At 46.2% G+C, this 72,089-nt stretch overlaps 1 protein-coding gene across 1 annotated transcript; it reads right to left on the reverse strand.

Moving 5' to 3' along the window:
• Positions 1 to 2,791: 2,791 nt before the first annotated feature.
• On the reverse strand, positions 2,792 to 33,962 carry PHGDH (phosphoglycerate dehydrogenase). Its single transcript, XM_061121029.1, has 12 exons — positions 33,723 to 33,962; positions 28,064 to 28,215; positions 24,811 to 24,876; positions 21,519 to 21,573; positions 21,332 to 21,430; positions 10,700 to 10,832; positions 10,058 to 10,206; positions 9,482 to 9,634; positions 6,295 to 6,427; positions 5,077 to 5,207; positions 3,952 to 4,189; positions 2,792 to 3,096 (listed from the first exon to the last, which is right to left on the reverse strand). Exons 1-12 carry the CDS (start codon positions 33,858 to 33,860, stop codon positions 2,942 to 2,944), a joined length of 1,602 nt encoding a protein of 533 aa, XP_060977012.1. The 5' UTR covers positions 33,861 to 33,962; the 3' UTR covers positions 2,792 to 2,941.
• Positions 33,963 to 72,089: the final 38,127 nt, after the last annotated feature.

The raw sequence follows: 72,089 nt of genomic DNA on the forward strand, positions 1-72,089 counted from the left end.
CTCCTGAAGGCCGCATGCCCAAGAGGCTGTGCTCCACAACAAGAAAAGTCACAAGGAGAAGCCCACGCACGGACCCCACTTGCTGCAACTAGAGAAAGTTCTGCACACAGCAACGAAGACCCAGCACAGTCAAAAAATAAAATGAATTAATTAAAAAAAAACAACAGATGTGGACAGTGAGCCAGTCCACTGACCATGAGGCAACTTCCTGTCTTCAGGGGACATATTGGACACACATGCACACATTTCTAAATCTCAAAATTCTAGGAGTCAGCATTCTGAAGCCAGTTCTCTACTGTCCCAGTATTTGTTCTGTCTCAACCACGGGAAGCAAACCCTAGCTTACCAGCCAAGGTGCACAAGAAGGAATTCCACTCTAAGGTTCACTAATGTGAAGGAGTAACCAACACCAGCTGGATCTTAAACACACTTGCCTTTTTAAATTTAAGAGCATTTATGTGGACAAAGTGATGCAGTGAATGTGTGCCATGCCTTCACTGGCCACTCATGTCTAGGAAGATACTGGGGGCTGTTCAAGTAATTTTGGGTTTCTAAATTACGTGAGTAAGCATAAATTACTTTGGGTTGCTCTGACCTTAGAGCACAAAACATGGTTTGTCTGGAGGAGCTTGGGAAGCTGGAAGTTGAGTTTGACTTTTTTTTTTTGGCTGTGCTGGGTCTTTATTTCTGTGCACAAGCTTCAGCTTTCTCCAGTTGTGGCAAGCAGGGGCTGCTCTCTAGTTGCGGTATGCGGGCTTCCCATTGCAGTGGCTTCTCTTGTTGCTGAGCACAGGCTCTAGGGCATGCAGGATTCAGTAGCTGCAGCACATGGGCTCAAGAGTTGTGGTACCCAGGCTCTAGAGCACAGCTTCAATACTTGCGGTGCACGGGCTTAGTTGCTCTGTAGCATTCGATCCTGAATCAGGGATCGAACCCATGTTGACTGCATTGGCAGGCAGATTCTTTACCACTGAGCCACCAAGAGAAGCCTCTGAGCTCAACTTTACTTTTAACTAAGTTTAACCTCATCAATCCCAGCCTGTCTTTCTAGCTAGTAGTGGGTTCTGGTGGCACCCCCTCCCCCCCAACAACCAGATGCCATGTTATGCAAGATATCTTCCCATTTGGAGGGAATGGGTAGTCTGATGTCAGGACAACCATGTCTAGATCTGGCAAAACATTACTACTAGGGCAAAGGGAGGGCCCTTTGGTGCACAGTATTCTATGTAATAGCCCTGACTGAGACCTGCTCATCTGCTCTGAAAGAAAGGCCTATGGATGAAGGAACCAATGTTTACCAAGTGCCTTGGGCACTTGCCACAAATCACTTGTTATCCATTCAATCCTGAGAGGTCTGACTGTCCCTCTTACTGATGAGGGAACAAAGGCTTAAGGGAATGAAACACTGTGCTCAAGGTCAGAGCAGCTCCAAGCCACCTTGCTGCTCACGTCCGAGTCCATCCCCTTCCAGGTGTGCAAGGCCCTGACACATGTTATGAGCTCCTGGCAGGTGTCAGCACAGTGAGTGGCTACAGGCGGAGTTTCTATCAACCTTCGGTTTAGTCACAGCACCGAGGCCACAGGAATGGGTTTGCGGCTGCCAGTGGCAATCAGTCACCCTGTATCGGGCCTTCTCAGCCTGGGGAAGTCTCCAAAACAGGGGCTACTGGGTGTGATGTGGGCACAGACAATCCCTTACTGATAGAGCGAGAACAACCCTCAAAAGGCGAAACCCGTAAGGCACAGGATACTATTCTGACACGTTTCATGAAAATCTTAAAATCAAGTGATATACTGTCTCTCCCATACCAAACTGGGGCTTCCCAGGTTGTGCTAGTGGTAAAGAACCTGCCTGCCAAAGCGCGAAACGCAAGACGTGGGTTTGATCCCTGGGTCAGAAAGATCCCCTGGAGGAGGGCATGGCAGTCCACTCCAGTATTCTTGCCTGGAGAATCCCATGGACAGAGGAGCCTGGCAGGTTATCGTCCACAGGATTGTGAAGAGTTGGACACGGCTGAAGCGACTGAACACGCACACACCATACGAAACTGGCTTTGTGAATTTGCCAAATATCCTCAGGCCCCGTGCCTTTACTCACACTTTCTTCCTCTTATGAAACCTTTCCGAACATCTCCTGGGAGCCACCATCCTCAACTCAAATGCCTTTCTCCTCTGGTCTCAACAGAATCCACACACACCTGTGGTGGCTCTTTCCTCACTGCTTCCAATGACCTGTGTGCTCTGTCCCCAGCAGAGGGAGATGTCTACAGAAGCAGTCTGAGCTCTCATAAACCTCCCCCTAGGCAGAACACCTAACCCAATGCCTGGCACACAATGCTGACATGTTTGGTGAATTACATGTATCAGTGTGCATCTAGATGCCCAGGCGGAAGGGGGATCTAAAATAGCATTTTAGATTAGTTAGCTACTCACTCCTGTCTGACTTTGTGGCCCCATGGACAGCAGCCCACCAGGCTCCTCCGTCCACGGAATTCTCCAGGCAAGAATACTGGAGTGGGTTGCAATTTCCTTCTCCAAAATAACACAGGGACTTGCTCAAACCCTTGAGGTTTGTTCTTATAAAAATGTCTCTTAAAAACTTGAGGCACAGGGACCGGGTCCTCTTCAGAGCACCCCCACTCAGATATGTAGACCACCCACCTAGATCTCTCTCTATGGGTCTCCCTTTATGTGTCCTACTCGCCTGCAGCCAAAGCCCAGCCCCACGGCTGCCCGCGGATGCCCTCTGGTGGCTCTTCCGGGTAATGACAACACAAAACTGCCCAGAGAGGAGAGGATAGGCTCTTTATTGGGAGGTCATTGCTGTACCGTAGGAAGATAGGAGACACAAGCAGTGTCAGCCCCAGAAATGTGGATCTCCTCTCCCAGTGGATATGTTTCTTCAGAAAATCCCACGAGGCTGGGACAGGAGAGCCCAAGGTTAGAAGCAGAACTGGAAAGCCTCGGTCACATGTGGCTTCCAGGGCTCCAGGCTGGGGAGCAGGGAGGAGATGCTCATGACGTGCCAGGTCTCCCCATCTGACACCACGGAGCTCTGATAGGACAGCAGCTGCACCCCTGCCTCTGCCAGGAGGCCTGGAAGTAGAAGAAACCCCTGGTTAGCACCAGGCACAGGGGAAGGAGAAGCAGGAGGCTGGGAGCGGGCTCACAAGTCTTGATTTCCGACATCAGTGTTGTGACAAGGGTGGTCTCAGAATTGAAGAGCTGAGACCGAGAGAACAAAGGGCTCTGGCCAGCTCCCTCACTATTCCAGTAGCTTCAGGAACACCCTGACCATCAGGCAAGGCAGGGGAGGGAAGATTAGCCACAAAGAGCCAAAGCCACCAGTTGGACTTGCTGGCTGGCAGTTTTATCCAGACCATCAGCAAGAGAGAAAAGCAGGGGAAAGTTCCTCTTGGCATCTGGCAAGGACATTGATATCAGGCCCCATGAGGCCTGTGGACACTCATTCTCTGTCATACTTGGAAGTGCCCCAGGACCCCAAGCACGTTTGGTGCCAGGGGCCTGAGGCAGGTCCAAGATGCCCATGACTGCTGGAAGGGGATGCTCAGACAGGCTTTGTTGGATCAGGCTGACCACCACCCAGCCCTGCCGTCAGGAAACCTGCAACTCAATGGCTCTGAACTCCGGGATACATTTCTACAGGCAGTCTCAAACTGAGTCCTTAACGTGGTGAGCACCTGGCTAGTAACAGGGGCTCTGGGGTCCCATCCCTGCCGCATGGCTCTGCAACCTCACTTAATCTCGCAATTCCACATCCAGCCCCATATGTTCTGGAACCTGCTGCAGATCCAGTGAGGCCTGCAGGCATGAAGAGGGGCTGAAGGAAGCAGAAATCCACAAAGCACAATCCCAGGACAGAGCCCTCCATACACACACATAACCGTCCCTGCCTCCAGGGCACTGGCCAGCCCCACAGGCCCTCCTCACCAATCATGGTCGGCAGCATCGCAGGGCTGGAGGCCTGAGCCCGGAACATGAGCAGGGGCTGGCCCGGGTGGAGAGGCACTTCTGGTCTGAAGACAGCTCCGTTGAGCGCCTGCAGCAGAGGCGTGGTGCCCTGGACCAAGCCCACGGCCTGGTAGGGGGCACCTGCCAGGGCCACGGTCAGGAGGCATTCCCCGAAGTCCTGCTCCCCTGGTGTGGCAGGGTTGTAGGAGGTGGTCACCTGCAGAGAGGAGGCAAAGAGGCACAGTGATGCCCACTCCCTCCCTTGGCCTAATCAGCCTGGCCGCCACACTTAGCAATTCAGGGTCAGGGGAGAGGGCAGATGGGCAAGCCTGGCGCCCCCGAGCATGAGCTTCTTCCCTGAAGGAGGGCGAAGAGATCTACTGGATACAGGTAAAGGCTTGGATGGGAGGGTGGGAGGAGGAAAAGGCAGAGGGAGGGAGGCAGGGCTGTGAGAAGGGCTGGACAAGCAGCCCAGCCACCAGAGGCGGTTGAGCCTGATCCCTCTGGTGCTGAATTCCTGCTCCCTGCACAAAAGCAGTGGCCAACCCAGGATGTAAGACAGTAGGTGGAGGAGAGGAAGGGGGCCATGGGAGCTCACTGCCCACTGCCTCCGCCAGCTCCCACTGGCTGAGAAACACAGACTTTGATCTTAAAAGGGAACCAGAAAGGAAGACACCGTAGGGAAGCCATGAAGGGCCGCAGAGCATAAGAGGGTGTGTGGTGAGCTCCCGGAGTTTGCAGACTAGCCCAGACCCTGCGTGGGGTGGTAAAGGAGTACTGGATGGAGAGTTAGAGGCTGGCGCGGGGCCACCTCCCAGCTCCCAGCCAGGCTCTGAGATCTCCTTCTTGGCTGGGAAGCGGGGTTCCCGCTGGTCCTCTCGCTCACAGAGCACTTATACATACAGCACCTTCACGGGTATCAGTTCTCATGATGATGCTCGGGGGCCGGCACGGGGGGAGGTCATGGCTGTCTCCCACAGGGCGGTACTGTCACTGGCAGGACTCACCCCCGGGGGGCTCCCCATCAGTGAGCAGAGCTGTGAGGAGCTCTGAATGACGGGATGGGGGGAGGAGATGGAGGGGAGGGGCGGGGAGGGTGCGCACTTCGAGGCCGGCCTCTTTCACCAGCAGCATGGCGTTCACCAGGTTCACATTCGCCTGATGGGACGCATCCTTCAGGAGGCCGACGATGACGGCGGGGGTCAGGCAGCTCCCGGAGTTCTTCAGGGATGATCCTGGGGACGGACAGAAATCGCCGTCAGGGCGCTGTGTGTTGAACAACAGGGGAGCAGGCAGTACACCCTGGCCCTGAGCGCTGGGTCACACGGCTCCTCACCGCCCTGGGGGGGCCCACACCCAGGCTGCTGGGCAGTTCTGCTTCCCTCTGGGGGATGGAGAGGCAGCCGGGGTGGGGGGGACACACTGGGGGTCCACGCCGGGGAGGCTCTACACCAGTCTAAGAGACTCCTCTCAGAACTCAGCCCAACTCCACTGGCCCCGGCCCGGCCACCTGGGTCTGCCTGTACCCTCACCCCTACTTGGCACTTACACCCTTGCTGGTCTCGGCAAGTGGAAGCAGAAAGGGCAACTGAAGCACCTGAGCCAACCTCCCAGCCTCGTCTCCTTGGGGCCTGGGCACCCGGTCACTGGGGCCCCTGGTTCTGCCCCTTCCAGGTATTGGCAATGCTAGCGGTCCACCCCACCACTCCAGTCTTTCCGCAAGTGAGTAGATGTCCAACAGTCAATGGGGAGGACAGGCCTCAATAGAGTACAGGGTACCCACTCCCCAGCTGAGCCCGAGGATGTCAGCCTGCTGGAGAGCCCACCTTAGAATGTTCCAGAGCACAAAATACCCCAGCATCTGCCTCGTCTGACACACCCACCTCAGCTTTCACTTCACAGGTGAAGAACCCACAGGTCAGAGAAGGGGAAGTCCCACGGCAGGTAAGCAACTGGGTCAAAACCGGAATAAAGGTTCTGTTGCTTCCCCCGGACTCCCTCCACCCATCCTACTGCCTCCCACAGGAAACTCCGAACCTTGTGGAGGCCCCTCTCGCATCCCAAACATGCACTTTTAAAAATACTGCATAACAGGACTTAACGAAAATTAAGCATACTTCCCAATGACTTTGTGTACCCCTCCCTTTCTGTCCTCACTTAGTAGCAAGCGAGCCATACTCAGATGGAATGTGAGATGTGTGGTCACAAGAATGTGGGCATCTCCGGGCCCCTCACTGGGTCTGTGGCCTGCAGCAGACATTCCCGCTGCGAGGCAGAGTCCACAGCCCTCTTCGCCCTCCCTCTGCAGAGTCCCCAGCTCACCCTGTGTCACCACCTGGATGGTCCCTTTGGGAGACCCAGCCCAGGCCTGCATCAGCGCCCCAAGAGCTTCAGCCAGATTGACCCAAGGCTTGGTGTGTGGACAGAAGATGCTGGCAAGGGCCTGGGCATTTACCTGCAGAGAAAGGGGAGCAGGACTGAGGTCAGGAAGGGAAGGGACAGGGCACCCCTGACCGACTCGGCTCCCAGACAAGGTATTAAGGCTAAGCCTTAGCTCCACATGGAGAGCAGGCAGCAGGGGGCCAGCCTGGTTTTGGGGTGCCTTGGGGTGACAACCTTCATCAGCCACTCACAAGATGACAGCTTGTTCCTGTCGCTGAGGAGCACTATAGAGCCAGAAAACAGCACAGCTCCCTGGCTCCTCCTATTGGCTCTAACACAAAAGGCTCCCCCACTTCAAACTGCCAAAGGGAGAGCAGGGAAGAGAGGGAAGGGACATCTCCCTCTTCTCTGAATGTGCCGCCACCCCTCCCCAACTCCACCAAAGATTTGATTTTCCTGTAGAAAGGAAGGAGGTTGGGTCTTTGACATAAACCATGCGGAGAGTCACAGATCACTTAGACCTAGAGTGGTGGGTCTCTCTGGAATGGCTTTCCTATCTGCTTTCATTTTTATTTTCTATCTTGATTTTAAGTGTGTTTTTACACTGTCACAGAACACTCGGTCTAAATATCACAATTTGTAAGGCTGGATTTATACACTTGTTTTTTTTTTTTTTGCCATACCACACAGCGTGTGGGATCTCAGTTCCCCAACCAGGGATTGAACCCAGGCCACAGTAGTGAACATGCTGAGTCCTGACTACTGGACCACCAGGGAATTCCCTGAATTCATGCATTTTTGATGATCCTTATCACTCTTCAAATGTGGACTCCTGTGAAGTCCACCGCAGGCCTGCTGGGCAGTTGAAAAGAGGCAGAAGCCACATAAAGCTCCAATGCTGTGAAGTCTAGGGTCTGGCCAGCTGGACCCCCCGCTGACAACAAAGCAGCATGTTCTGGGTCAAAATGTCTATTTCATCTTGTGGTTCAAGATGTCCTGGCTCTGAGTTAAGGATCTCACCACTTGCACTGAGGCAACCTGTAAAGAGAATCATCTAAGAAGGGTTTAATTAGAATCCTGGGGTTGGATGCAAATCCAATCAGGCAGATGTAATGAGAGGAAAACGTGGATGTTTCTATTCCTGTTTTCACAGAGAAAACTGGCAGAGCATTAAAGAAGACGGAGTCATAATGATGGAAACAGCCGAGGAGGCAGGACTCCCCAGCAGACCCTGCTGTATAACGGGGTCCCGGGTATGACCGCGCCCCACAGCCGGCTCCCCTTTGATCCTCTCTGAAGGGTAGTGAGTCCCAGAGCTGCGAGGGGAGAACTGAAGGGCCAGGCAACAGCCTGGGGGGTGAGCACTGCAGCGGGCAAGGGGAAAATGCTCACCGGAGAAGCCCCACAGGCAGGCACCACACCTGGTTCCTTCCTAGGCAGGCCAGGGCGGTGCTCGCCATAGGTCTGCCGAGTTAAAGGGGCATCTGTCTTCTCTAGAAGATGAGTGGGAGGCTCCAGGAAGAGCCAAGGCATTTGGGCACCAACCTGATCTTCAAACTAGTCAGTGCCTCAGGTCACAGCAGAAAGGAACTGGAGAGGGCCCAGTAAAGAATGAGGGACAGTGGGGCTTCCTGGGTGACAAGGAGGTCTTTCTTACGAACGCCTATTGTACCCGAGCCACTAAAGGGTAAAACAGGCATTTGTTCCTAATTTGAAACTAAGTTTAATGATCTGACAGAGATCTGACCACGTAAGTAAGGGTCATTTCATGGGTCCCTTACTTTCTCAGGGTGTAGAGGTCACAGTGGCCTGGAGAGTTGGGCTTTCAAATAAGGGCTGAACAAAGCACCCTGTGTCTCTCCCTCCATAACTGTCCTCAGAAGCGAAAAGCCCTATGCTGAAGGTCAGCCAGGAAGGTCAGGGACCACCCTCCAGCCCTGCCCCCCCATTCATTATTGGTTAAGTATTTGGGGTAGAGCCACATGAGCTGCAGAAAAGCTTACATCCTGCTTTGGGTTTTTTTTTTTTAATCCTCTGAAAACTTAAAGCGTATAATTAAGGACTAAAATATAAACTCATGAAATCTTAATAACAAGAATGTGTCTCATGGCAAAAGGATTGGGATGGAGACAGGCCAAGCAAATCTTCGTGAAGGGGCAGGTGGCAAGCCCCCTGAAGAAGAGTTATGCATTCCTTATTCACCCCTGCCATGCCAAGTCGCTTCAGTCATTGACTCTTTTGCAACCCTGTGGATTGTAGCCCACCAGGCTCCTCTGTCCATGGGATTCTCCAGGAAAGAATACTGGCCTGGGTTGCTGTGCCCTCCTCCAAGGGATCTTCCCAACCCAGGGATCGATCCCACGTGTCTTACATCTCCTGCACTGGCAGGCAGGTTCTTTACTACTAGTGCCACCTGGGAAGCTCTCCTTATTCACCCCCGTGTCCTCAAAGGGCTATGACAGCATCTGGCACCCGCTGGGGCTTAGGGACCATCTGAAGACTGAATGAGTGAGACAGGACTTGAAGTATAAGTCAGGTTCAGCTTGGATAATGGCCAGGAAGGGCCTGTTGGGAGCACAATCAAGAAGTCATGATTTGGGGAAATAAAGGGGCCAGCAGGCGTGGAGAGTTCCTTATGGGGGCAGGGTGGGCCCCTGCTCAGAATTCTAAGAGGCGGGGATGAAAGATGTGCTCAGTGTTACAAAGTGAGATGAGGTGAGAACACCCTATCAAGGCTTTCTCTTCGGTCCATCCCCCGCCACTCACCCAACCTTGGGCACCCCGCCATCACGCCAGCCTCACTCTTTCACTCCCAAGGCCTGCAGAGAACAAAGGAGCCTTTCTCCAGAGGCACGGTGCAGGGGAAAAAAAACAGTGTCTCAGCAGCAAGCCTACAATAAAGCAAGCTAAGCTGGCTCCGGGGTGCCGGGCCTCAGCTCTCAAGGTTAAACTGCAGGGCAGTTCCTGCCGCCCCAGCCAGAGCACTGCCGGCTTGTCAAATGCAGTCCCTTATCTTGGGCTCCCAGGGCTGAATCTGGTCACTGCTCAGCCCCCCGTCCCCATTCCCAGCTAAAATAGCCCTCCTCTGACCTCTCTTTCCGGGCCCAGCCCCACAAGGCATACTTACAACCCCGGCCAGGGACTTCCCCTTCACCAGGTCCACAAACTGGAGGGCGATCTCCTCCCCGCAGCGACTCTGGGCCTCCTTGGTGCTGGCGCCCAGGTGGGGGCAGCTGATGACATTCTCATGGTCCACCAAGGCCCGGTCCCGGGGTGGTTCCTGACCAGAAAGAGACCTCTCTGGGTGGGGTGCTATGGACTGCCTCAGGAACTGGAGGGGGAGAGAGCAGGAGCAATGCCAACTCCTACTTCTGTTTCCCCCCGGGTGGTCAGTGGACTCAGCAATAATCGGCTTCCTCATGAATGTTCCATCACAGCAGAACAGTCGTAGACTGGATTCCAATCTCAGCTCCATCACTTACTACTCATGTGCTTTGGGCACATCTCCGTCTCTCTGAGCCTCAGTTTCCCTATCTGTAAGATGGGTTAATACTACCCACCTCCTGACAGAGAGGTGTTATTTTGGGCAACATAATTTCTCCCACTAGAGACAGTAAGCCAAGGCCTTTGCTCAGCTGGGCTTCCAGCCCAAGGCCCTTTGTTCCCACCTCCCCTCCGCCCCCTACGCCAAGCAGGCACTTACCTCCGTAAACACGTCCAGCGCGGCGCCAGCACACCGACCCGACTGCAGGGCCCGGAGCAGGGCGCCTTCGTCCACGATCCCACCTCGAGCACAGTTCACCACGCACACCCCCTTCTTGCACTGGGCAAAGGTGCTGTCGTTCAGCAGGCCTGGGAGGGAAGGAGGGCTTTCCTGCAGCGATGGTGTCGGGGGGCTCTGGCTCCAGAGGCCCCACCTTCCCCACCCCGGGCTCTTCCCCACACGCCTCCTTCCTGGGGGACTACAGCCTCTCTGGTCTCACTGCCCGCTTCTCAGACGCTCTGGGCCAGGACGAATTTGGACCAGACTCAGTTGAGAAACATCTCAAACGTCCCTGAGATCTTAGTGCTTCAGGCAGTGATCCAAGGAAGTATCCACGGAGTCACTGATCCTACATGTTGACCCAGTTCACCCAGACCCTGTGCATTTCCAGCCAGCTCACCCCTCCTCGATCTGGTGCCGGGCCGTGTAACAAAGCATCACCGTGCTCCATGCTCACAGGATCTGGATGCTACCCTCCCAGCATAACTAGTCCCCAGCGTGGGCAGAAGGCCCAGACTGAGGGCCCACCCTCATCTGGTCAGTGGCTTCTGTGGTCAACCCGCAAGCTAGGGACACACCAACCTGTGGTGGAGGGCAGGAGAGGTGTGTGCACAGTGATAAAGTCACAGAGAGGCCAGATCTGCTCCAGGGGCAGCTGCTGCACACCGAAGGAGGCTGAGACCTCTGGCGAGATGATGGGGTCGTAGCCTATCGTCTGGGGACAGGTGAGAGGGCGAGGGTAAGTGTCACTATTAATTGTCAGCACTGGCATTATTAATCACGGCTACCGTTTACGGAGCACTGACTCTAAACTGAGCACTACTCTTAAGCTTCCCTCCCTGGTGGCTCAGACGGTAAAGAATCTGCCTGCAACGCAAGAAAGTGGAGTTCAATCCCTGGGGTGGGAAGATTTCCTAGAGAAGGGAATGGCAACCCACTCCAGTATTCTTGCCTGGAGAAGTCCATGGACAGAGGAGCCTGGCGGGCTACAGTCCATGGGCTTGCAAAGAGTTAGACACAATTTAACGATTAGCACAATACCCACTTATCTCCCACGGTAATTCAAGGGGGTTGGTACTATTATTCTTCCTACTTTAGATCTGAAGGAAGTGGGGCACCCACGCTGGAGCAGGCAGGGTCAGAATTCAAAGGGAGGTTCGCCCACCTCCAAGCTCTGGACCATAAACGGGTGCAGAAGCAGCTGCTATGTGGCTGAACCAGTGAAGCTCAGACACCTTTGGAAAGTGGGGAGCCCCCGTGAGGAAGGACGATCCTGTGGGGAGCAGTGATGTGGTCAGAGGGCACGAGGGGAAGGTGGGGAGAAGCTGGCTGCAGCTGGAGGCCCCACAGGCCAGAAGATGGGCAGGCACGCCGCCCACTTCAACGGAGCGAGGAAGAGGTGAGAGAGGAGGGTGGTGGTGGTGCCCAGCAGGGCTATCAATAAGACAGACTCACCACTGGGGAAGCGGGTGAAACACCAGTGCTGACTCCCGGTGGGCAGAATACAGTCCTGTCTCTCAAAGGTTCTTTACACAAGGCTTAAAGTGTATCTCGTCTTGGAAGGCATAACTGGGTGACTAGTCAGGCAGAGGTATAAACGACTAACGTCAGATCCTTTCAACAAGGCAGGTTTGACTGGGGAGGGGAAGGACATCAAGAGGAGGAAAGTGAGACTTAGAGGCACCATGGGCTGGGAGGATCCAGAAAGAACCATGGTCTGAGCTGGCGGGGAGGGGACAGCCCCCAAAGCAGAGGTACCTCCCTGAGGCTGCAGAGAAGGAGGGAAGGTTGGCTCCTAGGAGATGAGGGCAGACAGGAAACTCGGGGTGTAAACTTCATCAAACCCATGAAATCAGCCAAAGGTCATCAGGGAACGCTAGAGAAGACAAAGCTCATGAGAAGCAAGAAAAGGCACAGACTCATAGCTGATGATGGCAAACACCTTTTGTATTAACTATGTGCCTCATGGGGCTTCCCTGGTGGCTCAGTGGTAAAGAATCCACCTGCCAATGCAGGAGACAAGGGTTCGATCCCTGAATCGGGAAGATCCCCTGGAGAAGAAAATGGCAACCCACTCTAGTATGCTTGCCTGGGAAATCCCATGGACAGAGGAACCTGGTGAACACAACTTAGCAACTAAACAACAAACAACAACATGCATCTCATACTTGACGAGTTAGATACTATTACTTCTCTGTTTTACATATGAAGAAACTAAGGCAGAGGTTAAATGATTTGCGTGCTCAATTGCTAAGTCATGTCCAACTTTTTGCAGCCCCGTGGACTGAAGCCCACTAGGATTCTCTGTCCACGGGATTCTCCAGGCAAGAATACTGGAGTGGGTTGCCATTTTCTTCTCCAGGGGATCTTCCCAACCCAGGGATTGAACCTGCATCTCCTGCATTGGCAGGTGGATTCTTTACCACTGAGCCACTTGGGAAGCCCATTAAATGATTTAACCAAGGTCATAGAGGTAGTAAGTGGTAGAACTGGGACACAAGTATTCTGGATCCAGGGCCCACACTCCTAATTCCTACCTGCTAATCGGGGTGGAGTGGAGAGGCCCACAGCCCCCACCTGAGAAAACAGGGATAGAATGAGATGGAAACATCTCTTCTACATCAGAAAGAATCCTGGCTACCAGCCACAAACCTCTCAGCAGGGGTGATGCTTTGAAGATTGCCAAGGCAGCACAAGCAGCTGGGAAGAATGTGCAACCAGGTAAGAAGCATTTTTCTCTTGCAACAGCAAAGACCTAACCACTTCCTGCCTGGTCTACCCAAGAAGGCTTCCCCGGGCTCTCTCCTTGGGCCCGGCCCACATCAGCCACAGGGACCTGATGGGGAAGAGGTGTAGAAGTCATAAGACTCTCAGAGGTGCTGAAATGCTCAAGAAGGCCGGACAGTTGGCTGAGCTCTGCAGCTCTGCGGGACCCATGATAAGGACTCTGAACCGGGAGATGGGCCTGAGTCCAGCCTCAAGTGCGGGCAACTGTGTGTCCAGGTGCAAATCAGTGCCTCCAGACCTGGATCCTTAACTTTAAGAAAAGGAGCAGGTGGACAATTTCAAAGTGACCCCTCCTCTGACTTTCAACAATTCAATGTTCCATGAAAAGAAAGCTCCCTGAGAAAACATTCAGAGTTGGCCCAGGATTAAACCAAACACAAACAGAATGAACACAAAGCCTAATATTTCAACAGTGGTTACCTCTAGGTGGTAGAATTAACTTTTTTTCTCCTTTATGCTTTCTTATACTCTTTCAAGTTTCCCCCACTGATCATGAATTTCTTTTGAAGCTAGGGAAATGTAAAAGTTATTTTGGAAAATCATGGCACAGAAGATTGCTAGATCAAGTCAGCCTTCCTAGAGAAGAAACGGAAAACAGTTATGAATGAGGTATAGCTTTTGGAATCACATTTTTCATTCATCGTCAGCTCTGTGGGACCAAAGAAGCCAAGTGGGTCCCACTCCAACCCTCGTGGAGGTATAGGGGAAAGAGGCTGCCCCCCCGGCCACGCCCTTACAGGATGGTGAGCTCATGGCTATTCCACAGAGGTAAACTCTTCCTTTCTCGTGGGGAGAATGAAATGTCCAGGGGAGGGGAGAGGACCCTGCCCTGGTTCTCACAAGTCTTCTTTGTCCACTGGCTCTGAGGCTGGCTGGAACAATGTCCCATTCATCTCTAATCCAGATATACTTTTTTTTTTTTTTTCCATGCAGAACATGGTGTGAACCATGCTCCCCATGCGAGCAAGTTCACACAACCGTATTGCCTCTGGGCTCTCAGGAGCCAAGAATCAGCGTGGGGCTGCCAACAGGAAGGCTCCTGCAAGCTGAGTCTAGCCCAGTGTCCCTGTTGCAGGTGCCTGGGGCTAATGGGTGGGCGGGGGTGCAGGAGAGATAAGCATCTGCCACAGCGGGCAGCAGGCCCTGACTCAGCTTTCTTTCACAGAGAGACAGCACCTCCTTCATCTGCAGACAACTGCAGGGGAAGAATTCTACCCTGTTCTCATTTTTCACTCAAGAGAGACAGGGGCTGAACTCAACTAAGGGCTAGGGTTCTTATACCAGGAGACATGTCCCGGGAGCTAAAAAGGGTGACATGAGGCCCAGGAGACCGACCCCGAGTCGGGTTCTGATGTTTCCAAGAAAGGTCAGATGTCAAATGTATAGATGTCAGGCACTTCCGGGTTCACGCCATCTATTCCTAGAGAGGAGCCTTAGGGAGATGTGTAAAGGGATTCCCCACCCCAACTCCAGCCCCAGGACAGAGTCCTGATGTTGGGGCAACAGAGGAACCCTAGCTTTTCAAGTGGTGCTCCCAGATGACCTCCTAGCTGCTGTCATAGAAGGCAGCCTTGGGAGACCAGTCATACTGCTCCTGGTCCCTCTGGCTGCCTGTGGATGGAGGAGATCAGGGAGGCCTTCAAGGTATAAAAGGGCTCCAACAGAGGAGCCTAATGGTCAGGTGCCCTCTCTCTGCCCCAGAGCCAATCTTTGAGTTTAGCGTTGGCACTCTCCCCCCCAACCACACAATGAAATCTTAAACACAAACTCAGTATAAAACCATATCAGGACTTCCCTGGTGGTCCAGAGATTGAGAATCCACCTGCCAATGCTGGGGACACAGGTTCAATCCCTGGTCCGGGAAGATCCGCCCCCCACCCCCCACCCCCGCCCCGTGCCGTGGGGCAACTAAGCCCATGAGCTGTAACTGCCCAGCCCACAGGCTGCAGCTACTGAATCCTGAGCGCCTAGAGCTCTTTTTGAGGAGCCACCACAAGGAGGAGTCCGTGCGTGGCAGCTAGAGAAAACCTCTGCACAGTGACGAAACCCAGTGCAGCCAAAATAATAATAATATAAAACCAGATCAATTCAAAACCACAGAGGTGAAGGCCCAGAAGCCCCACCACCTGCTCTCTCCCTGGGCCCGCACTCCACGTCCTGGAGTGCATGTGTGCTGGCTACGTCGCTCAGTCACGTCTGACTCTCTGTGACCCCATGGACTGCAGCTCACCAGGCTCCTCTGCCCATGGGGTTCTCCAGGCAAGAGTACTGGAGTGGGTTGCCATGCCCTCCTCCAGGGGATCTTCCCAACCCAGGGATCAAACCCGTGTCTCCTCGTCTCCTGCATTAAAGGCGGATTCTTTACTACTGAGCCTCTGGGGACGCCCCTGCACGTCCTTACTATGTGTCTAAACTTGAGACTCTGGGAAGAATCTGAAAATCACTGCTCTGGGGCAGAAAGTCTGGCAGGCACCAGACTGAGATGGGAGCTGCCAGTTGTGTGAATGATTGAGCACAGGGACGTGGTGCAGGGACTGATTTACCAACAGGAACCAGGAGGAAAGACAGCGGTGGTGGTGGTGCTGGGCAAAGAGCACCAGACTGGGACCCAGGAGGCCCAGAGTCTGAGCTGGGCTCCACCCCTTACTCGTCCTAGTATCATTTCACGTAAGCTTCCTGGGCCTCAGTCTACTTATCTGTAAACTGGGATAATAACATTGACTCCAGAGGGTCAGTGTAAGCATGATATCTAACACAGCAGATCTCAATAAATATTCAGTTCAGTTCGGTCGCTCAGTCATGTCCAACTCTTTGTGACCCCATGGACTGCATCACGCCAGGCTTCCCTGTCCATCACCAACTCCCAGAGCTTGCTCAAACTCATGTCCATCGAGTCGGTGATGCCATCCAACCATCTCATCCTCTGTCATCCCCTTCTCCTCCTGCCTTCAATCCACAGCCTTGTCTAACTAACTCAGTAAACACTGGCAAGACCCAAAGGAATTAGTGACAACTGGAGCCTTGAGTTAAACATCCCTCCCTTCGGGCTAATGTCAGACTCATCACAATACTGGCCACAAAGAAACTGTTAAGAGATGCTAGTCTGCTCCTCACCAAAAACCTGATAAGATAGTACAAGGCTCAGCTCCTGATTGGCTGGGGCCTGTTAAGCCATCCCAGGGGACAGGCCAGCTTGAATGATTTGAGCCTCCAGAGTTATAGTCTGTTATCCAGCAACATTACTGAGGACAAGAACATTAGTGTGTTAAGACTCAAGTGATTCAGAACACCAGTGGGCTGTGGGCTGCCAGATTTATCCAGAAACCCACACGTGTACCTGTGGCTCAAGCATGTCAGCAGCTGCTCTAGGGGCCTCCGAGGCTCCTTCTAGGCCTGTGCTGGCATAGATGGGCTCTTCCCTCACCCATCCCCACTCACACACCACGTGCTGTTGGGAAGCCAGCTGGCTAAGCTCCCCCTTCCCTAAGTGACAAGACAGTCACAAAGGGAGGGAGGAAAAGGGATGGTCCACCCCCAGCATCTGAGCATAAGAAAGTCTCTCCTGTGGCATGATGGGGTCAGGTCTTAAATCCTGATACCCTAGAGAGGGTCAGATAACAGCCATCCCGTTAACAGCCTAACTGTGTTTCCCAGGTGGCACTAGTGGTAAAGAACCTGCCCGCCAATGCAGGAGACATAGAGACATGGGTTTGATCCCTGGGTCGGGAAGATTAGCTTGAGGAGGGCATGGCAACCCACTCCAGTGTTCTTGTCTGGAGAATCCTGTGGGCAGAGAAGCCTGGCGGGCTACGGTCCAGGGGGTCACACAGAGTCAGATGTAACTGAGCGCACACATAGCAGCATGATTAGTGGTTAACAGCCTGGTGACAGATCAGGAACAGGGTAAGACCCTAGGTGCTGGGAGAGAAGAGGATGGTAAAAATAACATCTACAGGCTTTACTCTTCTGCTCAAGCTGGCCCAACCACAACAACTCAGGGTCCCCCCACGCCTCCTGGTCCACTCTATGTCCTTTTTTAAAAAAGACCTTTTGGATGTGGAACATTTTTAAAGCCTTTATTGAATTTGTTACAATACTGCTTCTGTTTTCAGTTTTGGTTCTTTGGCCAAAAGGCATGTGGGATCTTAGCTTCCCAACCAGGGATGGAACCTGCAACCCCTGCATTGAAAGCTGAAATCTTAACCACTGGACCTCAAGGTTGTTCTTCCAAGTTACTGTAACAAACCCAGTCCTTAAACCCAGTCCTTAAAAATTTGGCACCATTACCTATGATCACACAGTGAACTCACGGCCAGGGCCATTTCACAGTTTAAAGAAACTGGTAGCCCACTAGGGTGAGGTATACTCAGAGATGTGGGGGCTCAAACAGCATCTGTATCTGTGTTCACATTCCCTCTTCACTTGCTGGCCAGGTCGTTATCTGGTCTTGCAAGTGTATCTGCAGTGATGGGGACTCACTCTCTCCTGAGACCACTTATTCCACTGAGGCCAGCTCTGTCTGTAACTCTGCCTCTCCAGCCTGCACTCTAGTGCTCCTTCCTGGATCTGCTTCTCAGAGAGTGTGACTCTTCTATACGACTTCCCTTTGGCTATTTCAAGGCCTCCCCTGTGACTCCCACATCTTGATGAGCTCAGAGATCCTAGTGCCTCCACCCTTTCTTAGGAAGCACAGATGTGTGGGCTCCCCTCCTGTCACCCTATCTCCCAGGTTTCACAGTCTTGCAGAACATGGGGTTTTGGACTGCTCAAATACTCACAACAGGACTTGATCAGTACAGAGCATGAAGAATGTCACCTCCTTGTTCTGAAAGTCATCTTCTTTTAATGCTGCCAAGAGTCACAGAACCTTTTCTATCAACCATGTCACTATTAATCACACTGCACGGTTGTCAACTAAAAGGCCTCCTCTCCTGGAAAAGCCTTTATAAACACCTCTACACCCAAGTCTACTTGCTCTGGGGCCTCATATGTGGGGCACTGACATGTATTCCAATTAAATGTCCTATTAGGGTGCCCAACTATTCTAGACTTCCTGTGCCTCTCAGGACCTAAGTCTGAATGTTTAAATGTTAATTCCCCCTGCTTCCTATCATCCACAAATGACACATCATCCAGGCTGTTGATGAGCACAGTGAGTAAGGCAGAGCCCTGCACCATCCTGAACCAGTCCCCCTGCAGACTGACATGAATACATCCTTCAGCCAGTTACTAAACCCTCAGCACTGAGCTCACGATCTCCATCTTAATCTCAAAGGTATCATGAAAGACCTCACCAACGTGTGCTAAAGTCCACATTCTACCAACGATCTAAAATGTTCATCCTTGAGGTAATTACCAAATAAAAGCAATTTATCCCTTCAAAGGAATTCCATGCAACAGTTTAAAAATATAGTAAATCTATTTATTCCAAGACATATGTTTTTATCTTAAAAACATGCACAACATTCTACTGTCTCTAGGCTAAAACTCCTCTATAGGTACAGAACTGTACCTGTAGCCCAGAAACCTGTATTCCATGTAAATACATAGAAAAAGTCTGAGATGACATATATCAAGCGGATGCTACCTAAGGAAACTCAGATTGGGATGGTCATCTAGGAGACCTTTATCTAAATTTCAATTTTTATGAGAATGCATTCACTTATTACATGATTATAATTTTAAATAGTCAAGATATATACATCTAGGGTGTCCCATGATATTACCAGTTTACTACTGATTTCCAAAGAGAGACCAAGACGAGTTTGAAACAACTTGTGTTTAGTAAACACTCATCCTGCCTGGATGCTGATAAATCATCTCTTTAACAATTTGTTCAAGAATCTTCCTTCCTTGGCCTTTAGAAAATCTTGCTCTCTGCAACTGCTCAAACATCAACCAAGGTTCAGATGATGCAGGTCAGTGATTTCTCTGCACTGAGATATGATTCAGAATGTGTCAGATCCAGAAACCTGTTAGAGAGCTGGATCAAAGTAAGCAGCTGAGTCCAAAAAGAGGCCACTTTGGGCCAGTGGGAAAGAACCACAGCCAGGCTGCTCTTGAGGGGCTGGGGTGTATGTGGGGTGGGGGTACATTCCAAGGTGTGTTTCAGGTTTACAAAGAACATGTACCAGAAGCAAAACAGTCTAGTGACCCTCCAGAGACATCTGGACAGAAGAAAACCCAGTGAAGCAGATATACGTTGCAACACAAAAAAGGTACCCACACCCTCATAACCATGCTGGGAATAGAGCATACGGGCATGTGGTATGTGCTATGCCCAGAGACACAGATGAGCACTCATATGCAGGGTTTGGACATCTCTGAGCTGAGCCCTGTCAGTCACATCTGCTGCTGATGCTCAAGGTCCTGAATCCCTCTGTGCCTCTGGAAAGCAGCCGGGGCTGCGGTTAAGTAGCTGAGTGCTGCCAAAGGAACAGACAAGCTTACCAATCACTTTAATTATTCAGGAAACAAGATGGCCTCGCACGTGGTTCAGTGGTAAAAAATCCATCTGCCAAGGTGGGATTCTATCCCTGGGTAGGGAAGATCCCATTGAGGAGGAAATGGCAACCCACTCCAGTATTCTTGCCTGAGAAATCCCATGGACAGAGGAGTCTGGTGAGCTACAGTCCATGGAGTCTAGAGAGTCCAATGCAACTGAGCGACTGAGCACGCATGCACGCTAGAAGAACGGACAAGCTTATCAATCACTTCAATTACTCAGGGAACAGGGTAGGGTTTTTTGTCTGGCTTAAGTCACCACAAAAGTCTCCCGTCCTTGACAATGAGTGCTGCCAAGCTAGAAGAGCCCAGTGTACTGTGGTACCCTATGGGAGGGGAGCGCACGTGATAGACAGACCGCTGGGTCTGGCAACCATCCCAAAGTCACCACATCATCAGTGAAGCACTCACGTGTTCGGCTACATGTGCCCTGAGTTTTACTGAACCCCTGACCCCTGCTTTTAGACGATCAGAATTTTCCAGGAGCTGAACCTTTACCCTGAGCCCTCACAAACAAGGAAAAAGGAGAGAGTGCTCCCTGTGGCTTGCACAAAAGACATGGCTTTGGTCTGCTTCTCATAGGGAGCCAGAAAAAGGTACCTCTCCTTCCTGGTGCTAAAGCTCAGCAGAGATGTCTGGCTGACTTCAGTCAATAGGATATGTAGAGAAGATGTAGATTGTGGTACAAAGGGATGCCCACCTGGTCCTTGTTCACCATCCATTTGCTATGAGCCCTTAGCAAAAACTTACAAAATTCAGAGGCTGATTTAAAATTAAGGGTTAATCTATAAGGTCTCTCCTAATGCAAAGTGAGAAGGACATACAGAAAGGAAGGAGCAAGGGAAAAAGGGAAAATTCCATACAGCTTTATGGAAATGTTTCTAGATCTGAAATAATCTGATTTTCAAAACCCTCTTCCTTAATGTTTCCTGGCTGTCGTTTGAACCCACAAGCCCTTTCTCCACAGCCACAGTAAACATGGAGATGCCCACCCAGCTGCCATACCTCTCTCGCCCACTTGGGCACCCTGTGGGTCTCCCCTCTCTTGGTACAGCCTTCTGGATGGGTCCCCAGGGAAGGGGTTAGGGAGCGGCACTGCTTCTGATGACAACCCTCCCTCAACCAGAAGAACTACTGAGCTCCAAGAGCAAGGATAAGACAGAGCCTTGGTGGGCGGTGGGGTCAGGGAAGATTCCTGAGGAGTGTGTGTTTTCCCAGCCACTGTGGGCGCTATGATCTTTTCACAGTGTGTGAAAGTGGAAGTGAATTGCCCAGTCGTGTCCAACACTTTGTGACCCCCTGGACTGTAGCCCACCAGGTTCCTCTGTCCATGTGATTTCTCAGGCAAGAATACTGGAGTGGGTTGCCATTCCCTTCTCCAGGGGATCTTCCTGCCCCAGGGATTGAACCTAGGTCTCTGGCATTGCAGGCAGATTCTTTACCATCTGAGCCACCAGGGGAAGTCCCTCACAGTGCACAGGGAAGCACCTTTCAATCTCTTCTGGACTATGAAGCAGGGCTAGAAGATGGACAGCAAGGGCTCTGCTGCAAGGTTACAAATTTGCTCCAGTTTTCTGAATTATCACAGGAGACAGAAGCAGCAAAACAAGGAGGCCCTCACAGAAGGGGAGGAAAGGACAGGCAGGATAAGACTCCTCTCTGCTTCACGGGGACTCAGGGCAATTACTCATCCCAGAGCTGAAGGATCTCCACCAAGTATTCCTAGATGCTGAGTTCAAGGGTCTAGGTCGGTGGGCCTATGTCCCCTCCTCCCTCCCTGGCTTTACCACCCATTTACTCAGGGGCTCTAAAGGGGGCATCAGATTTTTCTAGGACAAAGCCTTCAGCTTCTCTCAAGCAAAGCTGCCTCTTCCAAAACTGCCACAGGAAGCCCCACATCAAAGAGGTCTGGCGACCTCTTACCTTCATCCCAAAGGACTGCATCCGGGTGGCCACCTCTTTCCCAATTCTGCCCAGGCCAAGAATTCCTAAGACCTTTCCATTCAGCTCGGTTCCCATGAACTGCAAACAGGGGAAGAAGCCCAAGTCAGCGCCTGCAGTAGACCGTGGACACCGACCCAGGCAGGGGGAGGCAAGGCCAGCCGCTTACCTTCTTCCGCTCCCACTTGCCATCCTTCATAGATGCCGCCGCTTGAGGAATCTGCCTGTAAGGACAGACACATTCAGCAGGCCCACCCAGACCCCACCAGCCCAGGAAGGAGGCACAGTGTGAAGACTGCACGGCTACTACATCTGCTGGGAATCCCCTGATGAAGACAAGCTCAAGATAGGTCTGGGGGATCGGGTTCAGAAATACCGAGGATGGACAAAGGGGTGTAGCAGGAGGATCCCTTGACAAGACCTGGCTTGGAGCCCTGGGATTGTCTCCAGCCAAATGTCTGGGAGGAGGTTCTGAGTTCATCTTAGCTGCTTGAATATTGGCCTCAGTGACTCCAGGCATGTAAAAAGCAAAAGCTAATTCTCCAGCATTTGTAGAGATAATGAAACGGTGTATTGGGGGATTTTAACAACATCAAATGTTCCAGAAGCACAAAGATTTCCATTTTCTTATTTCATTCAGAGCTACAACCTACGACATCTTCCTCTATATCAGGGGATAGCTGAATACTTACTCTCCCTTGAGAGTAAGACTACACTGGGGTGAGCAGGTGCTATAGTCTAGACATTTCCAACGACGATAGTACCTCCTGTCTCACCACACACACACACACACATACACACACCCCACAAGCTCCACAGCCTATCTCCTCCTATCAGCCAACACGGAGGTCTGAGTCTTCACGTGTTTTTTAGAGGGGACAAAGGAAATTAGGGCAATGTGAGAAATCAGAGGCAAGATATGTTATGTGGATCGTGGTCCTCCAGGCTCTCTGGAAGTGAGAAAGAGATAAGAAGCAATGTTTAAATATCAGCTCATTTAATGCTCACAATAACTGCATGGCGGGGGTGGGGGGAGAGTTGGGGGGAAGATTGTAGGCACTGGGGATTAAACACCTTGCCCAGCATCACTCAGCCAGAAGTATCAGAATGAATTCAAAGCCAAGGAAGGCATCCCCACTAGTCAGCCTCCTAAGTATTTCAGTGCAGGCTTTCCTGCCGGCCATAAGATTCAGTGGTGTATATGTGTCTGCATGTGCGAGAGTGAAAACCAGAGATTCCAAGATAACCGTTCCCATATTTCCACTTCCCTGAGTTCTGATACAAAGCTTTCTTTCTGGTCTACACGTTACCAGGCACAGACTTCCATCTGAGATTGAGGTTGATGGAGAACCTGCTCTACCGTCACAGTCCCACGAACTCATGGGCAACCTCAACAAAGCTCATGGAAGAAGCCCCATCTCGCTGCTCTGGCCCATCGGGCCTCACTTCAAGAAGGACAATGTCCTCACGTCGCTGAGGACAATGACTTGCCGAGAGGAAGCAAAGCCAGACTGATCAAACCTGACGGAGACAGAGCCCCCACCTGCCTCCTCCTGTCCTCTCGCCCTCTGACCTCTGCCCACCTGGCTGCCCGGTGCCATCTGAGGCACGTGTGCGGCACCAGAGGACACAGGAAACCCCCACGCCGTCTCTCTAGGCGCTCCACCCAGCTGGCCACGGGGCTTCCCAGGCCCTAACACTGCGGGGTCCTCAGCAGGCCAGTGTGAGGACGGCCACATGTGGGCAGAAGACCTCCCGAGAATTAAATGGAGGCCGATCTGACTTACAAGAGGAAGGAAAGCAGGCAGAACAGTGAAGTCTGCCTTTGTTGCATTCTCCTCACTGTCCTTCCCTGTCGTTGTTCTTCTCCAGCACCTCAGGGCCAGGCATCTAGATGAAGTTCCCCAGCGCAAGGCCCATCCCGGCCTGCTCTCCACCCACATTGCCCAGGGCTCTCAACGTCACTGTCCACCAACCCCCTCACCCCTCACCCCTGCTACTGCTGCCTGGCTGGGAAAGCAGACTGATTAAACCAGCGCATGGTGAGTTATCAGACTGGTGATTCCTTCTTACAGGGTGCTCCTTTATTAGTTTTGATGCATCTTTGATGACTGAGGTCATGAAGAGAGGCTGAGAACCTAAATCATACCACTTTGCCAACTCCTTTAAGTAAAGTTGGTCGTGGAATAGGAGGAAAACTATTCCTGACTCCCAAAGAAACATCACCTCTGGAAAAAAAATGTGAGAGAATTAGAAAGCGGCACTGGGATCCTTCCCTCGTCCCCCAAAAACACAAACAAGCAAATAGCACTGAATTTAATAGCACACGTGACACCAGGGCATCAGGCCTTAACACTTCTCTAGATGTTCTGGGAGATCCAAACAGCCAGCGCAGGGACCCCTTCCAGGCCGTTTCCCTTCTGTTGGGCAATTCTCTCCCTATTCCTCCCTTTTTCCAACCTCCTCTCCCCTTCACTGACTGGTGAGTATCAGTGAAGACCTAAGATGTCAGGTAGAAATCTTGGGGAAGAGTTAGAGCAAAGGTGAATGCCCTCAGACCATCTCCCAGGTCTTGAGAAGGGGAAAGAATCATTTATGAGGCCCAGAAGGTTTCAGGCCTGAGTAGAGAAGTAAGGGGTCCTGGCTGCCTGGGTTCCCTAGTTTAAGGATCCACAGATCTGCGAAGGGACCCAGAGCATCTTTCTGCCGGTCCACTGGCTCCTTGCCCTTCCCAATGACCCACTACCTGTTCAAGAGCAGGGGCTCAGACAGTCACTTTACCACCCAACACAGTAAGACTCGTGTACATCTGTGCAATATTCATTGGTCCCTAGGCTGTCCCCTCTCTTCAAGAGATTTGACCTTTTGAGATCTTTTGTGTTATGAACCCACAGGTCATGCCTGGTCCCAGGGATCCCAGGGATCCCAGGGAAGCTTTCTATTCCATTCTCTTACATATAGATCTGCAAGGACAGTAACAGAGGTAAGCCCCAGGAGAATCAGCCTGCCTGAGGAATCCAGAGAGAGCTTTTTGGATGAATTAACACTCAAGCTTAACCTTGAAGAGCAGTTTTAAGAGTTAAAGGAAGAAATGGCAGGGACGGATACCCAGGCAGCAGAAACAGCATTTGTGAGGCTTCGAGATCAGAGAAGGCTTCGTGTGTGTGTGGACACCTACTGCTGTGACTGGCGCAGGGATGGGTGTGGAGAGCGGACGTGAGTACGGAGAAAGAGATCACCCACGTATTTATTTTCTCCATGGGCCTGCTCCCAGGTAATAAATGTGAGATCCAGGATAATGAGTGATCAGTGGAGGATTGACAGCCTTGAAGGTTCTTAGCAGCCTGCACATCACCACGCTGAAGTGTTTCTAAGTTTCTCTGGGTCAGTTTGCTTAGGGAGTCATAACAACTGACAGACCACAGAGAGTAACTTTCCTCAGAAGTTAGGGACTCACTTACCTCGCAAGACACATGATCATTCCACAGGTGAGCTCCGCAGCACTGAGGCTGTTCCCGTTGGGGGTACTATGCATGGAAAAAGAGGGGGGTCATCTGTCAGCCAGACCAGGATTCCCACTCCTGTCCCTGTGGAAAGCCTCCAGTGCACCCCGAGCTTGCTCTCCTGCTCCATGAGCTTACCAGTTCTTTATTTCTCTTGTTTAGCTTTATGAGTTATTTCTTTACATTTAAAAAAATTGAAGTACAGCTGATACACAACATTATATAAGTTAAACGTGTACAATATAGTGATTTACGATTTTAAAGGTTACACTCCATTTATATTATAAAATACTGTCGCTACCCTCCACGTTGTACAATATATCCTTGTAGTTTATTTTATACCTAATAGTTTGTATATCTTAACTCCATACCCCTATGCTGCCCCTCCCTCCCACTGGTAACCACTAGATTGTTCTCTATATCGATGAGTCTGTTTCTTTTTTGTTATATTCACTAGTTTGCTATATGTTTTAGATTCCTTACATGTGATATCACACAGTATTTGTCTTTCTCTTTCTGAATTATTTCCTAATGCCCTCCAAAATCATCCAGGCTGCTACAAGTGGCAAAATTTCATTCTTTTTACAGCTAACATTCTATTATATGGGCTTCCCAGAATGGCTCAGTGGTAGAGAATCCACCTGCCAATGCAGAAGACATGTGTTCAATCCCTGGGTTGGGAAGATCCCCTGGAATAAGAAGTGGCAACCCACTCCAGTATGCTTGCCTGGAGAATCCCATGGACACGGAAGCCTGGTGGGCTACAGTCCATGGGGTCACAAAGAGTCAGATACAACTTAGAGACTAAACAAGAGCATTTCATTGTGTGTGTGTATATATATATATGTCACATCTTCTTTATCCATTCATCTGTCCATGGACACTTAGGTTGCTTCTGCATCTTGACAATTGAAATAATGCTGCTATGAGCACTGGGGTACATGTATCTTTTCAAATTAGCATTTTTGTTTTTTTTCCCAATGTACCTAGGAGTGAAATTGCTGAGTCATGTTTTCAGTTTTTTGAGGAAGATCCATATTGTTCTCCACTGTGGCTACACCAATTTACATCCCCACCAACAGTGTATAAGTGTTCCCTTCTTTCTACATTCTCTCCAACATTTTGAGCGTACTTGTTTTTAATGCAAACCCCCAACCCCATGCCACCAGCCCTGAGTTCTGTGACGTACTCCTGCCCTAAACCCGAAGTTGGAAGAAAACCCTTTTGCCCTGGCTTTATGTTTTCCTGAGGAGGGACCCCCCCATTCGAGAAACACACCTGGCCTTTCTCTACCCAGACTTACTTCTCCCGAGGCAGAGAAGCATCTCATTAGATGGGGAGAAATGTGTGTGGCTCAGCCCTTATCTGACTTCTCTTATTTCAGGACCTATCTGCCTACAGAGAGTGCAAATCTCTGCTGCTCCAAGCCATCAAGCTTTTATTTTATCGGGTACAGTTGATTTACACTGTGGTGTTACCTTCACACTTCTGTACCTGTGACAGAGACAGAGGGTGGCCCTTTGACCACAGACTTTTATCAAGTTGCCCAACCTGGCTTTTATTAGGAACAAAGCTAATGTTTTTATCTTTTCCTATTGGACTTCTCCTATTTCTCAACAAGTTTTGCACTGAGAAAGCTTCCTCACATGATAAATCAAAGGGCAATGTTGATTCTACCCATTTTGCAGAAAGGAAGATAGAGATAAAACCCATGAAACTATTTTTCTTTTCTCAAAAGATTTTCCTTACTGTTTTTAGACTATTAACACACATGTTTACCCTTTATGCCCTCTACTGGGTCTTTCTTCTCTAGAAATGAAGGTTATAAGGAGAGAAAAGGTCAAGAGATTCTATTTTTAAAAAATTAAAAATAAAGATAAAAGGATTCTCAGAGTCTGTCTTTCTAAGAAAACCTGGCTTCCTGTCACCCCCAGCTAATGACCAGACTACACAGGATATGGGAGGAGGTGCTGGGGCCAGGGGGCTGGTGCTTCTGGATCCACGGCAAGACTGAAGGATGGGTTGCGTGTGTGTTCTCAGTCACTCAGTCGTGTCCAACTCTTTGTGACCCCATAGACTGTAGCCCTCCAGGTTCCTCTGTCCATGGGATTTTCCAGGCAAGAATACTGGAGTGGGTTGCCATTTCCTCCTCCTGGGGATCTTCCTAACCCAGGGATCGAAGCCACGTCTCCTGCATTGGCAGGTGGATTCTTTACCAGTGAGTCACCTGGGAAGCCCTGAGGATGCTACCAGTTAACATCGCTTCTGTTGGATACTGAGCTCAGGCCGATAACCAGGTCAGTTAACCCCTATCCTACAGAGGGAAGTGGAGAGGAGGGAGGGGAAGGTCTTGACGATGATGAGGTTCCCGAGGGAAGAAAAAATGGAGGACAGAGAAGTGGACAGGGATAACCTTGCCATTCCATCGTATGTCAGAGTGGTGTCAGAAATAAGGGTTGCCTAGCTGCAGTCCATGAGGTCGCTAAGAGACAGACTTGACTGAGCGACTTCACTTTCACTTTTCACTTTCATGCATTGGAGAAGGAAATGGCAAACCTCTCCAGTGTTCTTGCCTGGAGAATCCCAGGGACAGGGGAGCCTGGTGGGCTGCCGTCTATGGGGTTGCACAGAGTCAGACATGACTGAAGCGACTTAGCAGCAGCAGCAGCAGCATTGGCATGCTGCCATGACCTTTGCCATGAGTTTCTGCAAAAAACAGCTCTGAGGAGGACCCCTTCCTTCTTGACCCTGGAGTCTGAAAGAGAAACTGGGGTCCTTCCCCGGAAGAGCCCAGGGAAGAGAGGAAGAGAAAGAGTGGGCAAGTCTGTCTACTAACAAAGGCTGTGCTGCAGCCCAAGAACCATCATCAAGTGGAGCTGCAGAACCGGGCTCCACACGGAACCGCAGAGGGGGAGGGGCAGGGCCGCAGCAGAGACTGAGACAAATCCACTAAGGTTCTTCTGATTCCTCAGCCAGGCTGCAGGCGTGCAAGCATCTGCGGGGTGAGTTTGTGAAGCATTTTGAGATTACCAAGACAGCCTCCATGTCAAAAACCCGGGAAACCACTAAACCGTAAGCTCCGACCTGCCCCCACCCCATCTGTTCTCAGCCTGGAGCAGGCAGCCTCCTGGACCCCCTTCTGACTCTACAGGCATCTCCTCCCTCCACGCGGTCAGTCTCCACACTCACTCCCACCACCTCTATGACTTACTTCATGACCAGGATGCCCTTTCTGGTTGCGGCCTCCAGATCCACGTTGTCCACGCCCGTGCCAGCCCTGCCCACCACCTGCAGCTTCTCTGCCGCGTTGATGATGTCAGAGGTCACCTTGGTGGCCGAGCGGACAATAAGGCCTTCACAGTCCTGAGGTAGAAAAAGAAACACCTGGATCCACAGAGTTGGTCTTTGTATGGCCTCTCTGTCTAAGGTGGGAGTCCCTGTAGGCTGGCTGATGCTGGATACATTCAAGGAAAGGAAGGCGTGTGTATGCACCTTCACCAACAGTCAGGCTTGGGTTCAAATCCAAGCTCCAGCCCTGACGAGCTAAGACTCTGAGCTTTGGCCTCCTCAGGTGTGTGAGGAGGAAATGAGACAGGACAGGTACAACCTCTGGCACGATATCTGGCCCTGCTCAAGGGACATCACTTCCTTCATCAGACATGGAGCTACTGATGGGGTGAGGTGGGATCAGATTCTACTTTGCGAGCCCCTATGCCTGGTACACAGAAGGCACTCAGTAAATGTTGGTCAGCTGAATGACTAAGTGAAGTTAATAAAAGGCAAATGATTAAAAGAAAAACATTTCCGCAAATAGAAACCACAGTAGAGGAAAGGGGAGAAAACAATTAAGCTGGTTCACAGTTGCTCAGAAAACCAGGCAATATTAGACTAAAACTAAACCTATGTGAAAAATCAGACTTTTTGGATTCATCACAGCCATTTTACCTGGGCTAAGCTAGACCTGGGGACAATCATCCTTAGGCTTGTCCAGCATCTGATGCTATCTTCTGCAGAATAAGGATGCTGTGCCAAATACTCAGCAAGAAGGCCCAGGAACTGGAGCGGGAGAGCAAATGCACACTCTGCCCAATGCTGGCTGTCCCAGGTTTGGTTGATAAGCAAGCTGAAAGGGTGTCTGTATAAGCAGCAAGCTGGGAACCAGGAGGCTGGGGCTCTAGGCCCTGAGCTGCCAATGACACGCTGGGTCCCTGAGCCAAGTTATGTCACCCCCACCCCTGGTCTCCTCCTGTAACACAGGAGCATGGGAATAGACAACTGATCTGAAACCTGTAACTTGCCCTGCATTTCCCTGGTGGGGCACCCAGCTGGATCCCATGAGAACCTTTTCTCTTCCCTTCCCACCACATGGATTCCAAAGACAAAGAGGGGTTATTGGCATCTGGCGTCTAGGGTAAGGGCCCACACTGTGTATACAAGTCCAGAGCCTAGGAACAAGTGTGGACAAGTTATATGCAAGGAGAACAGAGGGTTCTTTTCCCTCCACGGAGGGGAGAGGAGAAAAGAAGCTTACTCTGCAGTCTACTTAGATCTGGAGGGCTTCTCAACACTGGGATGATTCTTTAGAAAAGGCTGAAGAACTACTTCTCTGGAGGTGTGAATGTTTCATGCATGCTCTGGCGCTCTGCCAGACCAGAGAGCGCTGCATTGAGGACCCTTCACCAGCACTCCACACCCTTTCGTGTCTGTGGTTCTGAAACAGAATGCTCCTTGAATACTCTCTCCAAAGCTGCCACCCTTCCCCAAACCCTGGGAATCTTCCCACAGGGCAGACTGGCTGCAGAAGAGCATATAGACTCCCCAGGAGTCCACCCCATCACTGCAGACTCCAAGGACAAGCACAGAAACAGCACGGAGTTTTTAACAAGCAGAGCCTCTCTCTGTGAAAGGATCTCCCTTAGGGAGATTTATCCTACAGTCTCTCTCTGTTTCCTTCAAGGGTGTGTCCCAGCTTTCTCTGAAGCCATTAGGTCTGAAGAGCCTCCAGTCAGACCAGCTGAGATGTATAGGCAGAGCTCACCCATCCCAAGTGAGAATCTGCCTTTGCAGACTCCCATTCAGCAGACACTGGTCCCACACGATCTGGACATCCCTGTGGCCAGAGTTCACAAGCTTGCAAGGCCTCTTATACCCTCAGCTACTTCTGTTCCTGTTCATTCAAACACAGCATCAGTTAATGCATTCAAGGGAATTCCCTGGGGGTCCAGCGGTTAAGACTCTGCACTTCCACTGCCAACAGCCCAGGTTCAATACCTGGTCAAGGAACTAAGATCCCACAAGCCACACGTGGTGACCCCCCCCCCCCAAAAAAAGTTAGGATTCAGTCAATCTGCACACATTTACTGAGAGTCTGCACTCCCAGGCACCGTCCCCCTCTCAGGCCCCCTGCCATCCCTCTGAGACGTGGCTCCCTGCTCTCCCCACCTCTCCTCTACTTCTGCAAACTGCAGCCCACATCCTCTCGGAAGTTTGCTGTGGTTATAACTTTCTTCTGCAGCATCCCAAGGTCCCCTCTGGCACTCCTGTGATGGGAATCTCAACACCACACCCACTCTGCTGTCCGCTGTTCTCTGCTCTGTGTGTGCTGTATCCGTGTATGACAGCTGGCTGGAACAGGCATTCACCACACTTGGTTTTCCTTCCTACTCCCAGTCCCCTCAGCAGTCTCAGAGCTGGAAAACAGCAGGACCCACCCTGTTCTGCCGGATTTATGGCTGTTCCAGACAAACTATGCCAACTCAGCAGTGGAAACCCATTCATGTTCCTCAAGTTCACACATGCTTCCTTTCCCAAGGAGGACAGACTTCGCCTTGGGGGTGATTTCAGCATTCCTCCTGCCTCACAACTGAACAACCAAACGACTAAAGACACATGCACGCACTGACTTATGTAATAGGGGCAGCCAAAGAAAGTCTCCAGACTATGTTCCCCTGGCTACAGAGAATGCAGGTAGGCACTGTTTGGCACAAGGTATGTGATCCTCATTAAGTAGATGGCTATGTAACCTTTGCAAATCAAATCCTAGTGTAAAGGCTGGAAATGTGCTATTTTAAAAGAGCCTCTCAAAACATGGACTCTTGCATGGAAATTTATTCCCTTCTTTTGCTTTCTTAAAATTCAGCGATAAAGATACTAAGGTACCTCAGAAAGTTAAATACATTACCAGCCTGCGTTTAGTGGATTCTGACCAGCATTGTTATTTAATGAAACAGAAGAGAATAGAATACAGCACATACAGTATGGGTGTTCTTTCATGAAACTTGAGTGTATGCGTGTACACATATGTGTGTGTATACTGAGTTACGGTGTAAAGTGAATTTCCTATTGTGGGTCATGGTCAAAGTCTAAAACCACTGATACGTGGTAAGACAACGTTTATTATTAGACTTGTATAAGATGATAGAAAAGGGGTACACAGTCTAAGTAAGAGTTTTGTTGAGTTCCAACAAGAAGCTTTATTATTTCAAGCCAGTGTTTTCCAAACTTTTGACTAAGACCCACAGTAACAAACACATTTAGCCTTACTATCTGTATTGCTCTCTGATATTTACTTTTTTCTTTTTAATGCTAATCACGACCCATTAAACGGACTTCAATACCCACTAATGTGCTGTGACTTGCTTCAAGTCTGAAAAGCATGGTTCTGGGGAATGATTGTACTTCCTGACCACGGAGCGAGAGAGAACCAACCGTGCCTGCCCAGAATACCAAGGAGTGTGAAGGGAGGCCAGGCGTGGTTCTGGCAACCTGCTCCAGCTTCTTTTGGTATGAAAAAGGTTTAAACCGGGGAGGCCAGGGGCCACTAACCCAGACACCTCTCCACTCAGAATAAGAAGATGTAGCTTGGATAGGAGTCCTTTCACTGGCCCACGGAGACTAACCTGTATTCCAAACTTAAGTGTTTTTTTTACAAAGACAGACAGGAAAACTGAGCATGCCCAAATCCCTCAACAATGTAGCCAACAAACACCTCTCTTCCTGCCAGGAGTTTGCAGTGCCTTTAAAACATCCTGGAGGTCCCAGCCCCCGATTCCCAGTCAACCTCCCAACATTCTTGAACCCTGCAACTAGTGACCAAGGGCTCCCATTCTTGTCAGTTCCACTGTTACTCACCACTCCCTCATCCCACCCTACCCCAGGGGTACAGGATTTTCATTTCCACAAGAAAGCTGGAAAGCCCCTGACTCCCATCCACACTTCCCAGCCAGGTGGTCTGGTGGAGGTGAGGATCTAGAGACCACTACACTGCCTACTGGCCATTGCCCAGAGCCAAAGCCACTGCTACCATCCGCACAAAAGGGGAGGTGACAAGTGAAGCGCCTGTCTTCCATTCACTCCGAGGGTGCTCCAAGGATCAGCTCCTGGGTCCTTGGCCCCCACCAAGTCAAGGCTGATCACCCTCTTCTCTCCCTGAGCAGAGGGGGAGCAGGCAGGGGCTTAGGCTCCTGATGGTCTCATTTAGCACTCAAGTACTGTGTTATCTGGTCACTAGCTTCACAGTCTGTTAACCAGGCTCCCTAACCTGCTGACAAGCTTCTGGAAGATAGGAACCAGCCAGAAACTTCTCAGTACAAGAAAGGGGCTGGATACAGTACTGCGGTGCAGGAGCCGACAAGGGTTCCAAGGAGAAACCCAGCAGGAGATACAAAGGCAGTTAGGAAGACAGTATGATTGCCTCACCGCTAGAGCAACAGCTACCAGCTCTGTGGTTTGATTTAAGGGACTCTCGGAGCAGTGAAGGATGGAGGGGTGGATCCGCGCTGAGTCTGGCTTAAGTTGGTAGGAGGCTACAATGCCGGGTGTGGGAGTTGGGGGACAAGGGAGAATACTGCTGGACGGGTGGGGTGGAGACACCTGGGCGCTGGGTGCAGTCCAGACGTAAGAAGTGCGGTAACGGGAGTGAAGAGTTCCCAAAATAAATGTCATAAGCCTAGACGAGGTTACCAAATCTCGCAGGGATTTTACAAACAAGATAAAGAAAGATCCGAAGTAGACGGCACTAATTATATAACACGACAAGCGGTGATATGCTCCTTAGAAAGATTTGCTAAGAAATACACGTTTCCTGGGAGCGTTTGGGAGCGGATTCTCCACGGATCTGGCCATACCTTGCCGCGCCAAGGCCAAAGGTGAGGCCATCGCCGAAACCGCTGGCGGAGACAGCGGCCACGGCCGTGCGGCCGGCGCGGGGATCTCTGGCGCCCCCCATCACCCGCCCCTCTTTCCTCCGAGCGCTCCCAAGAGGCCGAGGGGCGGTGAAAACTCTCAGTAGTCTTGCATCATACTAAAGGCGGGTATGGCGTTTGCTGCCCCAGCCCGGCCGCTTTCCCTGCGGCTTCTGGGGGAGCTTGCTGGAGCAGCCACGGGACAGGCTGGACTACGCCAGCGTCCCCCAGGGAAGGCAGGACTTGGCTGGGCGAGCCAGGGCTGGGCCGGCCAGGGAAGGTTCGCCGGTCCCTGAGTTCCAAGAAGGAAAGCCACATTGGCGCCCCTCCCCCCGGCACCCCCGCGCGAGGCGGGAGAGACGGCGCCAGGCTGCCAGGGGCACTGCGCGCAAAGGCCCTGGGGAGCCGCGCTGGCATCCCGCGGGCAGCCTGCACTTTGCAGTGTTGGCGGGAGACGTTCCAACGTGAAACACGCGGTTGCAAACTGAACGGAAAGTTTGCATCCTGTAGCTTGCAGACGTTGGTTCCCCCCTCCTTCTCCCTCCACCTTCCCCAGCCCCCAAACTCGGGAGACCCCCATGACTGACACCAGGTAGGACGTGAGGGTGGGGCGCGCTGGGCCGAGTGTGTCAACCTCTGTCCACGGAGGATGGCACACAGCCCCTGTCTTTCTCACGCTCGCCTAACCTGCAGCTCCGCTATCAGCTCCTCTTTGCTCAGGTTCTGCTTCTCCACCACCTGCAGCCCTCCATCTTGCAGGATCTTCCGGCAGCAAGGGTCCAGGCTATCACTGATAAGCACTTTCCGTAGATTTGCAAAGGCCATTGCTGGAGTCGGCCCTGGAATCTGCAGCTTTTCCTGGGCAGAAGCACCTAAGGCGAAACGCGGCTGCTTCGGCTGGCGGGCTTCAGTAACTGGGCAGGATTCGCGATTGGACAGAAACTCTCCAACTCTCTGTGACTCCGCCCCCTCGTCGTGGCTCTGAGTCTTCAGATCTCCTCCCACTTTATTATCCTCTGGAGACAGTTTCTCAATCCCAGCCAAAGCATTTCTCTATACCTGGTGAGCAGACAGAAGCATTTTTTGCTGAGTAGCTGATTCATATCTGAAATAAGTTGAGATATATTTGCTCTCATCATGAGAGACGTATTATTTCCTCTTCACTTTCCTCTTAAGCACCTAACTCTTTAACAAGCATTTATTAACGCACCTACTATGGGCAAGACAAGGTGCTGGATGCTGAAGGGGCTCGAATTTCAAAAAGACATAGCTTCTTTCCTCTGGTGGCTAACATCCGAGAGTACCAAAGACACAGATGTGGAAAGTTAAACAATGAAAAGCAATAGGGAACTGTTCCTAAAACCTCACAAAACCATGATTAATTCCAAATGAATGATGCAAGGAAAATTATGAATTTGAAAGAGAACAAGGGATTGGTGCATTTGGACCAGCCAAAATATTTGTTCAATATTCTCCTCTTCCACTACTTCCTCTCTGATTACTTAAAAAAAGAAGAAAAAGAAGAAAATGAGATGTCAGTCAGGCCTAATTTATATATTGACCAAGGAGGCACTTCCCAGCCCTTATCTCCTTTATGTTTAAACCCTACAACAAACATGCTCTTCCATGCCCTATCTTATAGAATACTGGAAAATCCTATTTTGCATTTTTTAAGGCCACCTAGGATCAGAAACAGAGTCAGGGACCCTCACAGAGAAGTAGAATGGATTATATCCAGCCACTTCACCTTTGTGTTCTGTTGTCCTACACTATTCACAACGCTCGGGTGCAAGACCCTTATCCTGTAGGACGGTGCGGTGTCAACACGCTCCTGTAATGAAGCTTTGGACAGATAATTCTTAGGCACAAATCAGAAGTTAGACCAAATGCTTCCAATAGGAAAGAAGATAATTTGGCTATCCCGTTTGCTGGTTTGGATGATCTCTTGCTCCCCCATTCCAGCACTCCTGAGTATTTCATTTCTCTTCCTCTCAAGGAGGTGCCCAGCAGCCCTGGAGGCCCTGGGAGCAGACAGTGGACCTGGCCCCAGAGGCTAACGAAGCAACGTGGGAAGCACCCATTTTGGCTACCTCTTTCACTCAACTGTTTCCTGGACTCACCCTCTGCTTCCGTTCAGCATAGAATCGAAAGCCCACTGTATCTCAAGGGTAACCCCAACCCTTGACCCGAAGTCAAATTTATCGGATGCTGTTGAACTCAAAACCAGGGGCCCTTCCACACCTGTCACCTGGGCATTATTTTCTTGCTTTAGTATTTGTGACCCACCTACTTTCACACTGGACACACAAAAGATACTTCTAAGCCCATTAAGAAAGTAGTCAACAGATGTGTTCAGTTCCAGTTAGAAAGGAGGGTGTGTAATAATTTTTACCATAAACAAGTCAGAAACGTGTTCCTCTTTTAAATTTTCTATAGCATTGTCTTCAGGTTATCTCATGGTACCTTGGACAACATATATGTGAACATTTCATGTCTCTTTCTCCCCCCAGGATCAGAGACACAACATTATGTCCCTCTAATAGTACCTAGCACGGATATTTCCATGTTGGAGATTCAGAAGACATTGCATTCAAATTTAACTTATCGAGCACCTACTATGTGCTAGGTACCATGGCTTAACTGGGGTGCAGTGCTGTACCAGTCAAACCCCTTTCACCCGAAAAAAAAAGAAAAACAAGACAGACATAGAGAATGGATTTACACATAGCGGAGGAAAGAGAGGGTGGGATGAATTAAGAGAGGAACATTGACATATATTCAGTACCTTGTGTAGAAAAGATAGCTAGTGGGAAGACATGTGATGACCTAGAGGAGTGGGACAGGGGGCATGGGAGGGAGGCTTAAAAGGGGGGGTGATATGAGTATACGCAGAGCTAATTCAAGTTGTTGTATAGCAGAAACCAACATAATATTGTAAAGCAATTATCCTGCAATTAAAAATAAATTTTAAAAAAGAAGAAAAGCAACACTTAAAGTATAGCATTCAAAGAATAAATAGAAATATGCTGAAGTGCTTTAAGAGCAAGAAGGAGACCTCTCAGCACCAACTAGGGGCAGCAGGAAAGATTCTAGAAAGGTTGCCTTTGAGCTGACACTTGAATGCTCATTGAAGGCAGGCACTCAAAGAGGTCCAAGGATTCAGAGATGAGTACAACTTATTCTGCCTTCAAACTGCTCATGGTCAGTCACCTAATCTTGAAAGCATATAGGATATATAAAATAGGAAGCTTCATGTAGAGGGAAAAAATAACATTTACAAAATACAATACAAAAAATACAAAATACAATACAATACAAAAAATAACGTTTACAAAAACCCAGAGAGGTGAAGAATTATAAGATGTTCACAATGGCTTCTCTATGGGTATTGGCTATGGAGGTGCCAGAGGAGCAGATAAGACTACAGAGGAGCCAGCGGTGAAAAGTCTTGTCGAGAGGAGAGGTTTCAACTTGACTCAAAAGGTAGTACAGAGGTGCTGAGCCCATTTTTAGAAGTGATATGGTTATATTGGGCTTCCCAGGTGGTGCTAGTGGTAAAGAACTCACTTGCCAATGCAGGAGACATAAGAAATGTGGGTTTGATTCCTGGGTCAGGAAGATCCCCTGGAGAAGGGAACAACAACCCACTTCAGTAATTATTGCCTAAAGAATCCCATGGACAGAGGAGTCTGAAGGGCTACAGTCCATGGGGTTGCAAAAGAGTCAGACACAACTGAAACAACTTAACACACATATGCACACGTATGCACACACACTGTTACAATTAGCTCGCTGAGCTGAGCCTTGATGTGCTCAGTCGTTCAATCATGTCTGACTCTTTGCGTCTGACTCTATGGTCCCATGGACCATAGCCCGCCAGGCTCCTCTGTCCATGGGATTCTCCAGGCAAGAATACTGGAATGGGTTGCCACTTCCTTCTCCAGAGCCTTGATACTGTTAGTTCAGTTCAGTCACTCAGTCGTGTCCAACTCTTTGTGACCCCATGGACTGCAGCACACCAGGCCACCCTGTCCATCACCAACTCCCAGAGTTTACCCAAAATCATGTCCATTGAGTTGGTGATGCCATCCAACCATCTCATCCTCTGTTGTCACCTTCTCCTCCCACCTTCAATCTTTCCCAGCATCAGGGTCTTTTCAAATGAGTCAGCTCTTCTCATCAGGTGGCCAAAATACTGGACTTTCAGCTTCAACATCAGTCCTTCCAATAAACACTCAGGACTGATCTCCTTTAGAATGGACTGGTTGGATCTCCTTGCAGTCCAAGGGACTCGCAAGAGTCTTCTTCAACACCACAATTCAAAAGCATCAATTCTTCAGCACTCACATTTCTTTATAGTCCAACTCTCACATGCATACATGACTACTGGAAAAACCATAGCTTTGACTAGACGGACCTTTGTTGGCAAAGTAATGTCTCTGCTTTTTAATATGCTATCTAGGTTGGTCATAATTTTTCTTCCAAGGAGATTTCTTTTAATTTCTTTTAATTTCATGGCTGCAGTCACCATCTGCAGTGATTTTGGAGCCTCAAAAAATAAAGTCTGCAACTGTTTCCACTGTTTCCCCATCTATTTGCCATGAAGTGAGGGGACAAGATGCCATGATCTTAGGTTTCTGAATGTTGAGCTTTAAGCCAACTTTTTCACTCTCCTCTTTCACTTTCATCAAGAGGCTCTTTAGTTCTTCTTCACTTTCTGTCATTAGGGTGGTGTTATCTCCCTATCTGAGGTTATTGATATTTTCCCAGTAATCTTGATTCCAGCTTGTGCTTCTTCCAGCCCAGCGTTTCTCATGATGGACTCTGCATGTAAGTTAAATAAGCAGGGTGACAATATACAGCCTTCACATACTCTTTTCCTTATTTGGAACCAGTCTGTTGTTCCATGTCCAGTTCTAACTGTTGCTTCCTGATCTGCATACAGATTTCTCAAGAGGCAGGTCAGGTGGTCTAATATTCCCATTTCTTTCAGAATTTTCCAGAGTTTATTGTGATCCACACAGTCAAAGTCTTTGGCATAGTAAATAAAGCAGAAGTAAATGTTTTTCTGGAACTCTCTTGGTTTTTCAATGATCCAGCGGATGTTGGCAATTTGATCTCTGGTTCCTCTGCCTTTTCTAAAACCAGCTTGAACATCTGGAAGTTCACAGTTCATGTATTGCTTAAGCCTGGCTTGGAGAATTTTGAGCACTACTTTACTAGTGTGTGAGATGAGCGTAATTGTGAGGTAGTTTGAGCATTCTTTGTCATCATCTTTCTTAGGGATTGGAATGAAAACTGACCTTTTCCAGTCCTGTGGCCACTGCTGAGGTTTCCAAATTTGCTGGCATATTGAGTGCAGCACGTTCACAGCATCATCTTTTAGGATTTGAAATAGCTCAACTGGTATTCCATCACCTTCACTAGCTTTGTTCATAGTGATGCTTCCTAAGGCCCACTTGACTTCACATTCCAGTATGTCTGGCTCTAGGTGAGTGATCACACCATCATGATTATCTGGGTCGTAAAGATCTTTTTTCTACAGTTCTTCTGTGTATCCTTGCTAGATAATATTCCTACCCACCCCATTCACCTCCACCCCTCACCCCATCTCCAACTTCCATTGTAAGTTGGAGGTTTTTCTTTTATAACAGAGGGCTGTGCGTGCTAAGTCTCTTCAGGGGTCTGGAGAAGGGCAATTATTCTCCCTCTCTGTGTTAAACAGAAACTTTGATTCTCTTGGAAGTATTAGGAAAATAGTTCTGCCTTTCTCTCCAGACCCCTCATACCCTCCCCACCCCTGACACTTGCCCCTTGGGAAGAAAGCCTGATCAGATTCGTGAATTTGGGGGAAAGGTCCTGGAGTGAGTCAGGCCAGCCACTTCCTGGCTGTCTTTTTTAGAGTAGAAAACCCACAAATAACGTGCACTCTGCTGCTTCCTGGTACGTGGTGAGCCCCCCAAGGCAGGCCCTACCCCATGTGCCTGATGGTGCAGAGCTGCAGCTGCCCAGCAGCTCTTCCTGAGGAGGGTAAGGTCCATGGGCAAGGCGGGGGTTGGAGAATTAGGAATCCCATTTGATCTCCAAACTCACATTGTGAATAATAAAACAGACATTTTAAGTGGTAGAGGATGAATTGTCTTCTGCAAAACACGCACATCTGGATTTGAATTCCAGCTTCTCAAATAACTGATAATGCGACCTTGGGCAAATTTATTGCCTCTGTAAGACTTAGTTTTCTTCTCTATAAGACTAACAGTGGGATAGTGTTTACTTTATAAGGTTGTTATGAAGATGACTGCCAACTGTAGTGCGTGGCTTTCATTCATTCATTCAGTCAGTTAAAATATGTTTATTGGGAGTTTGTGAGCCTGGCACTGCCGAAGGTGCTGGGAATGAAGCTTTGAATGGGACAAACACAACCTCTGCCCTCATGGTGCTTATGTTCTAGTTGGAGAATGAAAATGAGTAAGTTAATAAATGAAAGATTTAAAAAAATAATCTTAGGGTATAAGTTTAATGAAGAATAAAAACAGAGTGATGTGATAGAGGATTGTGATAAGGGGACGTCTATTCTAGTGTCTATGATCAGGGAAGGCTTTCGAAGAAGATGATATTTGAGGTAAGACTAAAATAAGAAGTCAATTATGGAACTTCCCTAGTAGTCCAGTGGCTAAGTATCCACACTCCCAGTGCAGGGGGACCTGAGTTCCATCCCTGGTCAGGGAACCAGAACCCCCATACTGCAACTAAAAACCCTACATGCAGCTACTAAGACTGGGTGCAGCCACATAAATAAATATTTATAATAATAAAATAAAATACACTTTACAAAAGATGTCAATTATGCAAAGCAATAAGGAAGGGAAGTTCTAGGCAGCAGGGAAAGCAGAACAAGTCAAGGAACTGGCCCACCAATATTTCAGTAACACTTACTGTGTGCCAGGCATTGTGATAACCATGCTAAACAAGTCACGTGAGGCCACTGCCTTCAGGGAACTCACAGACCAGTGAGTGAGCGCATGTGCTGTGTGTTTTGTCTGTACTGGACAGTGAGGAAAGCCTCTGTGGAGATGGTGCTGAACTTGAGATCTGAAAGTGGAGAAAGAGCCCTGGAGAACTCTGGAGGAAAGCAAACAGTAAGAACAAAGTCGCTTGGGTAGAAAGGAGTGTGGCTTTTTCTCGGAACTGACAGAAGTTCCAAAAACCTGTCATGTAGAGAGAACAAAGGGGAATGTGGCCCGAGAAGAGATGGGGAGGTCATCAGGGAACAGACCATTCAAGCCATGGGAATAGACTGGACTTTCAGCATTCTTGGGATTCCCTTGTGGCTCAGCTGGTGAAGAACCCGCCTACGGTGAGGAAAACCTGGTTTCAATTCCTGGGTTGGGAAGAGCCCCTGGAGAAGGGAAAAGTTACCCACTCCAGTATTCTGGCCTGGAGAATTCCATGGGGTCACAAAGAGGCGGACATGACTGAGCAACTTGCACTTTCACTTTGACTATTCACATTCATGGATGCAAAGAACAGCAAACTATGCCAAAGGAAACGGGATCACTCAAGTGTCTGAAAAGATCGTGGACAGAAATGAGCTCAAGTGGCAATCTGTATCTCTCTCCTATCTCTGTTTTCCGCTGAGTTTCCTTCATTCCTAGAAAGGCAAGATGTGGCATGTGCTTGCCTGCTAAGTTGCTTAAGTCATGTCTGACTCTTTGCAACCTTATGGACTATAGCCCACCACGTTCCTCTGTCCATGGGATTCTCCAGGCAGGAATACTGGAGTGTGTTACCATGCCTTCCTCCAGGGGATCTTCCCGACCCAGGGATTGAACCTGTGTCTCTTTCAACTCCTGCATAGGCAGGCGAGTTCTTTACCACTAGTGCCACCTAGGAAACCCAAGATGTGGCATCAGTTCAGTTCAGCCGCTCAGTCGTGTCCAACTCTTTGTGACCCCATGGACTGCAGCACACCAGGCCTCCTTGTCCATCACCAGCTCCCAGAGTTTACTCAAACTTGTACCCATTGAGTCGGTGATGCCATCCAACCACTTCATCCTCTGTTGTCCCCTTCTCCTCCCGCCTTCAATCTTTCCCAGCATCAGGGTCCTTTCCAATGAGTCAGCTCTTCACATCAGGTGGCCAAAGTATTGGACTTTCAGCTTCAACATCAGTCTGCCCAATGAATACCCAGGACTGTTCTCCTTTAGGATGGACTGGTTGGATCTCCTTGCAGTCCAAGGGACTCGCAAGAGTCTTCTCCAACACCACAGTTCAAAAGCATCAATTCTTTGGTGCTCAGCCTTCTTTATAGTCCAGCTCTCTCATCCATACATGACTACTGGAAAAACCATAGCCTTGGCTAGATGGATCTTTGTTGGCAAAGTAATGTCTCTGCTTTTTAATATGCTGTCTAGGTTGGTCATAACTTTTCTTCCAAAGAGTAAGCGTCTTTTTATTTCATGGCTGCAGTCACCATTTGCAGTGATTTTGGAGCCCCCAAAAATGAAGTCTGCCACTATTTCCACTGTTTCTCAATCTATTTGCCATCAAGTGATGGGACGCGATGCCATGATCTTAGTTTTCTGAATGTTGAGCTTTAAGCCAACTTTTTCACTCTCCTCTTTCACTTTCATCAAGAGGCACTTTAGTTCTTCTTCACTTTCTGCCAGAGGGTGGTGTCATCTGCATATCTGAGGTTATTGATATTTCTCTCAGCAATCTTGATTCCAGATTGCGCTTCACCAAGCCTAGCGTTTCTCATGATGTACTCTGCATATAAGTTAAATAAGCAGGGTGACAATATACAGCCTTGACGTATTCCTTTCCCTATTGAGAACCAGTCTGTTGTTACATGCCCAGTTCTAACTGTTGTTTCCTGACCTGCATATAGATTTCTCAAGAAGCAGGTCAGGTGGTCTATATTCCTGGCTTGAGAACCCCATGAACAGTATAAAAAAGCAAAAAGATAGGACACTGAAAGATGAATTCCCCAGGTGCATAGGTGCCCAATATGCTACTGGAGATCAGTGGAGAAATAACTCCAGAAAGAATGAAGAGATGGAGCCAGAGCAAAAGCAACACCCAGTTGTGGATATGACTGGTGATGGAAGCAAGGTCTGATGCTGTAAAGAGCAATATTGCACAGGAACCTGGAATGTTAGGTCAATGAATCAAGGCAAATTGGAAGGGGTCAAACAGGAGATGGCAAGAGTGAGCATTGACACTTTAGGAATCAGTGAACTAAAATGGACTGGAATGGGTGAATTTAACTCAGATGACTATTATATCTACTACTGTGGGCAAGAATCCCTTAAAAGAAATGGAGTAGCCATCATAGTCAACAAGAGTCCAAAATGCAGTACTGGGATGCAATCTCAAAAACTAAAGAATGATCTCTGTTTGTTTCCAAGGCAAACCATTCAATATCAGGGTAATCCAAGTCTATGCCCCAACCAGTAATGCTGAAGATGCTGAAGTTAAATGGTTCTATGAAGACCTACAAGAACTTCTAGAATTCACACCCAAAAAAGATGTCCTTTTCATTTTAGGGGACTGGAATGCAAAAGTAGGAAGTCAAGAAACACTTGGAGTAACAGGCAAATTTGGCCTTGAAGTACAGAATGAAGCAGGGTAAAGGCTAATAGAGTTCTACCAAGAGAATGCACTGGTCATAGCAAACACCCTCTCCCAACAACACAAGAGAAGACTCTACACATGGACATCACCAGATGGTCAATACCGAAATCAGATTGATTATATTCTTTGCAGCCAAAGATGGAGAAGCTCTATACAGTCAGCAAAGACAAGACTGGAACCTGACTGTGCCTCAGATCATGAAATCCTTATTACCAAATTCAGACTTAAATTGAAGAAGGTAGGGAAAACCACTAGACCATTCAGGTATGACCTTAATCAAATCCTTAATGATTATACAGTGGAAGTGAGAAATAGATTTAAGGGACTGGATCTCATAGACAGAGTGCCTGATGAACTATGGACGGAGGTTTGTGACATTGTACAGGAGACAGGGATTAAGACCATCCCCATGGAAAAGAAATGCAAAAAAGCAAAATGGCTGTCTGAGGAGGCCTTACAAATAGCTGTGAAAAGAAGAGAAGCAAGGAGCAAAGGAGAAAAGGAAAGATATACCCATTTGAATGCAGAGTTCCAAAGAATAGCAAGGAGAGATAAGAAAGCCTTCCTCAGTGGTCAGTGCAAAGAAATAAAGGAAAACAATAGAATGGGAAAGACTAGAGATCTCTTCAAGAAAAGCAGAGATACCAAGGGAACATTCCATGCAGAGATGTGGACAATAAAGGACAGAAATGGTATGTACCTAACAGAAGCAGAAGATATTAAGAAGAGGTAGCAAGAATACACAGAAGAACTGTAGGAAAAAAGATGCTCATGACCCAGATAATCATGATGGTGTGATCACTCACCTAGAGCCACACATCCTGGAATGTGAAGTCAAGTGGGCCTTAGAAAGCATCACTAGGAACAAAGCTAGTGGAGGTAATGGAATTCCAGTTGTGCTATTTCAAAGCCTAAAAGATGATGCTGTGAACGTGCTGCACTCAATATGCCAGCAAATTTGGAAAACTCAGCTGCAGCCATAGGACTGGAAAAGGTCAGTTTTCATTTCAATCCCTAAGAAAGGCAATGCCAAAGAATGCTCAGATTACCTCACAATTGCACTCATCTCACAGGCTTGTAAAGTAATGCTCAAAATTCTCCAAGCCAGACTTCAACAATATGTGAACCATGAACTTCCAGATGTTCAAGCTGGTTTTAGAAAAGGCAGAGGAACCAGAGATCAAATTGCCAACATCCGCTGAATCATCAAAAAAGCAAGAGAATTCCAGGAAAACATCTATTTCTGCTTTATTGACTATGCCAAAGATGTGACATAAATGTCATAAAATAATGAAGAACAGAAGATTCAGCTATATATTGTAGCACTTTAGCATCCTAGAAGATTGCACTAGTCTTCCAATGATTGCTGCAAAATGTTCAGACCTGATCCTCATTGGGCAAATTTGGGACATGTATCTTTCCTTGAACCATTCTCTGTGGCCTGCAGAAAGAACATGCTGACTGGCCAGCCAGAGAAAGCACCCACTTCAGATTGGAGGAAAAGATTTGTTCCATCTGAAGTGTACACTAATAGTGTAAGAAAAGTGGGTCCCCAAAGGAAAATTCAGGGTGCTAAACCCAAAGAAGGGATGTGAAGACTGGGGGACAGGCTAGCAACATGGCACAAGGGAACGCTCTGAGTGACAGGAGCAAGGGAACAGTGTGTTCCCTTGTGGCAGTCACTAGACAGGCAATCCTGCTCACCAACACGGGAACTTTCCCATTTGTTCTCTGGTCTCTTATGAGTTAGGCTAGTGAGAGTCTCTGAAACTGATCAATACTAGGGACTCTGAGAAAATCAAAGTTTTAAACCTTTTGACCCAAGAATGGACCCTGAGCTACTACTTTGGGAGTCTAGTCGTCAGAAAGCTTCCTTGTGCCATCTCAACTTCCTTACCTTCAGCTGCAGTGTCTCGAAACTTATTTAGGTCACTGAACCCTGCAAGAATGAAAGCTTCAAACTCTCTCACCTTCTAAATTGTGTAGATGGTTTTGAGGACTCGTGAGCCTCTTGAAGCTTTTCATAGGCCTTATGGGGCCCCATGAGCCTTTTGTTAATGTTAAAAAAAAATTCAACCAAGTAAAATTGAAGATCTAAGTGGCTTCAAGGATTCAAGAATGAGCAGTATCCCGTCTAATAACTAAAAAGGCTTTCCTGAGGGTTGCAGAAGGAAAAGAAAAAAGAGAGCAGGGCAAGGAAGTCATTAGCAAAAGAAAAGAAAGATTTTAGGCCAGGACATCTTTTGGGGACCAGTAGTAATCTGTATCACATGAATCTGTGATTCATGATACATGAATCTGTATCACTCTTCTTGGGGTGGGAGAGGGAGATGGAAAGGGCCCACAGAACACATTACCTCATTGGTGCTGACCAGAAACTGGTCCCAAACTGGCTGATTAAGATTACATTTCTAAACAGGATGTTTAGAGAGAACAGCATTGAAACATGTATATTATCAAGGCTGAAACAGATCACCAGCCCAGGTTGGATGCATGAGACAAGTGCTTGGGGCTGGTGCACTGGGAAGACCCAGAGGGATCGGGTGGAGAGGGAGGTGGGAGAGGGGATCGGGATGGGGAATACATGTAAATCCATGGCTGATTCATGTCAATGTATGGCAAAAACCACTACAATATTGTAAAATAATTAGCCTCCAACTAATAAAAATAAATGGAAAAAAAAAGATTACATTTCTGGGGAAGGTTGAAACTGCTATTAAGTCACATATCAAGTCTAGGTTTGGAATCATGGGCTTTAGCATGAGCAATGTCATTTTGGGCCTGTGGTTTTCTCTTTAATTTTAGAAACCCATATTTTACATGGATTAGATACGATAACAAAATGCAAAATGGCCATAATAATGATACAAATATTTACTGATCATTTTTAAGTGCTAGATATGTATAATTCAATAAATCCTCACAGCAACTCTACAGAGTAGGCATTCACTATTTGCATTTTACAAATAAATGATAAATCTGGGACACATTGCTATTTTTAACCCCATCTTTACCATTTAGAGAAGTAAAGATGACTTGCTAAAAGTCACAAGACAATAGATAATAAGGTTGAAATTATAACTTCTCCTTAAATCACTAGTTAAATTTCTAATCATGCTGTCCTTAAATCTTTCAAAGTGAAATTAAAGGTCCTTCCATTTCTAGAATACTATGTTCAGTTTAGAAACAATAGCACAAAAGGCTTGAATGTTACAGCTATTGACAACAGCCAGAAATCAGGGATACTGTGCTGCCTGAAAAGTTGTCCAAGATATTTGTATTTACTAGGAAATGAGTGGTAGCAGAATAATGGTCCTCCAAGATGGTCCCCCACCAGGGCTTCCCTACAATGACCTGGGTTTGATTCCTGGGTTGGGAAGATCCCCTGGAGAAGGGAATGGCAACCTACTCCAGCATTCTTGCCTGGAGAATTCCATGGACAGAAGAGCCTGGTGGGTTACAGTCCGTGAGGTCACAAAGAATTGGACGTGACAGAGAGACTCACACACACACACAAGATGTCCACATCCTAATGACCAGAACCTGTGACTATGTCACCCTATATGGCAAACGGGACTTTTCAGATGTGATCAGGTTAAGGCGCTTGAGGTGGGGAGATGACCCTGGGTTATCTGAGGGGTGGATGTAAGACAGGAGATAGAAGGGCCCCAGGCTAGACATTTACAACTGGCCTCCTGAGATGCTAAATATCCTGGCCTTGTGTCCTGGGAACACCTTAAGAAAACAATCATGGCAGAAACAAAAAGGGACTAAACCTTGTTTGCATAAAGGATCAGGATCATGTATTTCTCACCTTGAGGAAAGGGAGACATTTCACATGTGCAGAAAGGCTCCATGGAGGTAAAAAAGGAGCAGTGGTTGTTGCTGTTTGGGGGCTTCCCAGGTGGCACTAATGGTAAAAAAAAAAAAAAACCCAGTTGCCAATGCAGGAGATGCAAGAGACAGGAGTTTGACCCCAGGGTCGGGAAGATGTCCTGGAGGAGGGCATGGCAACCCACTCTAGTATTCTTGCCTGGAGAATCCCATGAACTGAGGAGCTTGGTGGGCTATAGTCCATGGAGTTGCAAAGAGTCGGACATGACTGAAGCGACTTGGCATGTTGTTGTTGCTTAGTTGCTAGGCACCACTCAGTAATATGTAAAGCTAATGTGATGCCATATGTGATGCCATAGGCCTCTGGGCAGGTATCCATCTTGGAAAAGAGTCGTGCATACATTTGGGGAGGGTTCTAGGGTAGGTTAGATGTGGAAAAAGAAACCAGTTAATTGGGTAAAAGTAAACAAAGGCCTCTTGGAGGGCACAAACAAAACCTTGTGCACACCAGGACTGCCGCGTCCAGCACAGCGGGTGAGAAAGACCTGAAACAGGGGCGAGCGCATAATGAAAAGACAAACACATATAATTTGGCAAGTGGGGAGTCAGGGGTCCTTCCTGCTCTCCTTGGCAGGAAAACAAAATGGCTCCTTGCAGCCCGCACTTTTATTGGCAGAAGTCACATGAGATCATTAGGGAACAGCAATACTGGGGAGTTTGATTAGCTGTTTATCAGGAATATCTTGCTTTGTTTCCATGGAGATGGACTCAAGGATAGGCAGTGAAGCGGAGCGGAGAGCACGTCCTGACACAAGAATGTCCCGTTCGGCATGCTTACTAGGACAGTCACGAGGGCACAGTTTGCCGCACCCCCAAGTCATGGGGCAGGTTCTGGTCTCTGCTCCTCCAGGCTGCAACACAGGACCCAGGAGAAACCAGCAGCCAACCCACAAGAGACTGACCCAGTCATGCCGGTGAGTGTCTAGGAGTCTCCCGCGGAGGCCTGTCGCAGGGTCAGGGGCATTGAGTATGGCAGTGCATGCCCAGGACCTTTTGAAGAAGGTCGCCATTATGTTCATTACCTCCACCATAGTTTGGTGTCAGGTCAAACAACAGGAAGGGAACACAACCCAGCCCACCAACAGAAAGGCCAATTAGAGATTTACTGCGAGTGGCTCCGCCCATCAGAACAAGACCCAGTTTTCCCCTCAGTCAGTCTCTCCCATAAGAAAGCTTCCATAAGTCTCTTTTCCTTATGCATCAGAGGGCAGACAGAATGAAAACTACAATCACAGAAAACTAATCAAACTGACCACAGCTTTGCCTTACTCAATGAAACTATGAGCCATGCCGCCCAAGACGGATGGGTCATGGTGGAGAGTTCTGACAAGACGTGGTCCAACGGAGAAGGAAATGGCAAACCACTTCAGTATGCTTGCCTTGAGAACGCCGTGAACAGTATGAAAAGGCAAAAAGATAGGACACTGAAAGATGAATTCCCCAGGTGGGTAGGTGCCCAATATGCTACTGGAGATCAATGGAGAAATAACTCCAGAAAGAATGAAGAGATGGAGCCAGAGCAAAAACAACACCCAGTTGTGGATGTGACTGGTGATGGAAGTAAAGTCTGATGCTGTAAAGAACAATATTGCACAGGAACCTGGAATGTTAAGTCCATGAATCAGGATAAATGGGAAGTGGTCAAACAGGAGATGGCAAGAGTGAACATCGACATTTTAGGAATCAGCGAACTAAAATGGAGTGGAATGGGTGAATTTAACTCAGATGACTATTATATCTACTACTGTGGGCAAGAATCCCTTAAAAGAAATGGAGTAGCCATCATAGTCAACAAGAGTCCGAAATGCAGTACTGGGATGCAATCTCAAAAACTAAAGAATGATCTCTGTTTGTTTCCAAGGCAAACCATTCAATATCAGAGTAATCCAAGTCTATGCCCCAACCAGTAATGCTGAAGATGCTGAAGTGGGACAATTCTATGAAGACCTTGTAGAACTAACACCCAAAAAAGATGTCCTTTTCATTTTAGGGGACTGGAATGCAAAAGTAGGAAGTCAAGAGATACCTGGAGTAACAGGCAAATTTGACCTTGGAGTACAAAATGAAACAGGGCAAAGGCTAACAGAGTTTTGCCAAGAGAATGCACTGGTCATAGCAAACACCCTCTTCCAACAGCACAAGAGAAGACTCTACACATGGACATCACCAGATGGTCAACACCGAAATCAGATTGATTATATTCTTTGCAGCCAAAGATGGAGAAGCTCTATACAGTCAGCAAAGACAAGACTAGGAGCTGACTGTGGCTCAGATCATGAACTCCTTATTGCCAAATTCAGACTTAAATTGAAGAAAGTAGGGGAAACCACTAGTCCATTCAGGTATGAAGTAAATCAAATCCCTTATGATTATACTGTGGAAGTGACAAATAGATTCAAGGGATTACATCTGATAGACAGAGTGTCTGAAGAACTATGGACAGGGGTTTGTGACATTGTACAAGAGGCAGTGATCAAGACTGTCCCCAAGAAAAAGAAATGCAAAAAGGCAAAATGGTTGTCTGAGGAGGACTTACAAATAGCTGAGAAGAGAAGTGAAAGACAAGAAAAGGAAAGATATACCCATTTGAATGCAGAGTTCCAAAGAATAGCAAGGAGAGATAAGAAGGCCTTCCTCAGTGATCAATGCAAAAAAAAATAGAAGAAAACAATAGAATGGGAAAGACTAGAGATCTCTTCAAGAAAATCGGAGATATCAAGAGGACATTTCATGCAGAGATGTGGACAATAAAGGACAGAAATGGTATGGACCTAACAGAAGCAGAAGATATTAAGAAAAAAGTGGCAACAATACACAGAAGAACTATACAAAACAGATCTACATGACCCAGATAACCACAATGGTGTGACCACTCACCTAGAGCCAGACATACTGGAATGCAAAGTCAAGTGGGCCTTAGAAAGCATCACTATGAACAAAGCTAGTGGAGGTGATAGAATTCCAGTTGTGCTACTTCAAAGCCTAAAAGATGATGCTGTGAACGTGCTGCACTCAATATGCCAGCAAATTTGGAAACCTCAGCAGTGGCCATAGGACTGGAAAAGGTCAGTTTTCATTCCAATCCCTAAGAAAGGCAATGACAAAGAATGCTCAAACTACTACACAATTGTACTCATCTCACACACTAGTAAAGTAATGCTCAAAATTCTCCAAGCCAGACTTCAACAATACGTGAACCATGAACTTCCAGATGTTCAAGCTGGTTTTAGAAAAGGCAGAGGAACCAGAGATCAAATTGCCGACATCTGCTGGATCACTGAAAAAGCAAGAGAGTTCCAGAAAAACATTTACTCCTGCTTTATTGACTATGCCAAAGCCTTTGACTGTGTGGATCACAACAACCTGTGGGAAATTTTTAAAGAAATGGAAATATCAGACCACCTTACCTGCCTCCTGAGAAATCTGTATGCAGATCAGGAAGCAACAGTTAGAACTGGACATGGAACAACAGACTTGTTCCAAATAGGGAAAGGAGTAAGTCAAGGCTGTATGTTGTCACCTTGTTTATTTAACCTATATGCAGAGTACATCATGAGAAACGCTGGGCTGGAAGAAACACAAGCTGGAATCAAGATTGCCAGGAGAAATATCAATAACCTCAGATAGGCAGATGACACCACCCTTATGGCCGAAAGCAAAGAAGAATTAAAGAGCCTCTTGATGAAAGTGAAAGAGGAGAGTGAACAAGTTGGCTTAAAGCTCAACATTCAGGAAACTAAGATCATGGCATCCAGTCCCATCACTTCATGTCAAATAATTGAGGAAGCAATGGAAACAGTGACAGACTTTATTTTGGGAGGCTCCAAAATCACTGCAGATGGTGACTGCAGCCATGAAATTAAAAGACACTTACTCCTTGGAAGAAAAGTTATGGCCAACCTAGACAACATAAAAAGCAGAGACATTACTTTGCCAACAAAGGTCCATCTAGTCAAGACTATGGTTTTTCTAGTGGTCATGTATGGATGTGAGAGTTGGACTATCAAGAAAGCTGAGCGCTGAAGAATTGATGCTTTTGAACTGTGGTGTTGGAGAAGACTCTTGCGAGTCCCTTGGAATGCAAGGAGATCCAACCAGTTCATCCTAAAGGAAATCAGTCCAGAATATTCATTGGAAGGATTGATGCTGAAGCTGAAGATCTAATACTTTGACCACCTGATGTGAAAAACTGACTCATTTGAAAAGACTCGGATGCTGGGAAAGATTGAAGGCGGGAGGAGAAGGGGATGACAGAGGATGAGATGGTTGGATGGCATCACTGACTCAATGGACATGAGTTTGAGTAAGCTATGGGAGTTGGTGATGGACAGAGAGGCCTGGCATGCTCCAGTCCATGGGGTCACAAAGAGTCGGACACGACTGAGCAACTGAACTGAACTGAACGGAGAGATTAAGTAGTACTGAAACAAAAATAAATTTTAGAAGCTACGAAGGGTAGTGGAAAAAACTGAAAGTGTTATTCACTCAGTTGTATCCAACTCTTTTTGACCCCATGGACTTGTAGCACACCCCAGTCCTCGGTCCATGGAATTTTTCAGGCAAGAATACTGGAGTGGGTTGCCATTCTCTTCTGCAGGGGATCTTCTCAACTCAGGAACTGAACCCAGATCTCTTGCATTGCAAGCAGTTTCTTTACTGTCTGAGCCACCAAGAAGGGTAGATGGAAGATTAATGAACTCCTCCCATGGCCCCACTTCTAATTAAGAACAGAATTCTCAAAAAACCAACAAACATAGACATGGGGTAGTCCTCCTTAAGCCTAAAATGAAGCAGGGTGATTAGGAGGAGAAACTTTCCTGTTTTTCCCTCCCTCCAGCATCTATTTCCTGGAGTGGTTAGCTGATTAAGGGTGCCTGAAGCCAGAGATAAAAGAGACAGGAAATGAAGGGCAAAAGACTGATTATCCCCCAACCAGTTCAAAAATATGGATGTTGAACCACTGGAGTGTGGCTCTATAGGCAAGATCTGAAAAAGGTATTTAAGGGAGGTGATCTTGAGTCACAGGTGAATGGATGCAGCTCCAGGGCACTCAGGTGACAGAGGGGGGAGACAGCAGGGGTGCATTGCCCCCAGTCCTCATTCATTCTTTCCACACACTGTTTACGTGAGTCACTACAACAAATCAGGCAGTTGTAGGGTCCTCACTTTCATGGAAGTTACTTCTAGTAGAAGTGACAAGCATTAATTTAATGATCACACAAATCTTGTGGGGACATAAGCATTTAGTCCATAGCACCCTGCAAAACTTAAGCATTTCTCCCACTACCAAACCGGGGCTTCATTGTCAGTCTTCCTCAACATATACCTCAAGTGCAATAGTCCTTACTTCTACAGCTAGGGCACGGGAGATTTCAGAATCAAATACATATGGGTAAGACAAGAATTGATGCTTTCGAACTGTGGTGCTGGAGAGGACTCTTAAGAGTCTCCTGGACTCCAAGGAGATCCAACCAGTCAATCCTAAAGGAAATCAATCCTGAACACTCACAGGAAGAACTGATGGTAAAACTGAAGCTTCAATACTTTGGCCACCTGATGTGAAGAGCCAACTCATTAGAAAAGACCCTGATGCTAGGAAGGATTGAAGGCAGGAGAAGGGGCCAACAGAGGATGACATGGTTGGATGGCATCACTGACTCAATGAACATGAGTTTGAGCAAACTCCAGGAGATGGTAAGTGACAGGGAAGCCTGGTGTGCTCTGCAGTCCATGGGGTCACAAAGGGTTAGACACGACTGAGCAACTGAATGACAACAAAAGACGAGTTACAAATTCAGTCTCCACTTATGTAGTTGACATTGACTGTCAACAAGGCATTAATCTTTCTTTTTCTAATTTTATTCTTCTTCCAGATAGCAAGCTCCCTATTTCTTGCTTCAATAGTAGGAAAAAATTAGCCCTTAGACTAAGTATTGTTTTGGTCTTGCCTGACAAAGCTTAAGAGAAATACCTGAAAGGAGCAAACTGTTCCCAGTTAACTTAACCACGTCCCAGAACAACTTGAGAATATATATAGACATACAATAATAGCCAGCATTCAAGAAGGTAAAATTTGCCATGAACAGGATTCAATAAAAGTGACCAGGCAAAGAAACAAGAACATGTGACTCATACCAAGGAGAAAAACCAGTCAATGGCAGCAACCCAGAACTTGGTGCAGATGATAGAATGAATAGACAAGAATAGAAAAGTCAGTGTGATAAATTTGTTCCATATATTCAAAAAGCTAAAGGAAGGATTGAACATGTGAAATATAGACATGGATAGTATAAAAAAGAGTCAAATTCAAGTTCTAGAGATGGAAACTACAGTGTTACAGATGGAAAGTCACAGGATGGAATTAATTGCAGATTAGACATTATAGAAGGAAAAATGGTAAATTTGAAGACGTATCAATATAAACTTTCTGGAATTAAATACTACATAGAATAATAGGGCTAGGAAAAAATTAGCAATGAGAAGTTGTAAAACTTCAAGTGGCCTAATATAAATGTTATGTCGGGGTGGGGGTGGAGAGAAAAAACATTTGAAGTAACAATGGGCAAAAACTTTTCTCAGTTTGATGAAAATTATAAATCAATACATTCAGAAGCTCACTGAATCCCAAGCACAAGATGTAGAAAGAAAATTACACTGACTATCACAAAAAGTTGGGGGAAAAAATCTTAAAAGCAGGCAGGGGGAAAAAGAACACATAATGTTAAGTACAGAGAAACAAAGATAAGAATTATGGCAGATCTTTCATTAATGCAAGACAGAAGAAATTAAAACAATCTCTTTAAAGTACTAAAAAGGAAAAAATAATCTATCCACCTAGCATTCTAAGACCAGCAAAAATATCTTTCAAAATGAAGACAAAGGGGGCTTCCCTGGTGGCTCAGTGGTAGAGAATCCGCCTGCCAGTGTAGGAGACACGGGTTCAATTCCTGGTCTGGAAAGATCCCACATGTTGCAAAATAGCTAAGCCTGTGTGCCACAACTATTGACCCTGTGATCTTAGATCGTCGCGCTCGGTGAGGAGTCTAGGGGCTTACATAAGATGAGGGCTTGTAGTCAGGAGTCAGTGATGAGGAACAAAGGTGTTAGGATCTTGTCAAAAACAGTCATAAGCTGGCGTTAGTAACCCAGTAATTGAGTCTGGCAGTTCAGTGGCTCTGCAGCCTTCTATCTGATCTGTAGAAAAACAGAACTACCAAGGGGAAGGAAGTGTTTAGCATAGAGTCAAAAGATGTGTGTGCGTGTGTTCGTTGCTTAGCTGTGTCCCACTTTTTGCAAGACCATGGACTGTAACCCACTCCAGTATTCTTGTCTGGAGAATCCCATAGACAAGGGAGCATGGCGGGCTACAGTCCACAGGATTGCAGAGTTGGACACAACTGAAGCAACTTAGCATGCAAAGAGTCAAAGGAGACTAGGTGTGAAATGTGGCTCCTGCATAGTTAGGGGACAGAAAAGCAAACTTAGTTATAGACATGTAGTATTAGGAGCCATTAAAGTAAAAAAAAAAACAACCTAGGAATGTTCAGATCTGCTCACTGTTCTCTTTATCTGCTTTGTTTTCAGGAAAGGGAAAGAAAAAAACTCATTCTTCTTTTTTCCTTTTCACTGCAACAAAAGATTATTTTTTCATCCAGAGGTTTTAAATTTAGTGATTGACACAGGACTCAGGCTCTTAAGAGAGGGACAGGGAAAGACAATTTAACTGTGAATTCTAGAATCAAGCCCATGATTTTATCTTATTTAGCAATTTGCTCAACAATCTGTATAACCAGTTATTAGGCAATGTACAGTATACGCAGATAAGCAGCATGTGCCTGTGTTCCCCAGAAGGCAAACTCTTGGGAATTAGACAGGCAGATAAAGTAAAAATTGTCAGTCCAATAATCAGAAGCTGTCCCAGTGACCTCATATTGAGTTAAAGACTTGAGCTAATAGACATTCAGTTTGGTCGTATAGTGGCTGTAGGAACTTTGATTAATCACTTCCCTATGTAGCTCATATGAAAAATAGAGTTGTGAATGTGTCCTGGAAAAAATGATTGTGTAAATGTTTTGAAAATACACATTCTAAACAACGGTTACTTGTTATTACTATTTAGAGATAAGAAATTAGTCACTACTGTTTTGAATATGTTTGATTTTTTAAAAGGCAAATGTGTTCAAAGATAACCATTTTCTGTCCTTCTACTATTCTATAACCATTTCCTTAAACCTGTTTTCCTTGCTTTGCCCATTCTGTACAAGGTTATGAAAAGTACCTCAAATACAATTCAAACAAACAAAAGAGTTGATGCAAATAATACAAATATTGATTTATTCATTTATGTATGTATTTATTCACATTCATGCTTCAATTAAAGTATGCCAGGAACCATGCAAATTAAAAAGATGCTATATCCTTAAAGAGCTCACAATGTGTGGGTCACACAGTCAGGTAAATCAGGGACACTATTACCGAGCAGTGTGGAAAGTGCTAATGCAGGTGTTCTCGTATCGTCTAAGAAATCAGCTAGGTTGTCTGAGCTGCGGGGCTAGGCTGAAGCAGCTCCTGATACCAGGGACACTGAGCTAAACATGGAAAAATTCCTAGAGCAATCTATCTAGTAAATAAGCCACACCTTGTGTAGAGGGAAACTGCAAGTAGATCAGTAGTATCAGAGTGTAGGATGTGAGGCAGTAGTGATGGGTAATGACGCCGTAGTTATCCTATTTATATAGAAGCAGTTTGTGAGCTACAGTGACCACCAACTGCTCACTATTACCATTAGAATATATAGGGCTTCCTGTGGCTCAGTGGGAAGGAATCCACCCGCCAATGCAGGAGACACAAGTTTAGTCCCTGATCCAGGAGGATCCCGCATGCAGCAGAGTAACTAAGCCTGTGCATCGCAGCTATTGACCCTGTGCTCTAGAGCCTGGGATCTGCAACTACCAAAGCCTGCAAGACCTCGTGCCCATGTTCTGCAACAGGAGAACGAGAGGCCTCAGCAAGGAGAACCCTGCAACTGGAGAAGAGCCCCTGCTCACCACAACTGGAGAAAAGCCCACGCAGCAACGAAGATCTAGCACAGTCAAAAATAATACCAGAATTTTTAAAAAGAATATATATTTTGTGTCTAGATGCTTTGGATGGAGAGATGGTGATAACATAGGCAATATCTCCAACCTGTTTGGATGAGGCTCTCATCCAAATTTACTTATTACAAGTAAATCTGGCAAAACCATGTATCGAGGCAGGAGATTCACTGAAAGATCAGAAACGGTTCTGCGAACTGCTCTGGCATGAAATGCTGCAGAGAGTGATGATTTTGGTGCAGAAACACAGCAGGGAGCAAAAGGACAGCCTGTAAATTGGAATCTTATCCCAACCCCTGAGGGTCAACAGATGTCCACGAATAATTATCCAGAGAGTGGAAAAACTGGCTTGTTGAGATTTGGGGATATTAATAACACCCTATTTATCCAGTGATCCTTTCCCTCAGGGGAACTGGGGAGGGCTTGGCACGTATCCTCGTTACCCACAACGTTGTTCCTGCTGTGACTGGCAAGATTGGGACGCATCATTAAACACACCATGGTTGGTACAGCAGAAGTAGTGAAAGGTACAGATAGTCTTCCTTGGGCCACCCCAGGAAGTTAGGTCCATTCAATAGTGAAGAAATATTTACAGAGAGTGTATTTGCCTGGCACATAGTATGTGCTCAATAAACATTAGCCTCCTATTCTATCACACAGTAAGTACTACACACTTATTTATTGTGGGAGGGATCTAGAAACAGACTTACCATGCTCCTGGGCCAGAACTTCAGTTCCCACATGTTCTTCTAAGTCCCCCCAGCAGACACGGATAGCTAGCTATCAACTCTGTTCTTGTCCAAGGCACGCTACCTTATGGGCACACACACAAACCATATTTCCAGCCTTCTTAGAGTTGACTCTTATCACATGATTGACTTCTAGCAATGTAAGCAAAATTGATGAAAATCAATTCCAGTTCTGGCCCTTAAAATCTCCTTCAAAGTTTCTGCTTCCCATAACAAGAGAGTAAGATGCTACAGGACCAATCTCCCTAAAGAAACAACTATCAAATCTGAACATAATGCAAAAAAGCAACTGTCTAATGGTGTTAGAAAGTACCAGATAATGAGTAGCACATTCTTTGCTGGGTCTATAATATATAAAGAACTCTTATAACTCAATAATAAGAAGACAACTTGATTTTTTTAATGAGCAAAAGATTTGAACTGACACTTCACAAAATAAAATATGCAAACAGCCAATAAACACATGAAAATATGCCCAACATCACTAATTGTTAGCATTGTGTAAGTGAAAACCAAAATTATATTATATATTCACTAGAATGGCTGAAATTAAAGACATTGACAGTTCCAAGTATTGAGGAGGATCTGGATCAACTAGAACTCTCAAACATTTCTGGTGAGAATGCAAGATGGTACAGCCATTTTAGTAAACAGTATCAATTAAGCATATATTTACTATATGACCCAGGAATCAAACTCCTAGGTATTTACACAAGAGGAATGAAAATATATGTACAAGTCCCTACATATGAGTGAGTTCTATTCTGCGAGCATATTCCTAAGTCAGATTTGTAAGTCCAAAAAAGTTAACCTAGGTACCCAACTAACACAATCAGTTCTAGAGTGCTGTACTGCAGTAGGTTCATAATACTTTTCACACAAATAATACATACATAAAAAACAAACACAAAAAATAAAGAAACCATTTTAAATCTTACAGTACAGTACCTTGAAAATTACAGAAGTCCAGTACAACTGCTGGCCTACAGGGGCTGGGCAAACATGTTCACATCTTTAAAAGTTTGCTGCTTGAAGGTTCATATGCAGGGGACTTACTGTAGACACACAAGATATATATCTATAAGTCACACAAGATATATGTATCTACAAGTCACAGAAGACCTACTCATAGTAACTAAAATCTGGAACTCATCCAAGTGTCTATCAACTGGTGAATGGATTAGCAAATTGTAACATATCCATACAATGAAATCTTACTCAGCAATAGAAAGAAATGAACTACTAATATAATTATCAACATGAATTATACCAAGAAAAAGAAGTATGACACAAAAGAAGACATACCATACTTCATCAAGTGTGTGGGTACATTCTCAATCACTTAGTTACATCTGACTCTTTGCAATACTAGCCCGCCAGGCTGCTTCCATGGGATTTCCCAGGCAAAAATAGTAGAGTGGGTTGTCATTTCCTTCTCCAAGGGATCTTGCCGACCCAGGGATTGAACCTGCATCTCCTGCATTGTCAGATGGATTCTTTACCACTAAGCTGCCTGGGAAGCCCATTTCACTAAGTACAAGGAATTTAAAAACAGGCAAAATTTATCTATATTGACAGAAAGTTGCCTGGGGCTAAGGGTCAGGAGAAGGGATCAGATGTAAAGAGGCATCAGGAACTTACTGAGAACTTATTATGTTGAAAATGTCTGTATGGTGATTGTCACAGTGGACAATCAACTGTACACAATTACCAAAAGTGCATCCAACTATGCCATTAAAGTGGGTGAATTTTATTTTATGAAACTCTAACTTGAGCCGCTCTCTCCTACTCCTCTGCCTGCTGATGGTGGTACCCAGAGAAGTCTTGGAAGTTCTGTGTTGACAATGGTAGAGCCCCCATCACCCTGACCCCCAAGTGAATACCCAGAAAGGAGTCTCATCAACATTGCCGACTAGGAACCTCACACTGGATGGTTATATGAGTGAGAAGTTATTACAATGTTAGGTCCCTGAAGTTTCGGGATTTATAGAAACTACAATTCTCTTAAGTAGGAACCTATCAAGTAAAACTTCATAATAAAGAGAAGAGAATCAAGTCACAGATGCTCAGCTCAGGAACAGAGTCAGCAAAAAAGAAAAGGCGATGATGAGAGAACGGTCCGTCATTTAGTTGGCCATCCTTCAAATTCCAGACTCACGGGTGCTCAAGGAAGAATGGACTGCAAGGAAAAGCTTGTAAAAACCACAAGGCAGTTCCACTAAAATCTTCATGTTTGTGCTGCTTTTTAGCCTGTGTCCCTGTTTCTGTCGCAGCAGACTTGTCGATAGCATAGAAGCAAGCTAACCACAGAGCTGAACTGGTCTTAGCTGGCTGATGGGAAAAGGATGAGAAGACAATGCGGCAGTTTCTGAGATTTCTCAGATTTCTATGGCAGCATTAGCAACAGGAGATGTTTCCAAAGAGAGATGCAAAAAAGCAGGGGAAATTGCACACCATAGCTGGGAGGATTAGCTCCCAAAGACTCAAGAACTAGTCAGGAAAGATTCGAGGACTGGAATTTCTGCAGATTGAGTAGGGGTGGAATCAGAGAAATATTATCCAATTATTGTTTGTGTGACTGATGTTTACCCCTGGGGTGATCTCACCTGTAGACACTTATGATTTGTCTGTGTGGGCTTGTGTTTGTGTCTGTGTTTTTCATGATCTTTGTAGAAAAAAATGGGCAAATGTATGAATAAAGTATGAAACAGAACATATACATTAAAACATAGTAAAACAGTAGGTTTATACATAATTTTTACTTTTGTTTTGATTCTGTTCCTGTTATTATTGTTTTAAAAGAAACTCATAATTACATACATATATAAAACTATATTTGCATTATGTGTCTCAGGGTCTACATTCAACCCTGTTCCTTTTAAAGTAGTTCTAAAAGTAGAGCTACCATATGACCTTGCAATCGCACTCCTAGGCATACATCCAGAGAGAAACGGCCCAAAAAGATACATGCCCTCAATGTTCATTGCAGCACTGTTTACAGTAGCCAAGACATGGAAGCAACATAGATGTCCATCGACAGAGGAATGGATAAAGAAGATGTGGTACATATATGCAATGGAATATTACTCAGCCATTAAAAAAGAATGAAATAATGCCATTTGTGACAATGTGGATAGACCTAGAGAGTGTCATACTGAGTGAAGTAAGTCAGACAGAGAAGGAGAATATCATATGACATCCTTTATATGCAGAATCCAAAAAGAAATGATACAAATGAACTTACTTACAAAACAGAAAGATACTCACAGACTTAGAAAATGAACTTACGGTTGCCAGGGGGAAGGGATAGTTAGGGACTTTGGGAAGGTCATGTACACACTGTTGTATTTAAAATAGATAACCAACAAGGACCTACTGTAGGGTGCATGGAACTCTGCTCAATGTTATGTGGCAGCCTGTATGGAAGTGGGGTTTGGGGGGAATGGATACATGTGTATGTATGGCTGAGTTCCTTCACTGTTCACCTAAAACTATCACAGCATTGTTAATTGGCTATACCACAATACAAAATGTTTCTGGTGTCAAGAAATAAGTAAATAAAAAAAATTTTTAAAAAGACCAACTAGCAAAGTCATCCACTAGCTTTAACACATGGTGCTTGACTGAATTAGTTTAACTAATTTGATAGCATAATAGGCTTCTGAATAAATGAAAACAGAAAGTTGGAAAAAGGTCAGAATGCAGAGGCTTGATCCAGTTCAGATACAAAACGCTGCAGAGACGTATAGCAGAGAGAAGTGCAGGAGACAGCTATATTTTAGTGGAATGGGATGGGAGAGGGTGTAGGGGCTGCTCTGAAAGATATTTTAGCTGAAGAGAAGCACTTTGGTCTTTTCCCTAAAGGGAAGCTCACTGTCCTGAAACTTCAAAAAAAGTGCACTCCTGACCTTGTGATTCACGTGAGCTAGGATTATCAGTTGACCTCATTTCAAAACTAGCCCACCTCTGCTGCATTGATGCGGGCAGAGGTCAGAGGCTCAGTGGGTCAGAAGAATGGCAAGAAGCCTAGAGAGCCTCTAGTTGATGAAACACACCTGCTTTTTGGCCCACTGAGTGTTTCAAAAGAAATGTGTGCCAATATTGGAAAATTAAGGTATTACTATTTCCCAAGCTTATTAAGATTTCCACTTCTTTCAAAAAATCTGAAAACACTGCAATACTGATGTTGGGTACACCCGGGACCCACTCATTAGCAGCAGTCCTCATTAAGAAGGAAGTGTTTGCCACTCCTGGGGCCCACTCTGGAGTCAGGGAACTGTGTTATTGGGGAATTGAGCAGGGCAGAGCTGAAAGTGCAGGGACTAGTTAAGTCACACACCAGAGCACTTGTGCATCTCATGGAGTTTCATCCCAGAGAAGGCCTGGGTCCACCACCCTCAAACACTTCCCAGGCTCCAGGGGAATCCTGTCGGTTCCCATGGAACCTGTTTGGGATTTCAGAAGTTCTCTGGCCTGGAGTTGGTTTTATTTTTCAGTCACAGGCACTGCTCTCACCCTTGGCAACCAGGAGAACTTACTCCTGGCTCCTCCCAACATCCCTTTAGGTTGGACATCAATATCCATTCCCAGCTTATAATGGATCAATATTTACTCTTTCAACAATTTACGGTGGCTTATAATCTGTCAATTGCACAAGATGCTGAAGCAGTGACAACAAGCCACTGCCGAGGCTAAAGAAGCCGTTAAAATGTAGACACTATCTATATACTGACTAAAAGGTTCATGCCTAAGGCAGACACGTGTGACTTGGTAATAAAAATCTGTCCACCAGATGGCGCTCAAGACATCCCAGTTTCACAAAATGACGCTGGGAAAGCAAGTGACGGTGATGGGGTCGTGACGGTGATGGGGTCCTGATGGTGATGGGGTCCTGATGGTGATGGATAGTAGTAGCGCTAGTGTTAGTCGCTCAGTCGTGTCCAACTCTTTGCGACCCCATGGATTGTAGCCCGCCAGGCTCCTCTGTCCACGGGACTCTCCAGGCAAGAATACTGGAGTGGGTTGCCATTCCCTTCACCAGAGGATCTTCCCCAACCAGGGATCGAACCCTGGTCTCCTGCATTGCAGGAAGATTACCGTCTGAGCTACAGGGGATGGGGTGGCAGAAAACAAAAACAAAATTTACTCCTTGGAAGACAAATAGCACTACGCCTTTCATTTCGCATGTACTTTGATGTTCTGTCACGCCTCTAACTGGCCCGTTTCCCAACCCCCAGGACTCTGGACGTGGCGTTTGGACATATAGGCACTCCAGTTCCACACCGCCCCCTGCCCTGCCAACCCTAATCTCCTGAAGGCAGAGCGCTTGAGAGAGAGCAGGAAAGAACAGGCCATCCTTGAGGTGTGCTCCGGGGAGGAAATTCCTCGTTGGATGGAGGCCTGGATGGAGAACTTACCAGAGTTCATTACCCAGCTGGGCGGCTTCCTCTGGGAACAAGCCACGCCTCTCCTTGCTGGTCGTGCCCTCTCCCTCTCTGCTCATCTGCTCCCTTATTTGATCAAATATATTGATTTTTTAAAATGTACCCATCCTTTCCAACTATTTATAGCTCTTCAGAATCTCTTCTCGGACTATAATAAGCTTATCAAAAAGTAATGCAAACAGAGAAATGAATGATTTAGAAAGGATGTAATTCCAACATAATTCAACTCTTGGAAATAACACACTGATAAAAGTGTGGCTTATGTTTATCTAGAAGAGAATTTCTTAACCTCGGCACTGCTGATATTTGGGGCCAGAAAATTCTTTGGAAAACTGCCCTGGGCAGTGTCAGGTGTTTGGCATCAGTCGTAACCTCGCTCCCATCACCCAGTTGTCCCAACCAAAAATGTACTCAATGCTGGCAACTTGTTTTTTCTCCTTTAACTTAACAACCCGTCTTGGCCATCTTTTCCATTTCAGAACCAGAATATCTGGATCCATTACTTTCTTTATTGTATCATGATTTATTCAACCTGATATCTTCTATTAATGATCATTTGAATCATCTTTACTTTCCCTGCTATTACAAATGTAGCTGGATTTTTAAAAAATGTTATTTGAAAGCAAAACTGTCTGTAGCCACTTTTTTTTCCTCTGTGGTGCTTCGCAGTTTGTGGGATCTTGGTTACTCCCCCAGGGATTGAACCTGTGCCCCCTGCAGTGGAAGTGCAAGATCCTAACCACTGGGCCACCAGGCTATTCCCCACTTGTGCCTTTTAAGGGAAGGGGAGAGTTATATTTCATATCAAAAGGAAAGCAAACATCTCTGTTGAGTCCTGCCCCCAAGGCCACAGGTGTGAGGCCTTGCACCAAGGCCACGGAAGTGGAGCCCAGAATCAAGGTCACCTCCAAAGCTGACTGAGCCCCTTTGGGACCTTGCCAAAAGCCCTCTGATAGTCAGTAACAAGCTTCCTGACTCCCATCTAAGCAAAGATGCCCACTCCAGTAAACACCCTATAGCGCCCCAACCAATCACCTCATACCAACTGTCCAGCAGGAATTTTCTTTCTCTTGAGGTTAAAAAATTGGCTACTAACTCATGAAACCTCTCAGCTTTCCCTGTTCTGTCAGATCGGCCCATGGGGCTTGCAGTGCCCGCTTTATCTCTGTTCTTTGTTCTTATTAATAAACTCACTTCCTTCTGAAATGCTCTGTGTCTGGAAATTCTTTTCCAACCCATGCTCCGACTGCCTCAACAATCTATACTGCTTCCCTTTTCTTTATAAGAGAGAGAGAAAGTCTGAAATATGAAAATTTCTATACCTTTCTGTTACTAGAGCTTGAGGCCAAATTAATGAGCCTTTGAGTAGTCTGGCTGATTCAAGCTTTAGGTAGGCTGGGGGCTGGAGAAGGCGTAGAAAGAAGAGCTGCTCTGAAAAACAGAAGGAGGCATTTTCCCTGTCCCTGAGCAGCCCAAGTGGGAGGCAAGCCCTGGAAACATGGCCTGATAAGATGTGAGCAAAGTCCAAAGGTGAAGAGAGGAGGCCAAATGACCATCAGGACAGGAGTCCATGGGGAAATGTAGCCAGGGAGAAATTCCTCATGAGAGAGTAGCCAAAGGACTTTTATGTATAAGAATGTCTAACGTTAAGTTTTGAATGAGCCCATTTGTGTGGCTATAAAAATCCCTTTAGTCATCTCAACCCTATGAAAGTTGCTACGCATTCAAATGCCTTGGGAGGTGTTTTTGTTGTTGTGCTTCATCTTGTATTAAGGAGATAGAAAATCAGGGAAAGGGTACTGACGGCCATGTGTAAGTTTGTTCAGATAAAAAAGATGAGACTAGCTGTGAGAGGTGAGACCCAGGTGGAACCAAGGATTCAGACAGAACCAGATCTTCCAGCAAGACAGAAGTAACTATGAGAAAACAAAACAGCCAAAACTCACAGAAATCATGAGGTGAGAAGTGAACAGTTTGATTAGTGTCAATTCTCGTGTCAATTTCACTTAACCCTCAAGGTATAAATAGCCTGCTGGCAACTAACTTATACAACCAGGACTGCAATGACATCCTTGTTTATACACCTTTAAGTTTTTTGCAACATTTTTTCTTTTGCTTGTTCCACAAACATTTATTGAATTCCTACTCTTCTCTGGACAGAGCAATAAGCAATAGTCAATGGTTTTAAATCCCTAATGATGAAGTTTGCATTCTCTTAGTTAAATTGCTGTGTCAAAGGACATGACAATTTCAACATTCTGAAAGATATTTCAAAATGTTATTTCCCATCCGGAAATGAGATTCCTCCAGGCTTCGTTTATATTTGCTAATGGTTTAGTATGTTTCCTCATTCTTAAATCTTGTCTGTCAAAAGTGTATACCAATGCCTCATGTGAATCTCTAAATTGATTTTTCCCCCTAAACGTCCAACTGGTTTTTTGGAGCCATAATTTTTTCAGTACTTCAAACTTCCACGATTGATTTGTGGTGTTTCCCTTGTGGTGATTTTTTTATTGTTGGTTTTTATTCATTTATTTATTTTGCTGCCCTAGGTCTTGGTTGCAGCATGTGGGATTTAGTTCTCTGACAAGGGGTTGAACCCCAGAGCCCTGTATTGGAAGCATAGCCACAGGACCATCAGGGAAGTCCCTCCCTCATTATAGATTCTGTTTCTGAACTTCTTTCTGAACTTCTGTTTCACTGATTTGCCTATCTTATGTCAGAACCACAATTGTTGTTTTCATTGTTGTAGCTTTATGAGTAACTTAATCTCTGGGGAGGCAAGTACTACTTCTTTACTCTCTTTTTTTGTTTTGAAAATTCTTAGTGATTCTTAGCTATTTATTCTTTCATTTGAAGTTAGGAATTGGGGAAGTTTAAAAACTTTACAGTAGTCAGTCTGCCCATTCTGGCATGTCTCTTCAGATGCAGGAAGTGTCTACAGTTGTACTCTACTTGCAAACTAACAAGCTAATCTGCAGAGTTTTATGGATGTTGGCAGAACACATGAGGTACCCAGGTCAGAGACAAAGGACTTTATTTCTCAAAGCATTAGCAGTCATCAGAGCATCAGCATTTGTTATCAGTTACCTGGGCCTGATTCCCATTGGGTGATATAAGGAAGGCCAGGGACCACCTGCATCTGCAGAGAGTTGCATCACAGAGGAAAGTGGAGCTTAGGGAAATCAGATTTTAACAAAGCACATTTTTCCTGAAGGGAGGTATTCTCTTTATTATACTGGACAGTAAGCATATCTGTCCTTTGCTCTGGATGGAGGCTATGTCTAGCTTTCAAGGCCATTCACTATGCAAACAGCTTGGGAAAGACAGAAACAAAGACTTCCAGTTCTACTGCCCACAAGATGTGCAGAAATGGGAGAGACTGTGAAAAATTGTTTCCCAACTCTCTCAGCCTATGATCATTCAATGATAAGAGTAACTGTAATAATGATAGTGACAATAAGAATGAGGCTTAGTTAATTCTAGTTCCATTTCATACTAGCTTTGTGACCTTGGGCAAGTTAATCTGTTTCCCTAAACCCCAGTTCCCTTTTCTATAGAATGGAGATAATGGTAGTGCATAGCTCATAAGTGTTGCTATGAAGCTTTATTAATTAATGACTAAAGGGCTTTTAAAAGGTTAAATTACATTGTGAATGAAAAGCACTCAGTACGATGTCTACCATGCAACATGTGCTCATTTAGTATGAATATTATCTTTACTGTTATCCAAAGATATTGAATTATATGGACCTTGGGTTTGGTCATTGTACTTTCTGTTCTTATTAATTTTAACTATTTTTTCGGTTTATTTCTTTGAGTGTTCTAGTCGATGTTACCATTTGTAAAATCATAATTATTCATGTTCTCTTTTCTAACAGATAGTCTTATTTTTGTGACATATCAATGTATTAACCAGGACCTTTCAAATGATAACATTACTAGAGATGATAGGTATTTGGTGAGATGACTTTCAATGATTCATATTAAATACTGTTTCTCTTGCTCTGAAGCATATATTCTTTGTCATTTTTAAGGAAGCATCCTTGTATGAGCAGTTTTTTAAAAAATAGACAATTTTTTACAAGAAGTGTTAGGCTTGCAGCAGCATTGAGCAGAAAGTACAGAGAATTCCCATACACTCCCTACCCTCACCCACGCACAGCCTCCCCCGCTCACCTCCCCACCCCCAGGTCGACACCCCACACCAGTGTGTTATGTTTGTTACAATGGATAGGCCAACACTGATACATCATTATCACCCAGCGTCCATAGTTTACATTAGGTTCATTCTTGGTGTTGTACCGACTATGAATGACTAGGGTTTTTGTTTTGTTTTTATTTTTAATTGGAGGATGATTGTTGTACAATGTTACACTGGTTTCTGTTGTACAGTAATGTGAATCAGCTGTAAGTATACTCACATCCCCTCCTTGTTCAGCCTCCCTCACACTCCCCCCACGCCACCCCCTAGGTCGTCACAAGCACCAGGCTGCGTGTCCTGTGCTACACGGCGGCTTCTTGCTCACTGTTTTACACGCCATAGTGTATACGTGTCAGTGCTACGGTCTCAGTTTGCCCCCTCTCCTTCCCCCACTGTGTCCACAAGTCCTTTCTTCACATCTGTGCCTCTTTTCCTGCTCTGCAAATAGGTTCGTCAGTACCATTTTTTTCCTAGATTCCATATATATGGGCTAATATATGATATTTGTTTTTCTCTTTCTGACATATTTCACTCTGTATAACAGGCTCTAGGTTCATTCACTTCACTAGAACTGACTCAAATTCACTCCATTTTATGGCTGAGTAATATTCCGTTGTATATATGCACTACAACTTCTTTATCTGTTCATCTGTCAGTGGACATCTAGGATGCTTCTGTGCCTTGGTTATGGTAAACAGTGCTGCTATGAACATTGAGGTACGTGTGGAATGACTAGTTTCTAAAAGCCTTTATCAGGAATACATTTTATCAAAGGACATTTTACCATCAACTAAATTGGTATGGTTTTCTTTTTTAAGCTACTGCTGATATTAATAGACTTTTAAATAGTGCTTTGTCCTTGGATCCTTGCTATAAAGCTGCACTTTCATCATGATTTCTTGATTATTGGTGCTGTCACATTTGACTCACTAGTATTTTTGGTCAAGATTATCATATGCATGCTCATAAATGGGTTGAACTGTGATTCCTAGTGTGATCTTTGTCAGACCTAGCAAAGGCTTCCAAACCCTCTTAGCCATTCTCCCCTCAATTCAATCTTCTATTTTCAAAAAATTTGTTTTTTTACAATCATTTTGCCCCTTTCAGTTTGCAAATAATATACTTTCTAAGAATTGATACCAGTTGCTTCCAAATTCTTCCAAAAAACAAAAAAGGAGGGAATACTTTCCAACTCATTCTCTGAGGTTAGTATTACCCTGGTCCCCAAAGCAAAGACATCACAATAAAACTACATACACATATCCTTTATGAGTTGTTGTTGTTCAGTTACTGAGACATGTCTGACTCTTTGCAGCCCCATAGACTGCAGCATGCCAGGCTCCTCTATCCTCCCCTACCTCCTGGAGTTTGCTCAAATTCATGTCCATTTAGTCGGTGATGATATCTAACCATCTCATCCTCTGTCACCCCATTCTCCTTCTGCCTTCACTCTTTCTCAGCATCAGGGTCTTTTCCAATGAGTTGGCTCTTCGAAACAGGTGGCAAAAGTACTGGAGCTGCAGCATCAACATCAGTCCTTCCAATGAATATTCAGGGTTGATTTCCTTTAGGATTGACTGGTTTGAGCTCCTTGCTGTCCAAGGGACTCTCAAACATCTTCTCCAGCACGAGAGTTGAAAGCATCAACTCTTCAGTGTTCAGCCTTCTTTATGGCCCAACTTTCACATCCATACATGACTACTGGAAGAACCATAACTTTGACCACACGAGCTTTCTCAGTGAAGTGATGTCTCTGCTTTTTAATATGCTTTGTCATAGCTTTCTTTCCAAGAAGCAAGTGTGTTTTAATTTCATGGCAGTCTGCAGTGATTTTGGAGCCCAAGAAAATAAAATCTGTCACTTTCCATTTTTTTCCCCATTTGCCATGAAGTGATGGCATCTTTTATGAATACTGACACCAAAGTCCTCAACAAAATACTAGCAAGTTGAATCCAGCAACATGTAAAAAGAATTATACACCTTGACCAAGTGACTTTTATCCCTGGAATACATGATTGATTTAGCATGTAAAAATTAATATGTTACACTACAATCAATAAACTAAAGTACAAAATCCATATGATCATTTTAATAGATGCAGAAAGATTTCATAGAATCCAGTACCCTTTCATGATGGAAAGGCTCAACAACTAGGAATAGTAGGGGACTTCCTCAACCTGATAAAGGAATCTATGAAAGACCCACAGGTAACATCATTAATGTTAACATTCACTTAATGGTGAAGACTGACTGAGCTCTTCCTAAGATCATGAGTACTGCAGGTGCTAGCTAGGGAAATCTGGCCGAAATGAAATGAAATGCACCCAAAATTAAAAGGAAGAAGTAAAATTATTTCTATCTGCAGATGATATGATATTGCATAAAAGAAATAGTAGGGCTTTACTAAAAAAAAAAAAAAAACAAAAAACTAAAAAACTATTGGAATTAATGCCAAGTTGCAGGATTTAAGAATGATATAAAAATTGCCCTTCAATACACTTTATGAAAAATCTAAAAAAGTAAGAAAACAGTTTATTTAAAACAGCATCAAGATTAATAAAGCAAGATTATAAATTAATACCAGGAATGAATTTAGCAAAAGACATATACATTTTGTTCTCTGAAAACTGCAGAATATTGTTGAATGAACTTAATACCTAATAAATGGAAAGCTTTCCCATGTTCATGGATAAGAGAACTTGTTATTGTTAAGATGTCAATACTCCATACATTGATACAGTCAATATACCTAAAAATTGAACAGAAATTTACAAATGAATTCCAGAATTCATATATACATGCAAGGCACCCAAAATAGCCCAAACAACCTTGAAAAAGGAGAAGAAAAATTTGAAAGATTTATACTTCCTGATTTCAAAACTTAGTAGAAGCCACAGTAACCAAGACAATTCAATGGGGGAAAGAATAGTCTTTTCAAGAAAGTGATGCTAGGGCAACTAGATTGTTGTTGTTTAGTCAGTCATGTTTGACTCTTGTGACCCCATGGACTGCAGCCCCCCAGGCTCCTCTGTCCATGGGATTTCCCAGCCAAGAATACTGGAGTGGGCTGCCATTTCTTTCTTCAGGGGATCTTCCTGAACCAAGGATTGAACCCACATCTCCTGCATTGCAGACAGATTCTTTACCACTGAGCCATCAGGGAAGCCTTGGGGCAACTAGATATCCACATGTAAAAGAATAAACTTGGACCCTTCCTCAATTCATTCATAAAATTAACTAAAAAATGGGCCATGGATCTAAATTTAAGGACAAAGTCTATAAAGCTCTTAGGGAAAAAAAACATGGGGATAAATTTTTGTAACCTTGGTTTAGGCAAAACCTTCTTAAATGCAATACTCAAACACAAGCAATGAAAGAAAAATAGATAAATTCAGTTCAGTCAGTTCAGTCACTCAGTCATATTCGAGTCTTTGCAACCCCATGGACGGCAGCACACCAGGCTTCCCTGTCTATCACCAACTCCCGGAGCTTGCTCAAGCTCATGTCCATCAGGTTGGTGATGCCATCCAACTATCTCATTCTCTGTCGTCTCTTTCTCCTCCTGCCTTCAATCTTTCCCAACATCAGGGTCTTTTCCAATGATTCAGTTCTTTGTATCAGGTGGCCAAAGTATTGGAGTTTCAGCTTCAACATTAGTCCTTCCAATAACACTCAGGACTGATCTCCTTTAGGATGGACTGGTTGGATCTACTTGCAGTCCAATGGACTCTCAAGAGTCTTCTCCAACACCACAGTTCAAAAGCATCAATTCTTCAGCACTCAGCTTTCTTTGTAGTCCAACTCTCACATCTATACATGACTACTGGCAAAACCATAGCTTTGACTATGGTTAATATAGTATAATAATATAATATCATAGATAAATTGTATTTCTTAAATTAAACACTTCTGTACTTCAAAGAATACCATAAAGAAAATAGAAAGATAGTTCACATAATGTAAGATAATATTTGCAAATTATAAAGCTTATTAGAGATTTATCCAGAATATAAAAAAAGAAACTCTTAGAACTCAATAATGAAAACAACCCAATTTTCTTAAAAGAGCAAAGGATTTGAATAGACATTCTTCCAAGGAAGATATACAAGTGGTCAATAAGTGCATAAAAATATGCTCAACATCATTAGTCATTAAGGAAATAGACCACCACCTCACATATAACCAGAGCCCCTTCTGACCCTCCCCTCTGTTGTCCACCATCACTTTGATCATCTCTGAGACCTGGTCTTGCCACTGCTGCCCTTCTCTGGACATTTTAGTCTCCCCCAGTCTCCTGTGCTCTCTTTTCTCTGGCCAGTATATCAACGTGTCCAGTTCATCTGTGCTTTATGAACCCTTGGAGAAGGAAATGGCAACCCACTCCAGTGTTCTTGCCTGGAGAATCCCAGGGATGGGGTCGCACAGAGTCGGATATGACTGAAGTGACTTAGCAGCAGAGATATGATTCTAGCATTTCTACCACAGTCCTACCCTATTCAGGGCTCACAGATACTCCAGGAATGATGAGGACTGGTTGGAAGAGTGGAGATAACTACTCTATATTGATACCTAGAATAGCTACTCCTTCTAACTCAGGTGGTCCCAGTCTAGACACACTTCTTTATTCCTGGTCATGTGCTCTCTAGAGGGCCATCTGGAAGTCCTTACTGTCCTGCCTCCCTCAGGGTTCTCTAGTTCACAAGATATCCTATATATTTCTGAACTCCAATTACAAACAAGGTTGAAGTTCTTTCTAACTAGTAGCGTGACCAATTCATTCCAGTTTGCTTAGGATTTTCCCAGTGTTAGCACTGAAAATCCCATGTTCCCAAGGCCTCCCCAGTCAGTCCCAGGCAAACTAGGGTGATTGGTGACCCCACCAACCTGGCTCCTGGACCCCAGAATGACCCCACTAGAGTAGCTAAACATCATTTAATTGCCCTCAAATCTTCTATGGCAGCTGAGAAGCTAATGCACTCAGTGCACACACAAGACCCTTAATGGGACAGTATTGCTTATCTTTATTGTTGTTATTTAGTCATGTCCGACTCTTTGCGGACCCTATGAACTACAGCCCACCGGGCTCCTCTGTCCATGGAATTTCCCAGGCAAGAATACTGCAGCGGGTTGCCATTTCATTCTCCAGGAGATCTTCCCAACCCAGGAATTGAACTCACGTCTCCTTCATTGGCAGGCAGATTCTATACCACTGAGCCAGCCCATTGCTTATGTTTACATGCCGTCTACTGGCTAGACCTTGAGAATAAAATCAAGAAATTGAGAATTACAAAACACAAAAACTTTGGACCCACAGTCCATTGAAGAGTCTGACCTGAATCTGAAAGAAACAATTCTTCTTGGCCAACATGAAACACATCTATCCAGTTCTTAGCCAGGACTTGAAGAATCTTCAGGTCCAATCATTTGCATAAAAGCAAGACTCCCAGGGAAGTGAGCCAGGTGAGGAGAGCAATCACAGATCATCACCAAAGACATTGGCAACAGACAGCCTGAACATCCTGGTGACCCATCACAAGAAATCCTGGAAGGCTCAATTCTTTAGAATGAGTGTCAACCAAGGAGAGAAAATTTTCACTCTAATGCCCTGAAGCTTGAAGTAAACAGGTTGGATTGGCTAAAGTGCATTCAATTGGGAGGTTCATTAACATTAGAATGAAAGCTGTCAAATAATAAAATACTAACTAGCCCATTATTCTCAGATGATACACTGTGAACAGAACTGATTTTAGGTAGTGGTCCTTAAACACAGTAAGATGAAGAACAGTCTGAAGTCAAGGTATTGCAGCAAAAACAAGCAAGCAAAGAACTCCCAAAACAAAAAAACAAAGTCCCCCCGACCCAATACTACTATACTAAATGCTTACTAAACAAATACGTCTCTTCTGATACTAGATTTTAGAATAATTGAGAGAAATAATTTTGAATGGAATCGAGAACATTTTTTCCCATGACTTCTTTTTTTTCTGGGAAAATTTCACAATTTGGCTCAAAGTCAGTTTAGGAAGCCTTCT

Source organism: Dama dama, chromosome 20 (assembly GCF_033118175.1).
Source record: "Dama dama isolate Ldn47 chromosome 20, ASM3311817v1, whole genome shotgun sequence".
NCBI lineage: Eukaryota > Metazoa > Chordata > Mammalia > Artiodactyla > Cervidae > Dama > Dama dama.

Coding starts and splice junctions, on each gene's coding strand:
- PHGDH (XM_061121029.1), bottom strand. CDS start 33,860: ATGGCCTTTGCAAATCTACGGAAAGTGCTTATCAGTGATAGCCTGGAC. Junction 24,877..28,063: donor AAGGGCATCCTGGTCATGAA/GTAAGTCATAGA, acceptor TTCCATGCATAG/TACCCCCAACGGGAACAGCC. Junction 21,574..24,810: donor ATGATCATGTGTCTTGCGAG/GTAAGTGAGTCC, acceptor CTGTCCTTACAG/GCAGATTCCTCAAGCGGCGG.